Raw genomic sequence first — 63789 nt, 5'->3', positions numbered from 1 at the left:
AATTACCGATTTTTTCAGCGATGATTATTTTTATGTTGCGCAAAATATTCAGTCCGGAGTCGATACGAGTATTAACAAGGATTTGCGTTATTCAATTTAATTATTTTCAACGTGACTCGCCGTTGCGGCTATACTTACAATAAAATAAAAGTATTATTACTCTGAAATATTACAATCTGTGTACATAAAAATATAAGGTATACTTCCCGATTATCATTAGAATATATTCGCATTTTTACGATCTTGGTTAATAGTTGAATTTGAGTCGTGAATATCACCGTTAGCTAAATCCCAAGATCGACGATGAAATTTTGCATTATCACATTGATTAGTTTTATATCATTATAACAATAAGAATAGAAGTCGTGTGCAATCCGGCGATAATTGAATAATGGAATGGAACAACTTCAGGTGACTAGTGACTACGGTATAGTTTCCGATCGAAAATTGTGAAATTTTCTGATACAACCACGTATAAATTAGTTTTTAATCTGCCGCGGCACTCCTAAAACAAAATTAATGGTTTTTCCGTTTTATATATACATATATATAGCACCGCTTTTCACATCTTATTTTTCAGTTGAAATTGGCTTCGCCCATTCAATCCGTTGTATTTAGTGTCTCGTCTCAGATGATCGCTTAATAACGTGTTTTTCACACTTCACGCACAGTTCCGGGCGTGAAAAAAGTCCTCTGGCTCATGTTTGGTGTAATACTTGTGAGATAGGGAGAATTCGCGGAAATTTACTTCATCGATATCATACTGTTCTCACGGCCTAAATACCCACATCATGCTGAAGAAAACATTCGGCGATTTCAACCCTATTTGACTTTTCGAGAATGTGCAATCGCCTCCCTGTTACCCCTCTCGAAATTTTCGCCCCCTGTTTCATCACTTTCTCCCCCGGGGGGGCGATATCGCGCACTTTGAGAACCACTGCATTAGATCATTGCATTAGAAGTGTGAATATGCATAATTCTATTGATCTATAGATGTTATCCAAGACATTATAATTCCAGATCACATCCTTTTATCCGTGTCAATCAATGTTTTATATATTCCTCTCATGTATGATTCAAAAAGTGACCATGTAGTCGAACAATTTGTTTCCCAGGGCTCAGCTTCAACATCACAGCTGAACCAATATTCTGACTCGAGTTTTAAAAATCTAAGTTCTTTGGGCTATTCGATGTCGTAATACCGACTGTCAGTCTCACAGTGAAAGCAGCATTGATAAATTCAACCATGATATTTGTTCTGCCCTGAGTTCACAGTCTCACAAGGTTGAAATGGTGCATGTTAGATCAATGTGTGAGCACTTCGAGCCCAATCCTGGATGGAACTGTGAAGTCCGGGACTCTTTCATAACTGCTCGACAAGCATAAATTCAGTGCGTTTATCATAACAATCCTCGCCATGGCTGTATTGTAATGCATATACATGTTAGAACAAAATTGCATTTCAAACGATTGTTACGAGCTCGTAAAAGAGAGCGTACAAAAAATCAATGTGGTGCTATTGCCAAATCATTATTGTGTATCTGTCCTAAACAATTCTGGTCTCGAGCTAAGCAGATTACTTCAGATAACTTCTCACTTTCAGCTAGTTTTGGGGTACCGCTGGGAAGAAAGAAATTACTAATAGCCTTATATGTGGTAAAATCCGTTTGAAGAAATTTGTAATAGTGTTTCCAATGAAAAAGATAAGTATTTTGTGTTATTATTTTCGAATTCTGACTTTGATAACTGTTTTAGTAATTACTTCCTTACTGTTAATGCACTTGAAAGTATTATTTCTTCTCTTGAATCTGGTCCTGGTGAAAGAACCAAGAAACATTTTATATATTCTCATCCAATTTTGTCAGTGTTTTTATGTTTGTACATAAAACAACAACACCTGTATGAATCATAGGTATATTCCAGCATCTTCACTTTCAAGCTCTATTCAGCCTATAATTAAAAAACAAAAATGTTGACATTTGTAATGCAAGTCCCCACAGGTCTATTGCAGTAGCCTCTATCCCAGGGTTGTCCAATCTTTATGGCCGAAGGGCCACATGTAGTTTACGAATGATCGCGCGGACCAGTTGACATGGTAGTTAGGTTTTAGTTTTCACAACACCGACTACAGGTTAATGAAAACCAAACAAAATCCTCGTACCAAAATTATAAGACCAATGAAAATACGAAGAAATGGTAAAGTCAAAAGTTATTACCACACATAATTATTTTAATGTGGAGTAAGGCATTGCTTTTATCCAACAAGTTTGTCAATATTCGCTGCAATGGACGATGTAGTATTGAAGCGAATTTTTTATATGACTGTCAGAAATTAGTGATTTTACGGGAGATTTGACATGGTTCATCCGTGAAAAAAATTGCCCGTACAAGTTAGTGCTTTCAAAAATAGAGGCCATGAAAACTGCCTCTTCTAGCTTCATAGAAAAAAAAAGGCAGGAAAACAGATTGAAACAAATAGCGGACGTTAATTCAAATATCTCTCTCAAACAATGACGTCTATGGTGGCCCATCGTTGTCACGTGTAAAATTAAAAAAAAAAATGCAAAAATAAAATGAAAAAGCGAAAATAAAAAAATAGTTGTGAAAAAACATAAAAATAATTGAAAAAAAAGAAATAAAAAAAAAATTGAAATTAAAAAAAAATTTGAAAAATAAAACAAAAAAAAAAATTTAAAATTAAAAACAAAAAATAAAAAAAAAAAAAAAATTGGATAAAAAGAAAATAAAAAGGTTGACAACGATGGTCCGCCTCGTGGCCCATCGTTGTCACGCGTTTTTATTTTTGGAAAATTTGATGCTGCTTGGGACCAACGTTGTCAGGCTTAATCCTACACGCACAAATGTGTTTCCTGGGTTTCTAACTCACTACTGATTTTCATGAGCAATATCCAATAAATTCAACATGAAAATGTTCTATAAATTCTCCATGCTACAAGTTCAACCACAAGCAATATATTTATAAAAATGATAAGAGAATATAGAATTGGATACGAAAATTTGTTTTTACGTGTAGAAGGTAATTTAATTGAAAAATGCTGCTTAACTGCTCAGACACTCGTGCGATGCCGGTACGGTACCGTCTGACCGTACCGGTACCCATGCAATCACTCGTGAAAGAATGGGAGATACGGATAGTCTCGTAGAATATAGTCTACTGAAACACTCTCTGCGCCTGCCCCATACCGTACAGCCGTAACGTACCGATCCAGACAAATGATAAATAGCCCGTGCTCAACCATTTATTTCAATCCATACCTCGACTCACTATATTCTACTAGGATCGAGGTATGGATTGAAATAAATGGTTTAAGCACGGGCGATTTATCATTTGTCTGGATCGGTACGTTACGGCTGTACGGTATGGGGCACGCGCAGAGAGTGTTTCAGTAGTCTATATTCTACGAGACTATCCGTATCTCCCATTCTTTCATGAGTGATTGTATGGCTACCGGTACGGTCAGACGCAAAGCGACTATAACCGACTACCGGTATTTGGTAAGACGGTACGGTACCGGCATCGCGAGTGTCCAGACAACTGAGTAGTTAAGCAGCATTCTCCAATTAAATTACCTTATACACGTAAAAACGAATTTTCGTATTCAATTCTATATTCTCTTATCATTATTATAAATATATTACTTCTTGTTGAACTTGTAGCATGGAGAATTTATAGAACATTTTCATATTTAATATTGCTCAAGAAAATCAGTAGTGAGTTTGAAACCCAGGGAACACATTTGTACGCGTAGGATTATGCCTGACAACGTTGGTCCCAAGCAGAAGCAAATTTTCTAAAAATAAAAACGCGTGACAACGATGGGCCACGAGGCGGACCATCGTTGTCAATCTTTTTATTTTCTTTTTATTAAATTTTTTTTTTTTCAATTTTTTTTTTTTTTAATTTTTTTTTTTTTCGTTTTTATTTATTTATTTATTTTTAATTTTAATTTTTTTTTTAATTATTTTTATGTTTTTTTACAACAATTTTTTTATTTTCGGTTTTTTATTTTATTTTCTATTTTTATTTTCAATTTTACGCGTGACAACGATGGGCCACCATAGACGTCCGCAAGAGACTTAAAAAAGCTTTCGATAGCTGGGTGATGCTTCTCGCGCGTTTGAACGACGAGGAATAATTTTTATAGATGTTTTACTATTGGCTCAGATTTGTGAAAGACATCGGGCTTCGAATAATACCGCGCGGACCACTCGGAAACCTTGGGCGACACTGCTCTATTCCACCTAAGAGGCTTATTTGGCTACATCTCACATCCAGTTCGGTTCAATGGGGTAGCTGTGTGTCAGATCCATTTCTTGCCCATAATGGCACCGATCAAGACAATATTTTAAGTCCGTATTTGTATGCTGTTTTCATGGATGACCTTTCTATTATATAAGTTGATTCAAGAGATCATTGAATGTGTTGCAAATAACATTATTACCAATCATATTTTTATGCTAATGACATGTGCTACGTTTGCTCTGTTTAGGCTGGATAATCTACCCAATATCAAACTTTGTAAATCTGTATTGACATATGTTGCGTCCACTAAATATATTACTGTTTTTCTATCCAATTTCTATCCAAAGATTACCTTGACTTGAAACGTTAATATAAATCAATTTACTTCATAGCCCATACAATTTTGAAACAATTTGTCAATTGTCCACTACTGTGAAAAATCTGTGAAAATTCATAACTGCCAGCTCTGGTTGTTTTTTATAAAAAAAGTTTCGTACAATGTTGCTTCTCGCGTAATTTAGTGCATTTCTAGATCTGAAAGTGTTCGTCAAAGAATAGTACGTGGAAACATTCCTTCATTCGAAGCACTCCATAGAAAGAATCATTATTTTTTTTCCCAGATACTGTTTGTGACGGGCTATCTCCGATTCCTAGTCCCATGGTGTCGGGGCCGTTATTAGATCCAGCCATTTTGTGTCTTTCTTTGATTATTATCATTGTGAATGGGATATTACATGATTTATATGACATCCCTTCCAATTACTTTCAACATTCTAGCGACTTTGCATAACTATTATAACGAACTTAGTTCATATTACCGCGTTTCCCCGGAAATAAGACCTAGCCTGATCTTTGAGAATGATTCTAATATGAACCCTCTCCTAAAAAAAAGGCCTAGTCGCTAGCAAAAAATCTCTCCTACATATTTTAAATGATTATTAATATATGTTTAGCGGTTATTTTAAATAATAACGTGTTAATCATAATCAAATGTATATTGGTTTTCATCTTTGTGTATTTGAAAATCTCGGTATTCTCCACTTGGTAATTTTGTTTTGGATAAATGAGAATATAAGACATCCCCAAAAATAAGCCCTAGTGGTATTTTTTGAAAGAAAATTAGTTCCCGGGGAAACGCGGTAGCAGTTATTTTGTCGATATTGCGCGATTTTACTGTGAATTTGATTCATATTAGGCTTATTAGCTGTTATTTTTGCTTTTATTGTGGCATTGTTCTGTGATATATAATATATTTTTGTATTTGCCTGTGTTAATTGATTTTTTATGTTATTTTACATGGACACGATGGTTTGGTGTAATAAACAAATTGAATAATTCCGGCAATAAGTGAGCAAACGCAAGTACGCCTCACAACTTGATACGCTGTTTTAATTGCAGTGCAAAAAATCTTATAATCTTCAGTTGGTATTGTGCAATTTTGACTTTTTTCACGCAGCACTTGTATCTGTAGCTGTACCGGGGCGATTTCTGGTACTCGAGGAAATTCCACCCTGAGAGAGTGAATTTTTATCGATAATCAAATCGCGCTCACGAAATCAATAATCGATTATGACAACCATGAAAATCGCACGCGTTATTAGCAAATTTTTTCCGAAGATTACAAAAGGGGGGAATTTTATATATATATATATATATATAAAACTTTTGAGGAGGTCTCGCGGGCCGCAAGTCGGAGAAAACCCAAAAGTGATCGAAACATCGCGAGTTTATTTACTTTTAATTTGATAAACAACGAGAGTTTATCGTTCTAATCAGACCATTATTATGTTGCATGGGTGGCGTTCTTCTGAAGAAGATATATAAAGCCTTCAGTTATTTAAAAATTAATTCCCTAAATTAACATTGGATTTTCCGCATCTCGCGTTTGATGTCGCTTCAAATTATATTCTTTCGTGACAAATATTACTTGAAATCAAACCAGACACTGCGTCACGCTTATAACCGAATTGCGTAAGTCATTTTTAGCGATTTTGAGTTTTTTTATAAAATAGGTATTTATGTAATGCTGCGCACCTGTCTGTTAACTCAGATTTTATTTTAGGAATTCCGAAACCCATAAAAATGGAGATTTAGTATGACATGCACATTTGTGCAATTGTTTCGTCATAATGAATTATCATTGTTACCGATGGACTCTTGTGACGTCACAAAGGCAAAATAACCTCGGCGAAGTACTTTCGAGTTTTTGCACCTTGGAACCTAGATCCTAGCGCGTATTAATTTGAATTTATACTACAGTATAGGAAGGCGTGCACTTGTGATATTCACTGTCCGAGTCCAATTCACCTTGGTTGGCTTTTATATTGGGTGCATTGCTGTTTAATCTTATTTCGGTAGGTGTACAGAACGTGTTATATTTATGAAATATATATTTTTAAACACAAAAAATAATGTAATTGAAACTGATTAGCTATTTTTGGGACTGGACATTGTAGATACTGAGAATTACATTCGTTTTTGGAATGTTTAGTTTTCAGGACTGGTGCATATAGTAAAGTTACAAAATTGCGTATGTCCCCAAGTCATAGACACATTTCTGCCTAAGTCACAGTGCGCCATTACGACGTCACTTAACTGCGTCATACAAATTAACTTCAAATCCGGCTACGATCAAAAAATTGAACCATGGCAAATTATTGAATTATTAAAATGGAAGTTTTTTACGTTTTTTTCAAAACTGCTAAAAATGACAAGCTTAGTGCCATCGTCAAATAACCATCTAAGTTGGTATTTCGGGACCTTGCTGAAAAAAATGGATTGCGCGGCGTTAAGTCGGCTCTGCGTTTCGTCACTACTGAAACATGGCCCACGCTTGAAAACAGAAGAGTGTTTTTACTAAAATAAAAACACAAAGCGTTAGAAAAAAAAGGGGGATCTCGGGATCCCCACCCAAGTTGGAATATCTAAAAAACTCGAAAACGCTCTGCTAATAGATACAAATATACGCTAAAAGTGTTCTGTGGGCCGCACGGAATGTATCAGTATGACAGGGTTTGGACCGCCCTGGTTTACCTTATCAAAAAACTCCCGACTTCGCTGACCACTAGATCGTTGAAATGCGATTGTGAAACCGCCACATAGTGCAAATAGTTCATAGGTCCAATTGTTGAAAAGAAAATAAACTTTTTTAAAACAAAAATGCATCAACAAGGAGAATACTAGGAGGAAAAAACAACAGTAATTTTACAAAACGACTCATAAGCCCATTTCGTGTCCAATAAATAAGTTTAAGTGTTTATTTTTGGTACAGAAGGATAACATGATACTTGAAGACGGTCGCATGGTTAACTCGTAATATTTTTAATAAACACTGATAAACTATATAAAATTCTGCTATGAAATTTCTGTGGTGCCCTAAGCGCGTTCTTATATTGCCATATTATTGAGCTGTTTTATAACTTCCCCCTCCCCTTGAAGTAATATGAAATCATTTTCCTTGATATTCGGTTTCAAAAGTTTCCGTAGACGTGTTTTTGCTATCTGCTTACAAATCGTTTTCAACGATCAGATACAGTTCCAACAAAATATCCACCATTATCGTTACAAATTATCTCATTTATTTCTAAAACGGTTAAATATTTAACACAATAGGTTTGCAAATATGGCCAACGTAACCTACAACACACAATATTCGATTTGTTTTTGACTATGGTATAATTATTCAGAATACATCATCCTTTGTAGGTTAAAATATCTACCACTGTTGTTTTCGTTCAGACTCTGGCAATAAAGACCAGTTTGGTGAAGGTATATCAGCAGCTAACCAATTGAAATCATCCACCTTACTCCAGTTATTCAAATCTTTATTCAGGCCAGATTTACCAAAATCATCTTGAAGATTTTCATAGGTCCAATTGAATGGTGCAAATCGTACCCTCGATGTGTCTTCAATAATTGCTCTACTGGTGACATGGATATAGAAATCAGTATCAGTTGTATTATGTACACGGAGCTGTTGACACCCAGTGATAATCTTGGTATCGGTACAGCTGTAAAAATGTATAAGCCTGGTTAAAAAGCTGGGAGGATCATGATTATCCCTTACTACAATAATCAACTGAACTAAATAAATTTTCCCAGTCCTTTTAGGTGTATTAAATTTTTATGAGAAAATAAAACCAGATCAATATCAATACATTTAGAGACACTACTTACTTATCAACAAACACAGAACCTGATACAGGTCCACACAATATGACACATTTTTTTATGTTGTTAAGGTGTACTGTTCCTGGATAACCACTTAATTCCAGTCGGCAATTTTCTAGTTTTGTCAATGATACATCTCTTTGATTAATTTCATCAGGTTTCATAGCTATAGTCGCATCGTATTTATCAGATATTCCGCATTCACTCGCGGAGAAGTTAAATTTCTTATCGTCGACTTTTTTTACAGGATTCTTATCAGATTCTGAATAATACAATATTAGTATTTTTTAAAAGAATGTTTCCATAAAACATTCACCACTTTTGAATTTTACAATCTTATACATAATTATCTTTACCACACTCGGAATGAAATTATCTATTAATAAAAACAAATGCATCTGAGAGTCTATGTACAGTAAAAGCGTAGGACACTAAAATATTACATATAGACTAATTGGATTGCACTTGGAATATGAAATGGAAACTGAAAGTTTGCAACAAGTGAAATAATAGATGTCTTACCTTTAACTGATACTTCGTTCTTCTTTTTAGATTTAAATGTGAACTTTTTTTTGGGAATCAGTTCAAGCTTCTTCTTGGAAACATCCGTCTGAACCTGATTAAGAGTTTTCTGTGCCTGCTCAAGTTGATAAGGTCGTAGAAACATTGTAGAGTTATTTACAAATTTTAAAACTTTTTCATAGGACTCAGATAAATTTTCAAGATAACTTGCAATTTGAATGCGATCAGATTTATTGATATCTGTTCTGTCCAGTTCAGTTTGTACAGCATCGCACTCATCTTTGAAATGTGATATAAAATAATCATAAGTTTCCATCTTCGCTTTTGACTCTGTGTCTTGATTCCGTTTTTGTTGAATGCTATCTACTCTTTCCTCTTCGCGTTTCTCCAGCATTGCTGTTTTGAGTTCTTTCTTTTTCATAATAGTATCTTTGGAACCATTTGTTTCACTGCTAATAGCATCCATATTGAATGATCAATGTTTCCAGAGACTACTTACCAGAACATATCAAAATAATTATGCTCAAATGGAAAGTAAACAATTTAAAAGCCTGCTTTTATTAATGAATGTTTTACTGTTTGCACCATTAACAAACTAATAAAGATGATTCAGAATTATTTACACAGTTATTATTTACCATATCTTCTATTTATTCTATTTCATTATGGAAAAAACATACACAGTCTAAAACAACAAAGAAAACCCAACAGAATTCAGAACATCAGGTAATTTTGCAAACCAGCTAGCTATATATCCCAACTAGTTATGAACCAATGGCTTTACTCAGGAAGTAATCTGTTATAAGCAAAAACTAAAATTTCCAATTAAAGCTTGTAACAGATCAAAAAAAATTTACAATTCTCCAGTATTATCAACATTTTTCAAAACATTCAGAATAATTATTTCATTTTTTATGTCTAGAATATGATAATATATAAATTTTTGATATGTAAACAAATCAAACTTTTAAATTTTGAACACACATAAACATAGACAGCACAATGATTAGAGCAAATATTGAAGTCACCAAGCATTCAAATACTGTTGCCTAGTAATATCTTATTTTTGAAAAGTTATTTCAACTGTTTTTGCGGATTATACAAAGTAACAGATGCAATATGATTATTCGACATAACCTCAAAAATCATATTTCTTAATCCAAAACAAAAATTTGATCCAAAGGGGTTAGTGTTATTTGTTGACGATGCTCTATTCAGAACAACTGGTTTGCCAACATCAAAAGGCAATTGGCCAATTACATCATTCCAAAGTGTACATGGAGTAACGTCAACACAGTTTTCCTCTCCAAGAAGCTTAATTTTGAAATCACATCGATAGTAAATATTAAAATTGTAATGTCCAGGAAAATTTGTGTGCAGAAGAAATTTTTTCACTTGATGAAACTTGCCATCAAATAATATGTCGATTCCAAGAGTAAAATAATTATAAAAATAATCTGTGTGGCGAGTTTCATTCAATTTACGTGGACTTGCAGAATGTATTTTCATTTTATCTTGAAGCTTGTAAAAAATTTTGCATGGAGATCCTAATATTGCAAGAACTTGCTGAACACTATCACCAAATTTAACTGATTTTTCTAAAATGATAGTTTCATTTTTATTATCAGGAACAGTTATTAGTTTCAGATCTAGTCCATCACATTCTTTGCCATTTTCTTTGAAAGAAACTTCAGCCGAATCAAGATATAGATTTCCATGATAACAAGACAATGGCATTGCTGGTGCAGTCGTTTCATTCAGTTGGCTCCCAGCATAAATGCACATTCTTGATACAGCAGGAATAAAATCTGTGGGCAAACTTGATGTGGCACTTGATAACGAATGCTTAGCGAAGAAGTTTTCAAATTGAGCATCGACTGGAAAGAAAAAAGTAAGACCTCTGAAGCTTACAATGTACGATTGCAAACTTGCATCATATTGCCCTGGTCGAGTAGCGCCAAATGCTTGTTCAATCTGTTCCGGGGTTGGTTTATTTTGTGGAGAATTAAAATAATTTCCACAGTATTTAAGTTTAACTTTTGACATGTTAAAAACTTCAATCACTTTTAATCGTTGTGCAGTAGAGTCAAAAACAAGTTTTATTCCATCACTATTCAGGTTCAACACCAGATCAGATTCGATTGGACGTTTCTCTTGATAAATGACTTCCACACTTTTTATGACTCGACAATGTGTTTGTAAAATTTGTACAATCTGTGATAATGGCATTCCAAGTGCAAAACTCCATTGTTCATTTCCAAGAGATCTTTCAGGGAGAACATTTAAATCCAGCATCTCACTCTTAGATTTAGCTAATACAGTAATCTGGTAATAACAAACTATTTGTATACAAATAAAATATAGGTACAATTTAGAGAGTTTATTCCGATTTTCAGTCGCAATAAAACAGATATACGAATAATCGAATGAGTAATGAAAACCGAAAAAAAAGATACACGCTTCCACTTACCTCAAATGGATTACCCCATTAATAAATTTGCCATATCAGAAATAATGATAATGGGACTAACTGGATGGGGGAAGGTCGTTCAACTAAAATTAACATGTGAAAAAATTTAAACATAGACTATTGCATCACAAAGCTCCGCAGTAGTGAATGCTGCATTTCTGAGTTCACCCTAATGCAGTTCTTACCACTTCATGGCAGCTCCTGCCACGAACGTACTGCGGCGGCTCTTGCCATGATTTATGCGCTATTGCCCGTATATTCACAAAGTTATATACCAGATTTTAATTCATCATGCGGAAATATATCTATTTTAAATAGATAAATAGACTATTTATACCTGAAACCTAACCCCAAATACATGTAAAACTGTATCCATAAAAAAATGTTCCAACTTACCCAATATTTGTCACTATCAGGGCAGCCCTGTCTTTACGGCCTAGTGCAGTAGTGGGCCTACCTGCCGTGGTTAAGGCAGCAAAATTTTACCCGCAAATGGTTTCTGGCAGCTAAAAAGTCAGTCGCCATGAGTTTGGCATAGCGGCCATAGTTTCGCGGCAGCTTCAGCCTTCAGACGCCACAATACTGCAAAATACTTGAAAATGGACTTGGGAGTTTCCCATCCAAATACCAGCCAGATTTTAGATGAACTGTGGGATCTCTTGCCAAACTTTCAATTTACAAACATAGTGCTATATTATATGATCTGAAGCTTAGAAGCTATATTTTCTTATGGATAATAAAATCATGATCATAATACAGTAATATCTTGGCCAATGAGCATTTTAAATTGAAAATCAAATTTGATTCAGTCAAGATCAAGAAACATGTTTTGTACTAAATGAGGAATGAATTGAAAGAGATGATAGACTAGTTGAGATCAGGTAGTCTACCGGTAGCCTAGAACAAATTCGAATAAATAATGATATAAAAAACTTTAATAATATTAAATATTAAAACTAAAATAATATTTCATCTATATTTTCTGTATATTTCATTTAAAGAATCAATTCAAGACTAGGCCTACATTCAGACATTATGCTAAATAATTTGTAAGAATATAAAATAACTTTGCATTTATTTAAATATGCAATTTTTCATGAACTGGCTGATATCATAACTGTCCTAATGCAATTACATCAATGTTACGAACCTTTCTACTTAATCGTTTCGTAGATGACATTAAAGAGAGAATACTTTACGCATAAAGCGTTTGAAATTGATAACACTGATGAGGAAGAATGAGTGAGGCCTGTCCGCTTCGTATAGAGCGCATATAATACCGTACGCCGTACGGTTCTTACCCTTCCCTTGATGTCCTCGCATACCGTAAATGTGGATATCGCGATCTTTTTGTTCACAAACCTGCAAAAGTCAGAAAAGGTTCCGCGCAATAAAGTATGTTTACTCGACCCTTGACCCTAAATTAATTATTCCAGTATGCAAGAGGAGAGAGAGAGATTTTATTTCCACAAACAATGATAAAACAATATAAAGCAATATCGATGATTTTTATGGAAGTAGATCATCCAATTTACACATTGTTTTGTGTTGGCCAGTATGCAAGACCGTTGAAAGTCATCGAGGCTCGTGACCAATTTTACACTGTTATGTAACTGTCAGAATTGGTTGCTACAATATAAATATAAAAAGGGCAGAAACTGAGTCAGCAGATATTTTAGTGCTAAACTGTGATCTAGTACATTACAGATCATCATAACAGAGTCGGGCTCAGTATGAAATATAAATAAACAATACAGCAATAAGAATAGCACAGATAAATAGGATTTACATATTTGTCCCGGGGGCGAGGAAAGCCGATAAGACTGTTCCGGTATTTCCGGTATTCCGGTATTTCCGACATAAAAAATGAATAAAATTGCAGAGTCCACTTGGGCAGATATGCTTTTGTTTATGGTGGATTGCGTTATGTAGCTGAATATCCATTTAGGATCTCCTTCCAGTTATTTACTATTCCGAGAAAATTAAGGTTAGTAAAAGTGTTCTCCATTGTGTTTAAAAATTGCGTAAAGTGAGATATTGTTTTTGAAATTATGTCATCGTCCATAGGGGTCAAATATTTATTTTGGATATCCAGTCTTATTTTGGTGCCAATTAAGTTCTTTTTCCATATTACATAACATTTGGTGACTACTATTCGGTTATGCCCCCTGTAACTATTGTAGAATATTTCCTTTAGAGTTATTTTGATGGAGTTGCTTAGTACGCTGTTAAGAATTTTTAAAAGTTTCACCGCATATTTCCTCGTTGATTTACAGTTTATAATTATATGTCCTGTATTGTCTACAGGCCCTTTGCAAAATTTGCAGCCTAATATTTTTAAGTTTCCGAGAGTATCATACCTGAGGGACATTCCCCTCAAGCGATCGCCGAATAAGTACCCCTCTCTTATAATGCGATACGAGATTATTCGTTCCGCGTTAATAAACTTATTTTTATAATCATGGTTAAATAGGTGAGCTTCTTCCCAATTCACATTCAGCAGCTGTTGTTTGTCTTTGGCTGTCCTGTTGTTCTTTAATTTCATGTACAGGTCTTTATGTCTTGCAACCTCCCAGGTGGATTGCGAGAAATTCAATTCTTTATAGATGTCGAGGATGTATGCCCATTGCTCTGGAATAGTATTGCTGTGGGGCATTGAGTTGGTGTATCTATCCTTGTTAATTTGCTTGACTCTGGATCCCAAAGAGTATAATGCCTCTATTTGCCAAAATTGAGTTAGGGGTTCGTTACCCACGATGTATCTCATTTTTTCCACTGCACATGCCTTTATTTTTGCATCAACATCAATCATATTGATCCCACCATCGTTCCACATTCTTTGTAGCGATTTTCTGCTAATGGCCTCTATCTTTTGCGGGTGCCAGAGGAACTTAAACAGCGCACTCTCGATTTTCTTTATATACGTTTTCGGGATTCTCTTTACTCTCGTATGGAAGATTATGACAGACATAATCATGGAGTTGATTGATATCAGTTTACCATACCAGGTGAGGTTTCGCAGCTTAACGTAATTTAGGGTTCGTATCATCTTATTTTCGATTACCTGCCACATATTGTTTAAGTCCATATTTCCAAATTGTATTCCAAGTATTATGGTGTTTTGTTTTATGTAGTTCCCATGTGGCGAATTGTTCACTAAATTATGCGATTTTTTTGTAATACAGAGAATTTCGGTCTTATCTTTATTTATTTTTTGTCCTGTTGCTAAATGGAAATTGTCTAGCTCGTGAAAGATTTCTGTAATAGATAATTGATCTCTAACTGCGAACGTGATATCATCAGCAAACTGATCGAGTTTATGCTCGTATCTCCCCAGTTGGATACCATGTATATTGGCATTTAATTGTACCGATCTTGCTAGGGGCTCTATATTGATGGCGTAGAGAAGCATACTTAACGGGCATCCTTGTCTAATTCCTTGCCCTATATCGATTTCCTGCGTGAGTCTACCGTTTACATCTACCTGACTTTTAATTCCGTAATACATGCTTTTAATTGCTTTTGAGATTCTATTTCCAAGTCCAATTTGATGTAAAATTTTAAATAAGAAGTCATGATTCACTCTATCAAAAGCTTTAAGATTGTCTATTATTATTAGTGATCCGGGGATATTTTTCATTTTGCAGTGTCTAATTATAGCGTCTATATTATAATGAACATCTTCCATACATCTTTGCTTGAGTGCGCATTTCTGGGATGGACTTATGATTTTGTTTAGTACTGGTTCTAATCGTTTAACAAGGATTCTTGATAGGATTTTATAGTCCGCATTGAGCGTTGTGATTGGCCTCCAATTTTTTAAATTGTTTTGTCTCCCTTCTTGTATACTAATTTAACTTTCGCTATGGTAGCAGATTTTGGTATTTGGCCGAAATATAATATGTTATTCATAAGTTGAGTAAATTGCTTTTTAATAGAGTTCCAGAAGGTCAGGTAGAATTCTTTGGATAGACCATCAAATCCTGGGGATTTATCGTTTCCCATAAATTTTATCGCCCTATATACCTCTTCTTGTGAGATATAACTTTCTAGTATGATATTATCCTCATCTGCAATTTTAGAAGAGCCCATTAAGTTTAGATAACGATTTTGGTATTGTTCTTGCGTTATATTCTCTTTGCCCCATAGGTTCTTATAGAAACTTTCTACTATTGATATGATCTCCCCGGGATTTGTTTTTACATTTTGGTCATTTGTCACCAGCTCTTCTATTGTTGTTTGCCTAGATCTGCGCCGGATTTTTTCATAAAAGGTTTTGGTGGGCCTTTCTCCTTCTTCAAGGTTTTTCATTTTTGCCATTAGTATGTCCCTTTTGTTTCGTTCATCTTGAATTATCTCGATCTGCGATTTTAGCCTTTTGATTTCGATCATGTTTTCCGCTTTCCCCTCATTGATTAGTATATATATCAAATCTTTTTCGAATTTGCATTAAGCTAGTATTGTGGTCACGTGTCCGGAATTTCGAGTAGGCAATGGTTTGTTTTTTAACCCTCTTTTTCACATAGTCCCACCAGTCCGACAAGTAATCAAAGTTTTCGATATCCGTGAGTGCGTCTTTATATGTATTTTGGATGATGGTGATATACGTGGGGTCCTTATATAGCGCGGTGTTATTGCGCCACGTTCCTTTGCCCCATCGAACCTTTTTGGTTTGTTCTAGTGTAATTTGTGGGCATAGTATGTGATCCGAAACAGTGTTGGGTATATGGGTTATGTCCGAAATGATGCTATTTACATTGGCCGAGTCAACCACCTCATTATTCGTCGGAAGAAACTTCATCCACTTCTTCCTTTTAGTGTTCAGCTTTTTAGTGACTTCAACCACAGCATTATTCGTCGGAAGAAATTTCATCCACTTCTTCCTTTCAGTGTTCAGCTTTTTAGTGACTTCAACCACCTCATTATTCGTCGGAAGAAATTTCATTCACTTCTTCCTTTTAGTGTTCAGCTTTTTAGTGACTTCAACCACCTCGTTATGCGTCGGAAGAAATTTCATCCACTTCTTCTATTTAGTGTTCATCTTTTTAGTAACTTCAATCATTTCATTATTCGTCGGAAGAAATTTCATTCTCTTCTTTCTTTTAGTGTTCAGTTTGCATATGATCTGTTGCAACTGGACTTATTCGTAAAGCAAGTTTAGGACCAACTTCTAAGAAATGTTGGTTAAGAGCGCTACAAATTGCATTGCCATCATTCAATTTATTGCCATTCACAATAAGATAAGATGGTAATTTGTTTTTGGACACGTAGTGGATATAACGATCGTTTCGGTATTTTTGTTGTTCTTATGCTTGTTCTTTGACACGTTTTTGAAAAGTCGCTTTTCTTTTCGATTACTGGACCAATTGCTTTGAAATTTTCAGTGGTTGAAGATGGACTTTTCTCCAGAAGGCTATTACTTTTTAGTTCTAAATTTTGTATGAATTCTATGAAATTTGATATTTCCTCCAAAATTTCACTGTATTATTATTTATACATGGAAACACGGATTTTAGTCCGCGTGGTGACTGGATGTACGTTTTGATTCTGCAAAATTTTTGCTACTGGAAATTCGGAACTTTTTTGAGGGTACCGGTAGCCTCAAAGGTACCAATAAGGACTGATTCGCTCTGGTCTACGTGTCCATATATATGAGCATCGCTCTCTTGTTCTTTGATGAGATGCCAATTATTGCAACGGTTTTGCATATTTATTTTATCCCGGCGGTTTAATAACATGGTAAACCACGGCCCAGCCGATGTCGGATACGGGATTAGTTAGCTAGTTTTTATTTTCAGATGCATGGACTTGATATATACAATGAAGATATATATATTGCGGTATGTAACCATGAAATGTTAACACTTATTTTGAGGCTATTCGAAGTAACCGATAGAGTGTGCAAATCAATCTTCAAAATCACCTCTTTGCTTCAAAATAAGTGCTGGCATTATCTGACAATTTTATTTCTAACTAACCACATGAGCATGCATAATGACTGTTTTCTCGACCCTTCACCCCAGAGAAAGTCTCCATACGATGTTACCCCGACACTTGACACCAGAAAAATACTCCCTCTAATTTTTGGAGAGTTGGCACATATGAACTGGTTCATATGTTCAAAACTATTATTTTCGTTTAATTTAAATCATTTAACCATATGTCGCTCACAGGTAATGATCCTAAAATTTTAGCTTAGTCGATAGCAGCTTTTTCGGGACTAATTTTTGAATATTGCAACTGAACTAAAGTTTCCTGGTAGACATAATGACACTTAAGTTATTTGATTTACAACTAACTTTTGGAAACTCAACTGAAAACTGACAAATAACACGCAAAACTACTAATGAGTCATTTTTTACACCCATCAGCCTGAGCCCTGAGCGGGAGAAATGTATGAGCAGCCGCGTATATTTTAATTGTTGCGTCATTTTCGCCTTATTGGTGATTGTTACGGAAATAAATCGATGCACGGGGGGAATTTACAAATCAGAGAAAAAAAAGTATTATTGTTAAATACATTTGGATCTTGGGCCATGTGGGTATAAAGGGAAATGAAAGAGCGGATTAGCTAGCGAGATCGTGCATTGGAAACACCACTATATCAAAATATCTCATATACACTACTTGGAGCAAAAACTGTAATTAGAAGTATATGTTTGAATAAATGGAATCTTGAATATATATCAAATGTCAACTGTCGGAGCACACTTCAAAATGTTTATTCCGACAGTAGATTCATATCCGAACTTTTCTCTCACACGATATCATCAATCAATTTCATTTAGACTTCAGACTGAACATTGCAGGCTCTCCCATCATCTTTTTAAAATAGCCTGTCACCCGGGTGGTGATTGTGATACTTGTTCTGTTCAAGAAACTTCAACCCTTTTTTTATATTCTATTCCAAGTATAATAATGAGAGAAATACTTTGATAAATTATGCACATAGTTTAAATATTTCATCCCAAATGAAATACCTTTTATCTGGCCCCCAAATTATCCCCTTTGCAATCAAGTTTGTTTGCTCGACCCGGTTAATATAGCTGTAGCTGATATAACCTAGATCTGAAATATTTTCCGCGTGGCATGTTTTTTACATAAATTCCGTAACATAGGCTATTTTAAAAAAACTGCAATTCATCTAAAAATTGCATTTTTGTGTTCGGCTTATGTGGACTATCTGTATTGTCTATTGAAAATTGCTTCTAGTATGGCGCACACAATCCTGGTAATTAAAAGCACTTACAATAATAATAATTGTCACTGTTGTTGTCTTGTTAAGTTGTACCGCTGTTCTCAATATACGGAGTTCAGTTGTAGACAAATTTCTATTACCGGGGATGGGCAAATTACGTCCCGTGGACAGGCATGCGGCCCGCCAAATCATTTTGTGCGGGTACTCTGCTCTTAAGAAATTTGAGAAAATTTATTTTACAATTGCATACAAAATATAGACTTATTTCAAAATTTTATTTGAAATATGTAAACTAAGAATTATTATTGCATTTCCACTCTCAATTTTTATGCACCACATACCGATTGCACCCGCGAACATTGGCCCCCACAGACCCATGGGCATTTGGCATTATGCAAAGTAGGCCGCAGTACGGACCTGAAGTCTTTTGGGGCCTCGACATTTAATTTCGTACTAGTATTATTTTTTGAGTCCCTTCTCAATTTTAAGTACTTATTTCAGAACATATATTATTAACTGGCTTAAAAAATTTTAAAACCTATATTTGTTTATTTTCTTTTATTCAGGGTAATAATTTCCTTTTGAATAGTTAAAAAATTAAATACGTTCAAATTAATGAATTTGTCTAAATTTGAAAACTTCTATTTCTCTTAACTTGAAAAGAAAATGAAGCTTTGCCGGTATCTGCATACTGCAGCCGTATGGTAGTTCCTCTCTTTTTAAATTGAATTAAAGCCATCTTACTACAAATTTTGCTCAGCAATTTAAACGGTAGTATCGTTTTGCAATAATATGTGACTTTGCCGTTCAACAAATAATAACGTAACACTGTGCTTTATTATACTTTTAACACTATCATCTTGTGTAGTTGCCCCAGAAGTCAAACATTCTGTTCATGAGTTCCAATATGCACTCTACAAACAAGGCCATGCAAATGGCGATTGGGGACCTATATGCATTCCCACTTCTGATTCGAGATGTTCACCGTGACCGCCAAAGCGCCGGGTGGTAAGGTAAGGATTTATTCAAATTTTCCATTAAGGTATGCTTTAAATATACGTTTTCTGTAATGAGTTTAGTCATAGTAATGCGATAAGATTATTTGAGTGAGAATCGTCTCTCTATATAATTGATAGTGCACAGTGGACACCTGCTACATGTTCAAACACGTCCTCTCCAGTACTTGATCGATTGCACTGTGTAACAAAAAACTTTTTTTTGGCCTTTTTTTTTCCAGAAAAAAAAAAACGTTGCTTCTGTCACATTCTGAATATGTTTTTTGAATTGGGGTCCTAAGCACTTGAGAGTTTCGTTATTTTGGCTTTCTTACAATTTCCAACTGTTAAATTTAGCTCAAATTCTAAAAACTAATCCTACATAACGCATCCTGTACATTACATAATAAACCACGCAAAATCTTATTCATATAAATAAAAACAAAACTAGCAGTAAGATATCAAACAATTTCTATTATTCAATACATTCACTTGATTTTTTTTCCTGGTGAATTTTTTCATCAAATTCTCAAAAACACATCTGCCATCTCTTCATACTACATACTAAACCACTGATGTATGGCGTTCAAATATAAATCTGATACATCTCCACTATTGGGTACATTATTTCTGATAAGTTTGAGAGTTGTAGCTGCCTTGTAATCCAAATCTGGTAGCATTTCCTCTGCAGCTGTAATAGTGTTCAAATTCATTTCGTGAAATGCGCAGCTGGTCACGTAATAATGCATACAGATCTGCACAAGTTTGACTTGAATTATTCTGTTAAAATTCTGTAAAATTTCATTCAAACAAAGATAACATTGAAACGAAGTCTAGCTTTTGCATATCATCTGCAATATTATTTGCCTCTCCTTTTTGACTGGTCTTTCCCTATATATATTCCATTGATTCTATAATTTTGAGAAAATATTTTATAATTGCCTCCCATCTGGTACCTCAGAGGGATTATTTTAGCACAATTTCATTTCAATATCAAAAAATTCTTTCTTATTAAAAAACTCCCGACTTCGCCGAACAATAGATTGCTGAAATGTGATTGCGTAACTGCCACATAGTAAGTACGTCATTTTTAATTGTGATGATATCGTCACTAGGGCTGGGCATTTTCGAATACCTTGTGATTTCAGAATCGAATCGAATAATATTTTTCGAATCGAATCGAATCTCGAATACTTGAAAATATATAATTGTAAGCGATTTTATTATAGTAATTGGTCCTCTCAACACATGAATTACCGAAGACATAGAATAAATCACCCAGATAGATTACTGAGCGCTCACACAGAATAACAAACACGTTTTATCAATAACTCACTACAGAAAATAGTCATATGTTAGAATTTCGTTGTAAAAAAAGGGGTCCAATGAAAAAAAAATTGGGGAATTCACCTCGACCATTAGCGGAAAGATAAAAACAAGATGGCGGCGATTCGAAATTTAGCTCTGAACCGATTCGAATAATTTACTATTCGATTCGATTCGAATATTCGATTCGAAATGCCCAGCCCTAATCGTCACACGTAACTTCGTAGTGAAAAAGAATCCCATGCAGCTTGAAGTAATTTTTGGAAGGAACAAAAAAATAAATAGACTTAAATAACCTAGTTCTAGTGGAAACAGCGATCTTCAACCGAGCAATTGGTCCAATAGTTAAAGAGAAAAGAGATTTTTACAAAACAAAAAATATCGACAACAATTTAACAAAACGATCTCTAGGTCCATTTCGTGTCCAATAAGCAAGTTTTGGCGCTCATTAATAAATGATGGCCAAGCTATGATTATGTTTTGGAGATGGGCTAGTTCGAAAACGTTAATTAATAGAGATAAAGAACTTAATGTGATACTCAGAATTTTCAAGTCTGAGTCGTCGGACCAACACTGATTAGCCATAAAATTTCTGTTGTGCTCCCCTGGTGCCTGGTTGGCTGTGCCCTAAGCACGTGCTTATATTGCTTAAAGGTTGATCCAGCGCTGGTCCTAGGTATGGTAGAATTTTTGATGGGTCGAATAATGTTTAAAAAATAATGTCTAGAAGCCAGGAACGAAATGTGTGCTACACAAAAATATCTTTAATTTATTATGGCAAAAGTGTTATTGTCGATTTAAGAGACCACATTTCGAAATTCGATTTGCGTAATTGTTTCATCCATTTTCCAATCATGCCATAAATTCTCCAATTCAAACGTTTTTTTTTCGAATGAAGGTCGAACATCGTTGGCATACCTTTAGCTAAATACTGTATTCTTTATTGATGAGACAACAATAGAATTTTACACACGCATGCACATTGCAAACAATGGGGTTTATTTATTCAATTTCGTAACCCAATCGATGATATCTAAAACCATTCACCTGAGTCGGAATATTAGAGTTAAGCGGTGGTTTCTAGGCAGTTGTCGCTGAAAAGTGCCACGCGAATGGTTACGTTATATTGTAAAATATAGGTAATATCACAAAAGTACAGATAGGCATTTTATCGGAAGCACGAAACCTAAGCCAGAAAACATTGTTATTTGTACACTTTTGGAGACTATAGAAAAGATATATATATATATCAAAGACGAGGCGATGCACCACATTAAAACTTTTTCATGGATCTTGTGTAAGTACGGTTTTTTCTGATTTGTATGAATCTTTCAGAATTTATAACAGTAACAAATATGGCAGATGCTTGTTTTGTGACACGCGCACTTTATTGAAATTAAATTGCGTTGATTAGATGATTGTTCGTATGCATGATATTGCTATATATATATATATACCGGGTTGGCATTCATAGACATTGTGTACCCTTTTCGCGATAATTAGCGGACCCGTTCTTGCTTTTATTTTTGACGTTAGACGACCGCCGCAAATGATAATGTCCGCCGCAGTTGAAGACAAACGTTGTAGCGTTTCGAAAAGCATGTCATGTTAATGTATCTAATCTAGTGGCATGCATACAGTTAGAATTAGATGAACAAACAATTTCGTAGAATTATTAAACTGTTCTCAAATTGCACATGATTTTATATGAACAATTACTATTTCAAGTTTAATAGATCTTATATATTTAAATTTTTTTTTTCAAGCATGCAACTACTATAGCGGTTGTAATCAGTGGCGGTGAGACGCAGGGGGTATGCGTGAACCCGTTCTTACAATGCCGTGATAATCATTGTTAGACGTTAGTCAACCCGATAGAATCAAAAAACATGACCAACTCCGCAGCAGGTCAAGTAGACTAATTTACAATGAAATCCGATTGCAAACCATTCGGCACCCCCAACCGGTAATACGCGGATTACCGCAAAAACCCGATAATATACAGTATATACATACTACATAGTGGTCGTCAAAAATAACCTCTTTTTTAGTTTTGCTCGGATGTTCGTCAAGATATGCAGACGCAAAACAAGCTGATCCTACGATAAGAAACTGCGGCGATCCCCAGGTAATATAATCAATTATTTCTGGTCAATTTGGTAAGAACTATTTTTATTTGTAAGATTACTTACCGAATTTGACCTCGATGGCCACAAGAGTCTAATATAGTGATACAAGCTTTTTGCGAATAGTCCAAAAATTGGGTTCACATCAAATTTGACACTAATATTTTGAAGTGATTTGATTTCGAACATAGACTACCACTAGTACCGCTTGAAAGCTTCTAGCTGGGGGAATTATACTCGATATTTGTGCTGATGCGTCACTGAATACGAAGTGGCCATATTGCTCGTTTTGCTAAATCGTTGTTGTCTTTGCTAAAGTGACGTTTAGCGTATGGTACAAAAAAAAAAAATTCTCAACTCATGGAACAATCGATTTCAATTTCGGTACTTAAAGATGGAATTAGTCTCCTGAAGGTTGTTACTATATTTCTTTTTCAAATTTCCTCTGATTCATATGTGATCTGATATTATCCAAAAGATGATAATGGCCCAAAACTAACCCAGGTAAGTCGTGATTACAAAAAAAAAATTTGTCTGAAACGTAAAAATTTGTGGGGCGCTAATGTTTGTGGGCGCAAATTTTCATGGATGCAAATGTCCCCTCCACGACTATCCGTGAGTGCAATTGTCCGTGGATGAAAATGTCGTGGATGTAAATGTATGTGGGTGCATATGTACGTGGATGCAAATGTTCGTGGAAGCTGAAATTTGTGGGTGCAAAGGTATGCTGGTGTATCTGTCCTGGGTGTAGTTTACAAAAGAACATATACGGGTATATTTGTAGATGTGCTCAAAGATAATGGAACCGAAATGATCTAAAAAAAAAGATGTTTAACCGTTTTATATGTTCAATTTTTCATCACTTCTTGTCCCAAAAGTCATGAATAGACGTCTTTGTTAAATGCATATTTTTATGAAATCACATCTAATTGTCAAATCCAATAAACAGAATATTTATCTCCCTCCAACCGCAACAAATACATCTGAACGACTTGCAGCACTTAGGGCTGAAATGGAGAAAAACGGATACATGGCATACATCGTGCCTTCTGAAGATGAACATCTAGTAAGCAAATGATGAATTTTTACAGGTTTTTATCACCAGCAATAATTAATACTAACTGGGATGTTTGTCATGACGTCGAAAAATTAGGAATTCTTAAAATTAGAAATACTAAAAAATTTTCCTATTGTTTTAAAAACATTGTAAAATTTCTGTATTGTAACTAAATTGTAACTAGTTTCCTAAACTAGCCTACTGTAATTTCTTCATATCAATTTTTACTTGATCTCTTTTAATGGGTACTACCGTAGTATGTGTACCAGGTTAGGGTTAGGTCATGATTTTTTCTGTTTTTTTTTTCATTTTAGTTCTATTATAAGTTCGGGTACTGTCTGTGTTAGCCAAATGAATATCCCCCTGCCCATAGGTTTCAGTCCCCTTGCACAACTTAATGTAAAACAGGCGAACAAAATCAGTCTCTCCATATTGGTACACATACTTCTGGAGCGTCTTTTAATTAATGTCGATTTTTATATCGCGTTATCGAATATATCAATATTAAGAGTGAGTATGTTGCACCGAGAGACAAGAAGCGGGTATGGATAACTGGTTTTACTGGATCATCCGGCTTGGCAGCTGTCACCACCACAAAAGCTGCTGTTTGGACAGACGGAAGATATTTCTTGCAAGCTGAGCAGCAGCTTGATTGTAATTGGATTCTCATGAAAATAGGTTAGCTCGATGTAGTTTAAAATTGTAGGATTTAGTTTCAACACTAGTTTATTTTTGTTTCATGAACAATTGTACAAATGCTATTTATTGGATATATATATAATTTTACAGTACAAAAGCCAAATCCTATTTTCTATCGGCATCTAGGTTGTAAGTTTTTAGAGCATTGGTTTTTAAATTTCTTGCTTGGTATCTTTACATATACCCGTGAAGTCTTCTCTTTTGCTCTGATGTTGAAACCTTTTAAACATAGGTTACTAGTTTTGACTCTCAAAACTGACTATCTAAATGTATTTTGTGTCATAGGCGAACCCGGAGTAATATCGGTTGAAGAATGGATATCACAAGAGCTCCAACGATCAGAAGTAGTCGCTGCTAGTCCATTTGTGTTTTCAATCGGTAAGGCTAACTTGTCAAAGCGAACAAGAATTGAAAATAGAATTTATCATAACGACGTGTCTCCAATCGTGATAAACATCTATGTCAAATGGAATTGGAAAACGATTTCATAACGATGGAACGAAACCGGTTTTATGCCACCGAAAAGAAACAATACCGGTTATATGGCAACTGTGCAAACATTTTGACCGAAAGTCTAACATTAAAAATACGAAGTAGCCTACCAGATCAGCCTCATGCAGAATGAACTCAATGAGTGCCAAAAGTTTGAAAATATATATTGTATAAAAGGCTAAAATACCATTCTTTAAATCAGTAAACACCAAATATATAAAGAAAAACTAAATAGACTTTTCACAAAAGTATTAGCTACCGTTCGAATATAAATAAAAACGCTTTAACAAATCTCAATGACATATATATTATTTCTAGAATCATGGTTGCTTTATGACTCCTATTTTGCAAAATCCGGCCATATGTTCAATCAATCTATACCAGACCTCATAGATGGAATTTGGGAAGATCGGCCTCCTGTATCGGGTACCAAAATCTTCCAGTTACCAATTGAGTACGCTGGAAAGACATGGGAGGTGAGAATATGCTGGCGTAAAAAAGTAATAATGCAAAATTCTCAACTCCAACGTTTTTCCAAATCCCAAGGCGGGTAGATAGTTTTCAAATTGGTACTTACCAGTGACTTTACGGTGTCTTTCGTATAACAAGTGGGTATGCCTGGATTTTTTTCATGTGTATTTGTGTGTTCTTGAAATAACAAAAATAATAAGGGGACGATGCGTTCAAAATAACTAAATAGTTGTTATGTCCTTCCGTTTTCAAATATGGATGACATTCTGTGAATTTCCTCAATTATATTGAAATATTTGCAGCAATAACTCAAAATATTGACCACTTGTAGTAAAATGGACAATGTTGTTATTGTTATTTGGCCTCTTCCGGATAGAATTTATCGAAGTGGTTTAAAGCAGTGGTAGGCAACCAGGGACGCGGCCCATCGCCGGTCCGCGGAAAGATTACTGACGGTCCGCGAAGAGGTGAAACAAAAGCGGACAATGCCGTAATAAAACCTCTACAATCTAACCACAAACGCTACGACTAAAAAACAGCACCCAACAGTAAACCAGACAAACACAACTCCAGGGGCCGGAAAAAATGCGGCCCGCTAGCTAATTTGTTGCGGCCCTTGAACGACCCGACATTTAATAAATAAAACGAAAATTAATCCCAAATTTATTATTGTCTCTACACGGATTTGTGTGGTGACAAGTGCTGATGTACGGCGCTTCTTATGTAACAAGTAGCGTCAGTTGTATGTCGTTCGTGTTAATTTTGATTTTTAAAATTTGAAAATGTCTGGAAAACGGAGCGACGCGGGTCGAGCATTTCAAAGTGCTTGAACGGAAAAATATTATTCTTTCTTGCGCATTCCAAAACCGGTTTGCTTGATATGCCCAGTCAGCATCGCAGTTGTTAAGGGTTTCAATGTTAAACTCGTTACGAAACGAGTCGTCGAAAATTCGACCCCGGGACTGCGCCACAGCTCATCTGTGCGACAGTGCAAAACGTGTAATGTGCACGTTTGGAAGAACATATGGCCTTGAGCAGCTTTATCTAAAATGCATTACACTTAGATTGAATTTCGTACTCGCTTATCAGATCATCATTTGGACGACGAGTTGCCATAAAACATCATCTTTCACATTGATAATAAGTACGTAAAAACAATGTATTGTTGGATAACAAAATCCCACCTATACATCTTATTGGGACAGGCTTTCAACACAGCAATAGAAGAGTAGTAATGCGGATGCGCCATAATTCGAAGTTCGATTGTTCGAAGGCGAAAAAAATGCGGCCCGCGCGCTACCAGAAATGCTCATATTTGGCCCGCAAGTACATGAAGTTTGTCGACCACTGCATAACACTATTGAGCAACATGTCTGATTTCATAAACAATTGCCATGTCAGTATGTCGCAATAATGCTGGGTCAATTGTTTTCTCTACGTTCGTATAAGAAGGGGTCTCATCAGTCCGACTAAAATCTCCCCAACAAAACGATACAGGCATTGTTAACCTTCCCGAAATCTTAATGTGAGGCCTGATTTTCAATATTGATAACTACAAAAACGAAATAGGCTTGAAGTAAGAAACACGCTACGTGTGTCAATGTCGACCATATCTCGAATATGGGATCAGTTAATGGCCATCAAACAAATACAGACATCACATTAAATAGCATCGCCGTCGTTTTTAGTATATTGTCAACATAAATTTCCTAATGCGTATAATTTATTGCATAGGCTTAGTTCGTTGGTATAAAGGTGGTCCGCCAAAAGTTTGGTCAAGCTTTACCGGTCCGTCACTTGAAAAAGTTTGCCGACCACTGGTTTAAAGTATTGTTTGTTTTCGGAATCCAATAAAGATGTTTAAATAAATCGTATTACGCAGCTGGCTGCTGCTAATAAATCATCGCTGAGCTGACAGAGCATAGCTAATATATAAGCTGAATTTAGACGAGGTCACTGGGATTCATAATAAACTAATACCTTTCTATATTCCTTGTTTACTGACACTTTATCGGTCCGAGGCTTTTGTGACAAGTATACTCGAATGACAGAAATTTCCTTTCACAAATTGTGAGTTTTATTATGTTATTATTATATATTAATCTAATATTAATTTTTTTCGTTCACAGAGCAAAATAAGCGATGTGAGAATGCGAATGGGGGATTATGACGCAGACTACTTATTGCTCACGAAGTTGGAAGAAAATTGTTGTAACTATCATGAGTTTATTAACTATTTGTTCGTATTACGGGAATTCGATTAAAAATTACTCTAAAAATATAAGAGTTAGAAATGAAATGAATATTGCATCAAAGTTGCAGGAAAATTCCGACAGGCGCGATAGTTAAAGAACATAAACGCATCTAACGAAACGATTCGGTTAAAAAATCCAGTTCGTGAGAAGTTAACAGAAAAGTTATGTTCATCAGCACTAAAGAAAACCTCGACAGCTAGTTGGAATAATAAAGATGTATTCAATTATTAGAGAGATCCTCAATAAATTTCTTTCTAACACTATGATTTCGTAGATTATCTTTAGACTCAAGAGATTTATTATTTAGCTAATTCATGAATGAATGAACCGTGCACATAAAACTTATGCAGGATCAGTGTCACTAAGTATACATTTTAGCATTCGAGCGACGCTCCCAAAACACAAATATATATATAAGTAATAAAAGGCAACACATAAAATTATATAACAATATATATTTATTTAGATGACACATGTATGCCAAAAAATATTTTCCGTTACGAAATCAATGTAATTTAGAATCTTCTGTAATCTATGTCATGGGGTTCTTAGATAATACGTATATTGGTAGTATATGTTTGTAGTATCTAACATGGAGGTAAAGTAGCTATTTGTTGAAAAACAACAATAGCAAAGTTGATATAAATTGATTCAAAAAAATTTTAAATGCGCAATATATTATATATATGGCAAATATTTAGGTTATTTTTTGTAGTTTTCATATCAATTTTTTTTTGCTTACAGGGCTATTTAATCTTCGTGGTGATGAAATATCCGGAACTCCTATATTTACCTCCTATACCTTGGTTGGGCGGTCAGGCGGCATTGCATTGTATTTAAACACAACCAGGTTTGGACTTTCGCCGGATTTGAGCGACTATCTTAATCCAGAAGGTGAGTTCTGCATTTAACATAACTTTTCTCTATTTTTTTATCCGGTATTTTTTATCTTCGTTAGTTTTGGGAGCTCTGTAAGGTTCCTTTGAGAGTGCTGTGTCAATTTCCGAGTACCCATTTGCGCGAAACATTTTCTGCTTTAATAACTTTTAGCAACAAAAACAGATGTCGCTTTCATAATGTGAATGTGTGCCTGCGGACAATGTAGAGCCATGATTTAAAAGTGTGTGTGACAAATGTAATAGCAGAAAGGTCAACGAATTTCTTGCATTTCATCTTCTGTAATAACTTCTCATTACTATTGTTGTAGTCTATACAACGACGAAATATTTGCCCTCCATACATTTATGGGTGCTTTTGAATTTAAACGGAGTTCCGCGAATAACCAGAATATCAAGAGTTCCACAAAAATAAAAGGGGTTGAAAAGCATTGTTCTAGCGTTTCTAGACAAAATGTTACAAACATGTTTTAAATCAAGAACACATTCCACACAAATAAAAAAATAAAAAAACTTTTCTGCAGGTAAAGGTTGAGTTTCAGAAATGTTGGTAATCCATAATTAGATGTCGTGATTGTGAAATGTTTCTGAATATATTCAGAGCACGGTAAACACTGCGCAATATCCGACATAATGTACCTACATAACAATATCAAGCATTCACGGTTTACATCTGTTTAGATTGTGAGATACGCGGCGTTTGCGTAGAAACTAAAGAGCTCGAGTTTGTAAGAAACGATCTTTTGAATCTTTCCAGTTCTAGTAAAGTGTGGATGAGTTCCGAGAGCACAACATACGGAATGTACAGCGCAATACCATTGGTAAGTAAATAAGTAAAAGATATCATTTACGATTAATTTGAACGAGCATTGGACATCAATTCGAACAATGGTCATACATTTCTAATATTGCACTTTCTTTACATAAGGAACGACAAATTCAAAATGAATCTCCTGTTAAAGTTCCAAAGGCCGTTAAAAATGATGTTGAAGTACAAGGAATGAAGCAAGCTCACGTTAGTATATGTTTATTTCAAAATAATATCAGTTCAAGGTATTTTTATTTGTTATCTATATATCGGCTGTAAGTTTTATGGATGCAAGGTTATTCACGCTTTCGCATTTACTTAAACGCGTGACATTGCCGATTGCGTAATAACTCTAACGTGTAAAATAATTAATATTTCACGTTCGGTTCATAATTGATAGTCAAAATGAGTGGGAATTGTGACATTGACACGATATTGAAACTAGCCTATATATTAAAATGAAAACATATTCCAATTACTTTAAAATATTTAGAAGTATTCGGGTAACAAGATTAGGAATTGTAAGGGTTCGATGAAATATTGTAAATTTACAGAAAGAACTTCAAGCCTAGAAAGATCGAAATCTACTGGCATAAGGTGTGGCTAAACCACATCTTGCTGGAACGCCATTGATTTGATGTTTGAACATGACTTGTGACCAGTGGTTGGATTCAGTGGGTTAGCTCGGGTTTGTGCGCTATAAATTCGACATGATTTTGTGAATTGGGGGACCTATTGCTAGCGAGGTAAATGTAGAGGAGCACTTTCAATGGCTTCAAATTTAGTAACTTGGAGAATAATTTGGCCAATAATTTATTATTTCAGATTTATGATGCAGTTGCCCTATGTGAGTATTTATATTGGCTTGAGCAAAATGTGCCATCTGGCATAGTTGACGAAATATCAGGAGCGGAGAAATTAAAGTCACTGAGACTTGCTCAACCCAAAAGCAAAGGTCTCAGTTTCGGTTCTATATCAGCTGTAGGTCCGAACGCGGCTGTTATACATTATGGGTGAGTATTTATTATAATGAATGTTGAGTCATATCTCAACACCGTTTCATTTTCATAGTAAGCGTTATAATATAAGAACCCCAAATATGTAGCATGCATAAATTACAACGCAAAATAAAACAAAAACAAACATGGAAATTTATACTGTTCAATTGCATTACGGTACTTTTAACAGGTGAATAAACGATGCTTTTCTACGATGGATTAATCTCATAAACGCCAATGAATGGTAATGAATATCTCTACCGCTATTTGTGTAGTATGATGGATACGTTTTACTTACATATATATATTTCACGAATTATATATAAAACAGGGTGAGGAACTGTTGTTCAGTCTGAAACATATGATATGATCTATTTTAGAACATCGCCAAAAACAAACCGCAATCTCACAGTAAATGAAATATATCTCGTTGATTCCGGGGGACAATATTATGAAGGAACTACTGACGTAACGAGAACATTACATTTCGGGACGCCAACTGCATTTGAAATTGTCAGTAATACCTCTTTGATCAACAGAATTTTCCGAACCTATTTCTTAATTTTATATAAGAATTCTCATTTTTTTAATCCACAGGAAGCATACACAAGGGTTCTCATGGGCATGATAAATATTGAAACGGCGATATTCCCATCCACACTAGATGGAAACGATATTGATATATTGGCAAGACAGCATTTATACGATGTCGGACTTGATTTTCGTCACAGTACTGGACATGGCATTGGACATTATCTCAGCATTCATGAATGTAAGTACAATTTTGCAATCGAGGTCAAGTCTAAATAACGTCTATTGTAACGTGTAAGTTGGTTTTAAATCAATTTGTCCAAATGCTGAAACCATTCCTACAAACGAATGCTGAACTAACGTGTTCCAGCGTTTACAAATGCTCGAACAAAACTTATAAGTTCAGAAGTAGTGTTTTTAATTTTTTTTTCTTTGTCAAATTCTAAGAATATCTAAACTAACATGAGAATGGTCATACGTAAGCTTGATACTTTTTTATTCTATTACAAGATCCGCCGGGAATAGGAAGAGCACAAGCTGAAGGTTACCCTTTGCAACCAGGAATGTTCACAAGCAATGGTAAAATAAACTTAAGCCAATACTCAGTCGTAAACACAGAGCACGCCTTTAGAATAGATTGGCTGAAATTGCATTTTCAATTGAATTAGCTTTAATATATACAACCACTATATTAAGAGCAGCATATATTCCACAGTGTGAACATTTATTTTCACTTGAACTCGTTAGTTCCATTCGTAGAAGAATTGTTTGAACTGGATGACATTAATATTTATGCAGGTCGTCATCATTATATTTTGTAAATTGAGCTTCAACAATGTGTTATCAGCTTAAGCTAGAACGACATTAATATTCATACTGGTTGTCGTTAGCATTGTATTTTGTAATTTGAGTTCTGCATTGTGTCATCAGCATACGGTACTTTGTACGCAAAGCAGCATGACATCACGAGCACTTCTTTATTTTCAAGATAGTCATCTGCGTATGCCACATCTTCGAAGTACGACTTCGAGAACTTTTCATTAAATGCTGGGTGAGATAAAGTTTTCATAACAATATATTTTATGAATTTTGATTTCCATTTGACAACAAACGGCGAAGTTCGCAAATGCCATTCATTGTATAAATTTTCATCAACTCCTTCAACTCTATTCACTGTTCCGCTGAGCATCTCATCGACTAGATTTCCTCTCGTGTTTATATATTTCATTAGAACACATGTCGATTCAAAGGAAGGTATTGCGACAGAATGAATGTTGTCTGTATTTATCATCCTTTTCAATGAATCATATGTATTATTCTTTACTCTAAACTTTATATCTCCGAGCATAAAGTAGTTGGTGGTAACGTACCTGATAGCTACTGTCCTCAAAAGTCGTTCTGGTGTTGTCTTTTCCCATTTTTGTCGATAAACAAAATGATAAGTTATTTCTCCATTTGTTGGCAATAAATCTACTTTTGATGCATCTTTGTCATCCCCGAAAATGGTCACGCTAATTGGACCTGTCCAGTTGTCAGCGACTTGCCGAATCTGGTTTGATTGCTCAATATTTATACATAAAACTAACGTAATGTCATTTGGATCAAATGGCTTTGTTTGTTTGAATTCCAAAAAATATGGAAAGATACGGTGTATACGACGGTGTGAACCACTCTGAAAACGGTCACCATTTAAGCTCGTGAAATATTCTACAACATCTTGGTATAAACGAAGCGTTGGAACAACTCCTTTTCGGGTATCAAGTATTTTTTCTACAGTGGTATGCAATGCTTTATACTCATGGTCATTGGGACAGGTGCTTTTATTAACACGAAAACCAAATTGAACATTCCAAACATAGGATATTTTGTAGAAAATGTCTGGATATTTTGTGAAGCAGGCGTTTAAAATGTCTTGCTCTGGTAATGTTGCATAACCTCTGATCTTAAGTTCCTCTTTTGCTAACTTCTTCCATATTTTGGGCCATGTCGGAGAACGTAACTTTTCCAGATTGTACAAGATCAGGCCTGTGTTATAACCACTATCGATTGACGGCCAGATTTTCTTATCCTTGTCGTGTTCACCGTACCAAGATTGTGTCTCGGGTGCTAAACCGAGCACTTGCGACGAATTCCATTTGTCAAAAACTTGCCACAACTCTAGAATATCAGAAAGCATGACAATGTCAGCGTCATAAAATATCACCTTTTGTATATACGGAGGAAGTATCTTTTCTAAAATTAACTTTTTGAGTGCGTACGGTCCTGCCTCGTGCAGATAAGACACCCAACTCATTTCGGGTTCTTCGTCCTTTCGGACGTACGTTTTTACGTGAAAATATGAAAGATTCCACGTTCGAAAAAGTTCCTTCAATGTTACGTCAGTTTTTGCATTAGTCAGGATATGAAGAAAAATTTCACTGCTGCGATAGAAAAGCAATGATTTAATGAACGTCATTAGTCTCCGCACTGACTTGTCGTTGTGACATATCTGAACTAAGTGAATCAACTTCAAATTCCTTGGTATGAAATCGACTCTCTTTAACTCATGTTTTTCGGCATGCTGGTAATTCTGTTGACGAAGTACGTTGGTATCACCTTGGTACAATGCCTTAGAGGATTTTTCTAATAAACCAAAAAAAATAGTTCCTATGATCACCAGTGTACAGATAAATACCAATTTAAGATTGGCTACCTTGCTATTCGTCTGCATCTTAATGAAAGCAATGGAATTCTAATTAATATTATCTTGAATTTGACCTCGTTGAGTATGGGCCATTGGTAACTTTTTATACGTCATGGTTTGTTGCTTTTTGTAGCATTTTCATATATCAAAATAACGGATCTTTGTAGCTATAAAAATTTTCAATCTGATGGCTATTAAATAATATTAGGGCAACGTATTATTATTGACAATTAATTGAAGCGAAAAATTTAAGCTCCATCGCTAAACTTCTGCATTTCATGAATACAAATACCTCTCACTGTTTCATACTCGTTTCGTCGGCTTGGTACAACAACGCAAAAACAAAACTGTTGAAAACTAAGAAAATGTTCTGCTGCTTGCTATTGTTAGTCCAACTATCACTACATTGTCACCCAACACAAAATAATCGAATTCACGCCTTTCCATCAAAACGATTGTGCCTCAGGCTATCTCACGCATCAGGGTTGCCTGGCATCAATTGACATAATAATGACCGAAACCCTATACCTATATAATCTATTAATAGTCATGCAAAATCAATTCTTTATAACGAAAGTTATGAATCAAATGTACAAGAATGTACTTCTCTTGATCTACTTTTAATTTATTCTTGACCGTCACAGGAAAACTTTGTTCCTGCTATGGTTGATAAACGAGACGCGATTTAACAAGCCTGAATTTCGTTTTAAGCAGAAATCTCAAGCATAGGTCTCTTTCAAGCAGTTTAAAGAAAGATCTCGTTTGACTTAATTACTTGAATTTTTGTGCAGAACCAGGTTATTACGAGGAAGGAAAATTCGGAATTCGGCTTGAAAATATCGTTACCGTGGAAAAAGCAAACACCAAGGTGAAGTCATCCCTATGTCGGTCCATGCTTGTATTTTTGAACCGCAGTAGTAAACCTGCGTACTAGTGTAATATGGTAACAGTTGTTCAAATGTGACAAACTCATCTTATCTATTGTTTAAAGGAAATTACATTTTTTCCAGTACAACTTTGGAGAATACGATTATCTCAAAATGACTCCAGTTACCCTCGTTCCATTCCAGAAGAAGCTTATCGACATCGATCTACTGAGTAATAAACAGGTATTATTGATCTGAAAAAACTACGTAAACATTTTAAGCATTCACTCAGGTAGCTGTAGAAAGAGCTGTTTTATTTCCATATATAAGTATTGAGTATAAATACTGAATACGATTGGCCTATTTTTCAAGAGAGATTTTGACGATCGAATTACGTATGTAGAATTTGTCTTTGTATACATTCAAAATCGTATTAATAGGAACGATCACTGTGATGATTAGGGTGTCGGTTTAAGGTGTATATTCCGCAAAATCAGTCTTAGCGTACAAAGGTAGTATAGATAATATATAATAAGATAATAATAATAAAGAATGACCAGATTCTAAAACAATTTATCTCTATAATCACACAAACACAGCTTAACTATCTGAACGACTATCATGCTCGAGTTTTAGAGGAAGTTGGGAAGGAAGCAAATGCACAAAGAAAAGAAGAACTTTATCAATGGTTAGCTGATGTAACAACTCCTGTGATTCGAAATGGCTCGTCTAAAGCGACACCAGTGTTCATCGTATTCATATTCTCATTGTATCTGTCCACAATACGTCAGTTTTAACGATAAATGTAAAGAATTTTATGTTTTTATTCACTAATATCAAAGCATGTAATTATGTCACCTTTGTTTCGAAATGTAGGTTTCTATGACTATAAGAAATTCATAAGAAATCCACTTCTAATTAAAGACAGTTCATTGATGATCTAGAAAAATTTAGACTAGGACCGAAATACCAGTTTTAAAAATAATCGAGAAAATGCTCCGACCCTAAAATCTATTATATAGATATGGGCTTGTAAGAATTTTCGATTTCTTATTGCTATCTAACGGTATACATGCTATTCCACCCATGTCTTAAGTTCCTGAAATCCTTTATCAGTTTAATTAACAATAAACACGGGCCATAAAGTAAGATACCGAAATTGAAAATGGTCAAGAATATTTTCGGATTCCCTTTCCATATACGATACGCTGCTCTTACTAAATGTCACGATCTAGAACTAGTTCTCATGAATTGTGTTTAGCATCTATTGCAACTATATTGTCATACTTATATTGAAGCAACGAAACCAGTGTTGTTGTTTTTTTAAATAAAAATCACTTAATTTAATCATGAATTACACGTCACTTCCTTTTAATAGCCCGGGTGGTTTAGCAAAGCCGGTCGCATTGATCTGCAGGTCATTCAGGTGTTTCAACGCGAATTCAAACAAAGGGTCGATAAATTAAAACCATGAGGATGAACTTGAAAAAATGACAAACACATGCGGTAAATTGACACCAATTCAAAACTTTCAATATATATGTCTAGCAGGGATCTGCATACATAAAGAAAATCTCGCTAAAGGAAAACCTCAATTTTATAATGCGAGTTTGGCAAAACTAGATTATGCGAAAAATAATGTGCACATATAAATTTGTCTTTTGGTAAATAATTTTGAAGTTATTGTCGACAAAGTTTGGTTTTCAGGTCTCATGAATATCATCCATATTTAGGTTTTTGGTAGATAAATGCAATATATATATGGAGTTCTCATTGAGTCATATTGTAACCCCAACCTCGTTAATTGTACTTAATTTAACTTGTCAAGACATTGATGTTAATTTATCCAAATTTTCCCAGCTGTTATTAGTGTATGTTCAAACAAACTATTTACTATATATATATTAGAAAACTAATGCCTTGATATCTCTCTACTCAAACCAATGGTATATATGTGATTTATGATGAAGAACACTTCCATCAAACATATTAATATATACTCAAAGTCTTTGGTTCTTGGAACCTATGCTCTGGTGCCCCTCAAACACATATTTATGAGTTTGTCTGCGTCAAGAGTTCACCTAAGCTTGATTAGACATTAGCTTGTTTAGATATAGAGTCATGTTTTGATCGAACTCAATCGAGTATTTCGAAGTTTATGGCATAAACGTTGCAGATATTCCTTATCTTAAATTGTTGTTACATTATTTCCTGTGTTGCTATTACTGTAATTGTTGGTGATTCTTCTTGCATAGTATTCGTCTTCGTTGATTCTTCGCGCTTTTTTGTGACCTGGGTCGATTGACAAATACGCGAAAACAAGTCAGCTACAGCACGTCGTAGTCCAGGCATATAATTTACCAAAAGCACGGGCGATACAAAAGTATATGCAAGCGCCAACATCAACATCACAGAGGCACTCAGAAAATTTAATAAAGCCGTAGCATCCGCAATGTCTATTACAATCACTACCATAGCAGGGAGTGTAAATAAAATATAAGACGCACTCAAGCACAAAAGAAGTTTCATACTGTGGTTCATACGAGGCCACTTCCCAGTTATACATAGCTCCACACAACTCTTTTGTGGATTGTCCGATCCTACAATGCAAAATTCATTCTGCATTAACTATTAATATAGTATCATTAAAATATACATGAATTATAAAGAGATTTGTACGTTGTCTCATCTTATTAGGTTGACTCACGTTAACGCTCTCAGTTAGACATCCTCCGTCATCAACGCCCGTGTACCATGGACATTTAACTGTACCCGATTAAACTGGGTAGGATAAACTGGATAGGCGGAAGTATTGATTAAATTATATGTGAATTCTTAGTCTTTGATATAGTCATCCTTACCGTCATTTGTTGAAATGTCTGTAATGGTTCTGCTTGTTGGTGCCACTGCCTTGAGAAACATTGATATTGTTTTGCATAAAAGATATATTATGACACCTATCAGCAACATCCAGATGATCACCAGGCAAATTAGATATGATTTTGAAATTGGCACCCATACTGTTGAGCAATGTTTATTTTCCACTGTAAATGTTATAAATTGAATGAAGGTGTTTGTATAGTAGTGTAGCTTTAACAAAGTATTGAAGGTACGTGTTATATCAGATTTATTGAGATTTAATTCATCATTATTATGAACTATAGTGTCATGAAATAGAGTTATTTTATTAATTTTCCTCATTATAGGCACAAAGATATACCTTCTACTTAAGCGACAACAAAAGAACATTCACCTGTATTGCAAACATTTTTCAAGTACGCCCCCGGGTGACAAAAGCAATTTCTAATACATTCATCAAAAAAAGGAGCCACCATTGAAAATAAACACGGAATCGACCACACAGACAAAATTATGAAAGCTGCTTTGTGTTTTCTTGTCCTAATTGATTCACGCTGTTAGAAGGAAAGTAATAAACTGTTAGAAGGAAAGTAATAAACATTCATACTGAAATTCTGATCTAAAAATAAAAATGTCTGGTTACGCAATCGAAAATGAAGAAGTAGTGTTATACGTATTTTGTGTCGTATTTTAATCTATTATCACATACAAAGTCATGCAATAATTAAAAGAACATGAATGTCGTAAAATTTACAAAAACTACTTGCTTTAGAAGATGTGTCACTCAAGGTGGAAGTGCTGGAAAACTTGCCAATGAAGTAACTACTTTCTCGAAGTCCATAGATTAGCGAAGCTATATTTCCACTCATTATCAGATAAACTGCCATTATAAATGATTTTCTGAATGCCCACCACTTCAGCAAGGCAATATCTCCGGAAAGATTGAAATCTATTCTAAAATTTGATATAAATTATCAACGATGAGAAACGATCTTGAAAAGTTAGACATGATTTGGTATTGCCTGCATGAGAGTTGAGACAAGACACAACAATAGAATTAACTAGGCGTTTGTTCAGCAATTCGCTTCAAACCCACGGATTGGATCGATTTTTGTTCTCTTCAGTGAGTTTTTTCAAGAATTTCCGGTATATTTATGAAAGCAGTGCAATGCTGCAAATTCATTCGAAACATTCCATTTCGAGAAGAATTTGAAAAACGAAAATCCAAATATAGCATAACAATGTTCTATTAAATTATGGTCACCTTTTTTCTTCCTTAGCGGTATAGTTCATGATAGTAGATAATCCAGTTGAGAGGCCGAAAGCAATGTTTGAAGATAATGTGCTGGTGACGTACGCATATACGTAATTGTGACGTAATATCCTACGACCTCTTATCGCAGCGATGATGATTATCAAGTTCAATATAACCTGAATTATATATTTTTCTAGTATCACAAAACTGATATAACTACGACCAGTTTCCCATTTGATATAAATATCAATCTTGTACTGTCACAGGAATATATCGAACATATACCATTTTGCTCATTAAGCATTATTACAGGGTAACTACTTCTATAGATTTAGACAGTTTCAACTAATTTCGCAGGGAATATTGTGTGTTCTTTTCCTTTTCTTTTCCTACTTGTTTCGTGTTTATGTGTGCTATTTTTCAAAGATTTTTGTTATTGATTAGATGGTAACAAAATGAATCACTGAGCCTTTTCATATTATCAGGCTTTTCCGAATTGTAATGATTGCATTACAAATCGTGACAATATCGTGGAGATGATAATATCTCTATCGTGTTTTATTCCTGGGCTTAATCTGTCCTAGATTTTTCATTTTAATTGTTACGTGTATAAGATGAACTCAAAAGAATCAGTACTAACGGGATTAAGTTACGTTGCTCATAGTATAATTTAATTTGCCAAAGTACAGACTGAAAAGCGCAGCATAGTGAGTCATTTAAATAATAAGGTATATCCATTTTGAAAAAGGACATGGAAATTGGCAAACAAAACATCTAGATCGGAGCCTGATAATTATTTATTTATGACATACGAGGATCAAAGAAAAATCATGCACCAAACAAAAATATGTTCTTTCGGTTATCGTGCATTATCGATGACGATGCCACAATGACTCAAGTACGCCTTCCAATGAAACATTTGGAAAATATTCATTACGCATTAAGCCGCTTATGGCGACGCTCATTGATTACGTTTCAACTTTACATTACCTATATACATAGTACAATGTTGAATTATTATTCAAATTACTTTTCAAGAATTTCCGTATATATTTGGATATATATCGAGACCACCTTAGAGTCGAGACATTGTTTTCAAATGTTGCACCAAATCACGATTGATTAAATTTAGATTATTTTGATTTATTCTGAACGACTAACAAACGTAATTTTGAGAATGCACAACTACCAGACTAAATTTCCATATTATCAAAATATCAACAATTATAATGGAGTTTCGTTTTGTACTGTAACCCTGGGTGTTGTACGTTGAATGTTCACCCTTTCAGGATATAATATTTAAAAACACACTCGATAGAATCAAGTACGAAACCGGATGGAACTCATATTAAAACGCAAGCGCATCACCACCACTTTGTTATATACTACTCATTTCCCATTATTTAATCAATGTAGTCACTATAGAAGATTCAGTCAAATTCTATTAATCTACAATTTAAGTTAGGCCGATGAAGTTCCTTCCCTTAGGCAGTGCGGCGAATAAAAAGTCACGTATTGACTTGATTATAATTATACATTGAATTTACTTCAAGTCGTCAACAGGAAGTATTCGAAAGTGTGGTTGGAGTTGCCTTTCAACATCACAAAAAGTGGAACTTGAACGGCATACACATCAACAAATTCACTTCATTCATATTCAAATTATAACTTTTTAATTCTATAACAAGCTAACTTATTTGAATTGCAGTATTTTTAACAATTTTACTTAGCACAATTTAGATATCTATGAAAATCAATGAATGCGTGTAATTCTTTCTCTTTTATCATTGACTCGTGTGATGGGTCAAAGACATCAACAAATCCAAAATGCATGCACGTAACCGATCAGAATCCATCAAATTTCAGGCAATTATTATTCAGTGGTCTTGATTAGGCTCGAAGGACAAAAAAGACATTTTTCATTTTTAAAGGCGCTTAATCTAGTTTTTTACAGAACTGGTGTTCAAAAATGTTTTGAATATAATTCTTGCTTTGTAATTTTAAACTGTCACAAACCTGATCTCTCGCATTGCCCTAACCGGGAAAGCTCGAAACGACATGCAAGTTGAATGTGTGTTTACTTGCATAAAAGTTATCGTAATAATAAAGAGCATATGACACTAAAATATTATCAGTCCACGAAACTTTAAGTTTTCGTAATCTAAGATAAGACTAGTCTGCATGCTTGTTTGCAGAGAATTCAGCCATAAGGGTACCCTGACATAGCAATTCTTTTCTCATTTTTCAGCAAATGCATCTTTGTCAATTCATATAAAATTCTTTAGAAAAATACAAATTAATTGAATATAATCCATTTAAATTAAACGTTACCTCCAAGCCAGCCACGAGAAAGAAGGCAATATATTCATTTCTGTGCAAAGGAACGCATGTGCCGTTGAATTGATATTCTGATATATTGTCAAACGAAGCCATATTCGTTCATTTGATCAGTTTGTCCCGAGGTTTGATTTAAAAAAAAATCAATCCGATTTGGTCTCGTTGCACAGGACAACTTTTCTTTGTTATATGTCTAATTCTATTTGTAGTCTAAAATGTAGTTCTAGAATGCAGATAACGGTATAGCATGCAAACCGGAAAACTGTTAATGTCGCTGAGGACTTTTAATAAAATGACTCAATTTGATGTAATGACGAATTACATCAATGATGTAATCGTTGAAGTCGTCTAAACACTTTTTGAGAAATATCAACCAGAAAACGCTACGTTGCCACACGTATTGGTTACAATAATAAACTAAAATTTTCATGATTTGCATAACAAATTTTAATATAAAATCAACAAACTGTCCAATAAATTCCGCTACACTACGTATATATAGAAAAATTATTTTCAAATCATACATTATTTTAACAATGTGCCATTCGCTTAGCAAGCCATCGCAGCGATATTCTCTTTGTGGATTCTGATGACTAATATATAACTAATGTATAATATGCTAAATATATCTTCGAACAAAAACACATTTTCAATTTTTTACTATTCTACTATTTACAACTGGTACTCATAGAATGACAAATTATAACGAGAAGAGAAATAAAACGATCATACTGACTTCATATGTTATTCATATAAACTTGCAAAAACAGAAAAAACTATACGCCAAGTCAAGTAAGTAATTACACGAATCACAAATGAATCATGCGAATAACATTATCCTAGTAGGAAATGCGCGTAAGTATTCCCCAAAAAATGGAATACACAAGTACGAAGTTGACGCCGACCTTGCCTACCTCTCTGGCACATGGCGTCACCACATTAAACGATGAATAGCGTTGCAACACACGAACTTGCGTCAGTGCAAAATAAACAATAGACCATATACTTCATATATAATAATAATAGTTATCTTTTATTCATTAATTACAGCACGCATCACAAACACTCAATTTCAAGTGCGGCAGCAGGATACCATAGTCGTCCGAACTTGATCGAGCCAGTATTATATATTTTTGCTGTACGATCATGTACAGCCAGGTACAAATAATCTGTATCACACTATTTGGATGATGAGACATGATTGAACTACATGTATTATTATTATATTTCCAACTCACTTCAAACTGGATATCACGGAATTCAGTTTACGTAATGTTAAAGCCCAAAATCATGTTTCTTGCATCATTTATTTATTCATGTCAGGTCAACAACATGTGCAAACCTACTTTTGACTTCCATATGCTGACTTTCGATTAAATTATGGAACAGTTTACATTTTCGACATCTGTACAAATGACAGTACATCCATCTACTTAGAGGCAATTCATGACAAAATGATACGCAGAATCGACTACACTTTGTTTTTGACCTCATACTTATACTTCGTCGTCGATAACCAGTATCAATTAATAAATAATGCTCGGAACAGAAACTGTTGGTGGTATTATGGGAGTTACAAAAACATGTGATCTCATTCATTCAGAAAAACTATGAATTATTAATTTTGAAATATTACGGACCAAACCGTTATCGGTGAATGGGAAAAAAAATAAATATACCGAGATATGCAGAATACATACAGAGTATTTATAAGAAGAAAAAAAACAATTTTAATATATGTATACTCTTACTCAATATATGCCCAATTTCTGTGCGTTACACGAATATCAACGATGATAAATTGCGTCGCATAGTTATTGAAGCTTGGAATCACGTTCAGAATCGTAAACTGATATCAATATCATTTAATCTATTACAATTACATCGTGCAAACTCTTTTTAGTCGAGTATTCAAAATAACAAAAAAAAAATCCGTACAAATACGTTTTACCACGTCGTTCAAGGTTTTATTTAGAAGTTTTAAATCTAGTTGTCAACTTGGTTTGCCTTTCTTCATTTCGTTGCTTTTTATGTAATCTAATATGACTCGGAGATTATACTTGATTCTGGACTGCAGTGAATAGCGTTGACTTGAACTTTAAAACGTCTGAGAACCGAACTTTAAAACTGCTGAGACTGGACTTTAACTCGACTCGCGACTTGGGATTTGGGATGTGACCCAAGTGTTTTTTGGCAAACATTGAGATGAAGCTGTAATATTCACACCCTAATCCCCTCGGACCAAGTTTGATGTGAAGGGGTACCGAGGAAAGACAGAGAATAGATTGACAAAGGACACGACATTCTTGGGCGACATCAATATTTTCGTTCATGGGAAGTACCTTGCAGGATGTTGATGGCAAATTTATTATTCTGATGCAATATTTTCTTGCATTTTCGTTGTTGGTGTTATAAAACCGATTGGATTTCCAGTTTTCAAGTTCCAACAAGTATCCAAAACTTACAAATAGCCCTTCTATCTTGGAAAAAATTATTTCACTGTAAAAGTTACATGTCGCCTAACTGTTCAATTTCAGTTAGATTTTATTTAAAATCAGCAATCTATTTATATTTTATTCCTTTATAGTTAACTTTATGCTGTTGAATACATTTTGTGTAACAAATGACAGTGCAGTAATAATATGAAAAATACGTATCATTCCAACTTTATTTTTAATCAGTCCAAATATCGGTACCTATATGAAAGTGGTTCTCAGCTTTTTAATTTTTTATAAACAATAAATTATGCAAATGCCATTTCAGGTATGAATATTAGCGCCAGAGAGCAGGCTGAAAAACGCCAATTTCATGGTAATACTAGTATCCAACTTCTATAGCAGCCATATTAATAGCAAAACGTACATTTATAACATTTTTGAGCACGAACTATACATATAAACCGTTTGGCTAATTTCTTATTATTGTTGAATTTGTTGTTGTTGTTGTTTTTATTGTTGGGAAAAAATTTCTTTTTCCCTCAACTAATGAGCCAATTGATTTCAAATTTCATGCATCCAAACACCGTTAAACATTTACAATTTTGCAACTTCGATTTGAACTTTTTGGATTATCAGACACCAATATCTGTGAGAGATGCATTGGCTATCTAACTGTTGTTAGTCATCGGACATTCGTGACCATGTATTTGAGCATTGCTTTTTTGTGCCACACCAATCTGTTTGAATGTTATGACTCCTCTTGCGTGGTCACACTTGAAATTTGTACAGTTTTCTATTTCTGATTGAAGAAAAACCACGCTGACTCAAATATCAAGAACTCCCGAACAATTTATTTTTGAAATTCCGCGTACAAACTGACTAAAACGCCTAGTGACCAAACGTGAATTCAATATTTCCAACCTACACATGTGAAAATATACGTTTATTATTATTTGGATAAGCCATTCACCGATCTCATCTTCAGATAAACTTAATTGTAAGATTGAGCGGCTCAAACTTTCCTCACATCACGGAAATCATCAAGGGAAGATGTACACGATGATTTGCATGATTTTGCGACTTTGCAGTAGATTTCACGTCCAGAATAAGTAGGAATTTTTTAGCGATTAAGCGTTTATATAATACTTGAATATTACACTACAAAACAAAAGATTGTTGATATGCTGTGCACAAACAAATAGGACTTTTTTTTTCTCTCGTGTCAATTAATCGTCTCAGGACATTTTATTACAAAATCTTCGAAAAGCAAATTAGAACTATTGTGATGCTAAAGGTTTAAGTAAAGTCTGCAAAAAAAATAATATATATGCATGACAGTGGAAATTGTCGTCTGAGAGGGAAATACCGAAATGATTAGAAAATATACTAAATTGACAGATTTTGAATATTATATTAATACCAAAGCGTTTATTTAAAATTTAAATAATACTTAATAAAAATTAATACCATTTCGTTTGAATAAACTTATTAACAGAAAACCTGTCTTTTTTCAAGAAAGATAGGGGTGTGTATAAATAACTTTTCATATACCGGTATATTATTTTGGTACTGGGAGGACTTTTCGGCAAAAAGCCGTCGGACAAGTTTATTACATAGTAAATAAAGTAAATATTTTAAAAAATCTGATGATTGGGCAAAAGTTTTATCGCCTGGGTGGTTCAAGGTTGGGGGCTACAAAATTAATTTTGTGTTGTTCGCGGACCGCATTAGTCCCTGATTCTTTACAACGAAGAAAGTGCTCCCGAAGCGATGAAGCGCTCCGGAACATCGATAACATGCCGTTTCAGGAATATATTTTCTGGCACCCACCGACACAACTTACAGACATACCAAGCATTGAGACTTTGTTTTCTACAAGCAATTTTCTCCAATATCGAGGTAAAAAAATTGGTTTGAATTAGCCAGCTTTCTTTTTGAACTCAATTGTCTTGCAAACCACTGCAGATTGATCAATTACTGAATTTCGCCAAATGTGAGGTAGTCTACAGCAGAGTAATATGGCGACATTAGTTTGATATTTACTAAATTTTCTGACACTAGGCACCAATTTTAGTGTAACTGTTTACGCTGATTACGAAACGACAATGCGACAGGGAGTATGCTAGGCTGATATTTAGTTGTCTATGTATGTAGCTGCTATTGAGATATTGTTAACAAATATTTCCGAAGGAAGAGATGGAATCAAATTGTGGAAGTTTCAGGTCATTCAAGAGTGTTGAAAGGGCTTCAAGGACTGGCCAAGCACACTATTCAGTTACCCTACCAGAATCCCTTCCCTCCACTGACTGTCTCAGTTATCCATGTCACTGGCAAATTCAACGATGATAATGATGTGACAATGAGCCAGACGATCTTGCCAGTTATTTTTATGACGAAACAATATCAAAATGCTATTTTTACCTAAATCAGCAAATGAGACGCGAGTCACAGATAAAGATACAGCGAGTCACATGTGGCCCGCGGGCCTGGATTTGAACCACCGTGGTCTAGAACAATCAAAAAGTTTATTTTTTTACTGTTTTTTAAACAACACGACCTAACGTTTTACGCAGTGTCCTTGAAGTGTCAACAAACGTAAATTACCTACCCACATATTCGATACTCTGATATTATGCGTAGGTGCCAAACTAAATATGTCTAACATGCCATGGGAGGTTGAGTGGTTTTTATTATTCCAGCATTCAAATTGATATTGATTGTGTGGTATTAGTTAGAGCAAGAGTTATTGGGAATTCACGAGCGTTATAGATTGTTCATAGAACGGCATTGTGTGGTGTTATTATATTGCACTATGCCTTTGTGTGGAAAATCAAATGCAGCAATAAGATATGGTTTAGATATAATCATCACCAACACAAATTACGCTGCTCATCATGTTCGTGAATATATCATGAGCTCATGTTAATAATATCTAAATGTTTGTACAATGTATTGATGAGGATTTTTTGAACAAGGTAAAAGAGCATATAGAAATCTGTGGAGTGTTTGTGTAGTTTTGTTTTCAAAATTTTATTTTTATACGTAAGCTCGGTAATACGAAAATATTAGAGGTCACAGAGTCTTATAATGAAAATGCCGTTTGGAATTCACGTGTAACTTGTCTCACTACCTACGACTTTCTTGGTGAGCATATTTTTTTCATTTATTTTTTTTTTGGTCTATGAATCAGGCTTTTTTGTGATGTATTGAATGATGAGGAATCGCAAATAATAGTAAGTGCGGGGTAGTAAGTTCCCTTTCTTTGAAAAATCTTTGTTCTACTTTTGTCTCTAATAAACAGAGTATTTATATTTATCATATCATCGTAGTTTATTGCGTCGCTTTGTTTATAAGTTCAACTTTTAAGTTGAAATTTTGAACGATATAATGTAGTCGTTCAAAAATATGAATAGAAATCATTGAGGAAGTTATTAACAAGATTTATATTGAATCTGCAAATAGGCTGATTAAACATTGAGATAGCGAGTCGTTTATGGAGAAGGATAAATTTATGAATGGGCCACTAGCAATTATTACGGAACTGACTAGGCTCAACTTGTTAATTATATATCAATTCAGTTTAATATATTTATTTTAAGTTTATAATATAATATATAAAAGTTGAAATATGAGTTCCAGCATGAATCTACATCATCATAATAATATGGAGTCATCTACAGATGGGAATGGAAATGAGAGCAATACCGACGATATTTGTGCACAAAAATCAACAGCAACCTACCAAATATTCTGGATTATAATAATCGTAATTATTGTAAGTATTTTTCAAAATAAGACAACAAAATTTCAATGCATCGTAAAGTGTTCATGTTTATATATTTTGAATAGTATTCATTAAATATATCAACATTTTTGAGATACTTGGTCAGCATGATGTCAACACATTTTAAACTAGAATTGAGGTTCGATTCGTTCGTTCCGAGTCTGTACAGTTGTAAGATCACGTTCGTTACTAAGGTGTGTTCAAATTGGTTAGTGTATTCCACAATACAACTAACCAAATCTCGATTTGTTCCAACTTGGACAAGTAACGTGAGTTATCATCGTCGACTATTGAACGCCACACAAACACAAGAACAATGAATACATTGTGTCATTTTGGTCACGTGGTAGAGAGTTCGTATTGCATTGTTTGTTGTGTGAACTAGAGCCGGATTACAATATATTCGTTGAATAATTGATGAAAATATTAAATTTTAATCTGAGCCGACATTTTATTTTATTAAACATAATTCATTCAAAACGGCGAAACGAACTTCAACAGCGACATTGTTTTAATACTGTTTTAATATAAATAAACAACTTTTAGTGTAAAAATAATACCTCTTAATTGCACGTACTTTAATCTTAAAACAATATTTTATATAGATTACTCAGTGTTTTATAACCTTTCAGCTTCTTTGCAATACCTTCATCCTTGCTGCAATGGCAAAAGGCTGGGGAGTTTTGCGTCAAAACGTCGTTCATCGCTATCTTATAAGTTGTCTTTTATCGGTCATGTCTTTTTGTCTGGTATCTGCATATGAAATGCTTCACACTCTTTACGGCGTAGATGAATATACTTTAGGAGAGAGCGTCCTAAGAAGGTATTTATATTCATAAACATTCTAATGTCGATTCACGCAAAATGAACGAATAATCATTCTTAGAACTTTAAACTCTAATTATTCTGAGTTGCCGATGTAATTTCGAGTGAGACTTTTCGTTTGTGTCGTGTTATTGTTATTGTTATTGAGTGAGATGGGGAAATACACTTTTGTAATATTCTGTAATACTGTAAAAAATCCCATTGTATTGCTTATCGACTTTTCATAAAAATGCACTTTGCAAATCTTAAAATATTAAAATTTTATTAGTTGAATTATAACTTTTTATAGTTTTTCTTTATATAAAATTACCGTAAATGTTCCGTCTTCAATCCAAATTTTCCTTTTTTTCACAAGCCCACCTTATTCCTATTTTAGCTACGCCGCATCCGTAATAATTTTATGATAATCTCGTATAATAATAAACTATATCCCAAAACGGTGCTTCTGGGCAACAATCTGTGCATATTTATGAAAACGTTAGTTATTATGTGACTCATGATTACATTTCCATATCAAAGTGTTTTATTGAATATCGACAATTCTGGAAAGATTTTAACCGACCGTGTTTTACTTGGGTTGTATATATAATAAAGATTTCCGATGCTGCTGCTAGAAGGATCAGTGATTCATTACCAAAATATTTTACGAAATCTAGAATCCGGCAATGACATACAAATAGTGAAAAAAACATGGTTCTATAAGTAATTATTAAAAAAATTGTAGTTGGTGGGATAAATATTGTGCTGTGTTCGACTATCTGAATTTCCGCCATTTATATTCTATCAACCTGACTATATACGCAACAAATTTATATAAAAAATTATTTCGGTATCATCCTATATGCCATAAATAAAATATAATTTCTGTGTTCTAAAATAACAGGATGTATTTTAATTTAAAATTGCGCCGAAATGGACAATTTTAAGCTTAACGAAAGTCATTAATTACCATATGGAGTAGCACATATGAATTGTGTTTATTTTATAAAGATGATCGTCGAGTGTGCGAAATAGATCGTATCTAATCATATTGATAACATCTGGGTACGAATATCGTATTAATGTATTATCATACTCGGTTCCCCACAAATAATTTAGTAAATATTTACAGCTGAATGAAATATAATGCCAGCCAAGCGATATGACCATGCATTTATTGATCAAGAGTAACGAGAAAATTAATGACGAAACAACTAGTCCCTGGAATCCATATAATATTGAGAAAAAAAACGAAAGTATTGGACTCTTCGGAGTCATCTTCAATATTAAAATTGAAAGCTATTGGACAATGTCAGTATCCAAACGAAAAGGAGATTGTTTGCCCAAAGGAAAACAACAAAATCATCTATGAAGCTAAACAATACGCAGATTCATTTCCTTTTTCTATTCTTAGATATGATGACAGCAATCCGATTCATCGTTCAGTTATGCAAGGATACGCCTACAGAAAAGGACTTTTGCCAGTACTGGCAATTGTCATGCAGTTTAACATAGCTGTACTAATATACGGAGTTAGTGACAACACGTATTTTGTTGGACGTTTCACCAATCCTGAAGTACTCTCTCGTGATCACATTAATACAAGAATGAAAAATAATCGTGAAATAGCGTTTTTATTGGTAAATAAGATATTGTTATGTTCATGATTTCATCCGCTAATTCATAAAAGTTAAATTCATGGTGATTCCAAAAAACAGAACCCATATATAAATTTCTTAATTACTTCTACAAAGATGTAAAAAAAATTAACTGATTCTGATTTCACTTGAACTTCTGATAGATGATTATACCCAAAAGTTTCAGAAATCTAAGACGCTTTGTACAGAAGTTATGTTCTCTCTAGGTAGAACATGTTCGGAATGACTCTTTGGTATTGGAGACAGACTTGCTTCGGTTGCGTGAATTTGTCAATCACTTGGTTTTCTGCAAAAGCCCATTTGTTAGAACATGTCAATAACCCAAATAATATTTATTGTGGCGCAGCACCTCTGAAGTAGGTCTTACAGATACTGTTACACTCAGTAAAGTGCACAGCATGGGTAACCATTTTCAAACATTACATAATCGGTCCGTATTGGTCTGAAGGAGAAAAATGAAAGAGTTCGAACGGAGCGGTTAAATGGGGGTGGTGAGAAAGTTCTGAACATCATTCTGACGCTGTTGGGGGATTGATCGAGATGACCAGTGGTTTCGGCGAGACGACCCCCATAATCAAATCGCACCCTTGACTGGCTGAAATAGTCATTTAAGAGAAGAATGATCAACAGTCAGACGGACCATGTGTACCAGAACAATCCCCAAACAATTGGTGAACCCAAGGTTGCAATTGCAGTAAAAAATCCTCATAGAAGAGTGCGTGTGGGTGATTGACAATTTTGCGCAACCGATGCAAGTCTGTCTCTATCACCGATGAGGCGATTTGAAACATATTCTAGAGAGAACATAACTTTTGTGGAAAACGTGCTAGATTTTGTGAAATTTTGGGGATGCAATCACACACAAACAGAAGTTCAAGTATTAAATAGATGAAATAGGTCACTCTATTTTCATGGCAGTAATAAAGAATTTTTAGGTTCTATTTTGGGGGGAGGGGGGTAGTTAGGAAGTGTCAAGATATATTATTCTGCATAAACTGGACCACAGATTTGTGATTTAAGATTCTGAGTCATTTTTTTATCATTAATTTAAAAGATTCAGAATTCCCTTAAACTGTAGGATTAATTATTAAAAATACTCTTGTTGTTCGAAGAATTCGCTGTACCCATCAATACCTAAATTCCCAGAATAAACCTTTCAAGGTTAATTACTTTAATTCAGACAATATTATGCGCTGCAAAAAATATTTGCTACTGCTGGTGTAAGGAGAATGCGGATAGAATAAACCTTTATAATAATAATAAATATAGTATCTATGTTGAAATGTTTATAATTGCGTATTTTACGTGTATGAGGACGTGGCTAGGCACTGTCTAAATAAAATTGAAACAATTTACGGATATGGTTAGTCATGCCATTGACGTACGTACCTTCTTCCTATTTAGTATAGCAAAGTAGCACCCACATGCTTGTTTAAAATAACTGTAATGTAAAATGACTGTAATGTGATGGTCATAGTACAGCTGCTCCATGTAAATTTTTAGTGTAGCAAATTCAATAGGATAAACAAATAAGTTTTTTTGACTGGCCACCATATTGTTAATTTGAACATAAATTGTGGCAAGACTTTACTCCGATTTGCCGAATAAACGCTTTTCATTAAGAGGAGGGAAATTGTATGCACACAATTCTTTTTTAGTAAGATCTTTACTTTTTTAATTGAAGGATTCGAAGAAATGGAGGAAACATAAGCCAGTTCTCATGTGTGTTTTTTCTTGGGTCGCCCCTCTTGGAATCAGTATCCCTGTAGCTTTTGGTTGGAGCTGCGTTGAACATTGCGCGTGCTTGCCGACCTATCGATGGAGATCAACTTGTATTCCAAGTAAGTAGAATATATTATATAGTTAGTATCAATACACACATATATATATAGTTACAATCAATAAATTATGAACTTGCTGTATATAATTTTTTAACATTCTTACTAATATTAGGTGACGGAAACAGTGGAAATATGTGCTCAAGAACTTGGCTCCCAATATCTCGAAGTTATGTTTTTGTGATTACAACTTTATATTTTACATCCATGGCAATGATATTTTGGTTGTTGATTGCAACTGTACAAAAATTCCAAAAAGCTCATTCAAGAGAATTTGCAAAGAATTTTAATAAAAGTTATGGCATAAGTAGTTCTCCGTCACCCGTAAACGTATTCGAGCGAGGATATTTTCACGAGATCAGTCCACCAGGTGAAATCTTTTACTAATTTGCCAAGTACGATGTTTTATAGTACATTCTCTCACTTTCATTTTTTAACCACTACTTAGTAGTAACTTATTGTATCATTTTAAATTTTTCACGCTTGATTCTTATTCTTGATTCTCTCTCTTTGAAAAGGAAGGATTTCACAAGAAAACGACTTTGAGTGGACATCCAGATCTTTTCGAGATGCTAAAATAAACGACCTTGCTAAAACTACGCGTTCCGCATCCATGCAAGTTCTTAAATCACCACAGTCCACACCAACCAACAGTATTAAAATTGAAACAACACATTCGGTAATATTTATATGTTTTCATCTCACAGTCAAAATAATATCCCTTTTTATATTCCGTATTATTTTTCAGCAGTCAAGTGCAAGACCAAGACCGTTTGATCCAAGCTTCCGTCCTAGAAGGTAAAGTATATATAACCATTTATTTAATGAGCCATTACACCTAATTTTTACCCTTCCTGTTCTATTATTATTTTGAATCTTTTATCATCCTATACGGTTGAAAAACCGTGGTTAAATATATCAATAATCAATTTTTAATACAGATTGAAATAAAAATGTTAAAATGTAAGAAAACACGAAGTGAGTATTTGATGAAAATATCGCTCCAAGCTCAGATTTTATTAACTGACGCAATCTTTTTACCACAGGTGACCTAATCTTTGATAGTGATTTTAATGCGCAATTATTTTGGTCAAATATTTAATGCCTTTCGATTGGTTTTCTACTTACTGTGGCTGTTTTCATCGTATCTTGGCCTGTTGAGTTAATAAAACTTTATCTATGTTTATTATGATAGACCAATTTTATATATAAGCATGTTAGTGTAAGTTGACTTTATACATTGGAAACATTGAATTTTACAAGTTGTGTATCTTCAATTGAAGACCTAATTATCAACTGCTAACTTCCAGATCTAAACGACCACCGCTGGATCCAACTGTCAAGCTTCTCATTATTCTCTCAATTTCATTGTTTTTATCGGTGACACCAATCATGATGATATGGCTTTTGGATGTAATAACCACTGCAGGTAATTTTAATTAACAAGTTGTTCAACAGGTCTTATATGTCCCATCAATCATTTGGGACATGTTGGATTTTATGGTGAATATTTCAGATCAATGTCTCAGTCTCTAATCTTTACATTTCAGATGTTTCGAAAGGATATGGATTTTCTGTAGCTCTTTCTCTATCATACATATACTCCGCTAGCTTACCTCTCATACTTCTTAAATATATGAGCGGATTGAAGCAGGCATGCATCTCCTTCTTTATAAAATGTCCGTGCACAGGAACCACCGTAGTAACTCAAACAAATGGTGTGGTTTCTCCTCGACCAGAACAAAGTGTTGCGGGCACCACACATCCAAACGTTGGAAGACACGATGAAAACAACATTTTTTCTCTCGGCGCACACGAGAATATAAATGAGACTGCTTCATAATATACGCAAAAATAACAAAGCTCTGTTAAGATTATCTTATGATTTAAAGAATTGATACTTCATGATTTCAACAGTGGTCTGAGATAACTAGAGATTTTATATTATTAACTATAATGGCATACATAATGCCATTCTTAAATTCGTACAATCTTCATCTAACTCATGTGAAGTCACGATTCTGGCGAATATTTGGTAGTTTGGACTTCTTTCTTGGAATTAATTATAATTTTGAGTATTGGATGTATGTACTTTCAATTCTTTTATATATATATATCTTTATTTTAAAATTCTAGTCATAGCGATTATATTGTCGTAGACCTGTTCACTGTAAATGATTTTCAAATTTCTTAATGAAAACATTTCGTAGAAAATGGTGACACAGCCATACACTTGATTTCACTCCAGGAAACTCATAAAACTGTACAATTATAGTTGCGCGGGCCATGAAATTCTCACATATTGCATTTTGTTTGTGCTGATGACTATCACTAGTTTTTCACATTTTACCCTATCCGGAAAATTCAATTTTAACAACAAGGGTGTTTTTTCATTCTAGTGGCTCATAATGTTTGTACGTGAATTAAGTTCACATACGGTGCACTGCATACGCGTAGCGTCAGTCTACCAGCTCTGTCGAAAATTGCAGTCCGGTAAGCATTGAACATAGAAGGAAGTAAGCGACATGCCACATCGCTGGAATTGGGTTGGCCGATTGAAAAGTAATGAATCCATTGTGTCTATAAGCGTTAAATTAGGGTTGAAGCTTATAAGGAAATTGCACAAACGAAAACTAATGTGCTGAGAGCACGTTCTATCACTAACATTTTATTGACCAGTGAACACAAGCAGTAAGTAGTAGTATAGCAGTGAACAGTAATTTAGTGAGTATCTAGATTCTAGATTAAGATATTTATTTAATTCGAAAATTTCTGTGGGCTCAATGGGATTCGTTATTTTGTGTGATGGCGTCACCAAAATTGAAAATTGCAAACTCTGTAGCGTTTCCGCGATCGCATTTCAGTGATCTGGTGGTCAGCAAAGCCGGGGGTTTCTTTGTGAGGAAGTCGGTACTCCCGAAGTATGTGAATCAAGATGGCGGACACCGAAACGTAGCATATGTACCAGGTTAGGGTTAGGCCATAATTTAATTTTCCTTGTTTTAGTTCTATTACGAGTTCGGGCACTAGCCAAATGACTCCCGTAGTATTTGTAACTGAAATTATGGCCTAACCCTAACCTGGTACACATACTACGTTCCGGTGTCTGTCATCTTGGTTCACATACTTCGGTAGTACCAAGAAGACTACCGGCACTGTAAAAGTTTTGATACTACTTTGTTCTTGCCTCAGTGTCTATATATTTGAGCATTGCTTTCTAGTGATTTGCTACTTCAAACAATTGAAAATGACTTTTTTTCATCTGCTCTGGACATGTTCACTTAGTTGTAATACCAACTCTGTAATATTGGGATAAACGACGATGAGTATGATGGGTATGGGTATGTGAAACTAGTGAGAAAGAAACATTATAAATTATGCGACTAATATATATATATATTAAATAAGGAAAGATGACTTTAATGTAGACTTTCGCCACCAAAAAACGTTGATGTAAACCTTCTGCTGCATTGGATTTCATCTTTGATAGAATAATTCCTTTGTCTATTATACATTCCTTTAAATTAAATATTTTTATTCAAAATATAACCATATATTTAATATATGGAATTGACGAATCCAATTACGTAGTTTGACTTCTTTTGGTATATCCGAGTCACAACGAATGAACTTTTATAAACTGTGGTTTGAATATTTTGGGGGGAAATTTCGGACAGCCGTCTAACACATGTCTAACGTGGCAGGAAGTCTCACTCATTGCTTGATGATAGCACGAAAATAAATTCCAGGGTGATCCAGTGCGTGAGTTATACAGTATGGCATTGCAGTACGCAAAACGGTAAAATTCCCTGCTGTGTGATGTCAATATAACATACATCACGAATTAGGTGTAAAAATACGGAAATAATCAACCAAAGTCGTCAACGTCAACCAACGTCAATGAATAATATGACCACAATAGGCTGCGTGATATTAATCCCGTCGCCGCCAAAACAAATGTGGAATTTTAAAATGAATAAAAAAGTAAATTGAAACAGATTTTAAAATTAAAAGCGAGGAAATATTTTTGAATTTTCATCAAAACAATATATCACATTATTAGAATAACATAAAGCTTTCAGAATGTCGAAACTGTTTTTTAAATTAAAGAGATGAAGTAGATAAGTATTTTTGTATCATTAGAGTGCTATACTGGAGGGTGGTACTTTAGTAAATTTTAATAGTTTTAGCTTTGCATATTCAAATTAAATAAGCGAAAAATTTTGCATGAGCTCGACACCCCACGATTTATACAGTATGGTGATGTTTTAGATTAGATTTCCTTTGTGCAATGGTTCAAGCAATATCATAAGCGCTTGGAGGGTAGGTTGATTGAATGAGGCGTCATGATATAAACAAAAATCTTTTATTGAATTTTCTTGTATAGTCAATTCAATTGCTTACTTACCACCGCCAAGCACTACAAGATAGAGTATTTGTGCTTCCATCGGTTATAAAGAACACCACGCATTGATGAGTGGAGTAGAAACTACGGTGTCAATAACAACCATATTTGCAAACACGACTTCCAATGAATTATGTAACGGATATTTAAAACATGGGCCTATCCTAAGTTTTTATGCTGTTGTCTCTTCAATTTTGGTGAGTACATACTTTATAAAAATTTATTTACACAGCAATCCATGATAAGGCTGATAATTGTGATCACACATTTTACAGACACTCAAAATATTGTCTTTCCTAGGTATTACTCGTGCAAGATATGATTTGAAATATTTTACATTGCATAACAGTAAACATTTCCTTTTTACAAACAAAATTTGTGCTAAATGAGGATAAGACGATATAAATCTAGCTAATACAGTGATAAAACTCTGTGGATGATGTTGTTACATAATGGTTTGTGTTTTGGCTTTGTAAATTGGCATAGCTCTTCTCGTCGTGGACTTTGGGAGGTTTAACTTTTTAACCATTTTCATAAAAACTTAAGAGCGTTGCTCGCCATATACTAGATAGTTCGTCTGGATTCGTCTGAAGTACTTTCTTACGTTGAGATATAGTTTAAAGAAATATGTGATGTTTTAAGATAATATGCAATACTGTTATCTTGATCGCTGTCGCGAAAAATTGGATGGTGTTGAGACAGAATGTTGTCTACAGATACCTGGTCAGTTGCCTCATTTCCGCCATAGCATTCTGCACAACCGCGATGATTGATATGCTGGTATCTTATGTACAATTCAATTCTGCATACGTTGAAGGTGGAGTACTTCAAAGGTATTTGCATGACTTGGTGTCCAAATGATTTGATGAAGAATAGCAAATTTTGTAAAATATTTTTTATTTTTTTTTAAACAAATTAGCTACGCAAGTCATTCTAGACTTGATATTCGCCCACGATACAAGACATATCGAGCTTATATGTAATTGCCGAATTTCTTTACAATTTCACAACTACAGATATAACTGGAAAGATGATTCGCATATAGCGATAATGAAAAAGGACTCATATGTGAAAGGGTTATTAGTCGCACTCTTGCTTATTATGCAATTTAACGTAGCTGCGGTTCTGTATGGAGTCAGCGATAATACGGTTTATGTGAGCCGTTCGGGTCAAATTAAGGACGACAATAGGAGAAATGCATTCAGGGTGAGTGGCTTATTAAAGAGTATGCTATTAATCGCTGTCTCGGATTAACACTTAACGTCTAAATCGAATCATGTGCAAATGGGTGGTATGGTCTAAAAAAAGATTGAGGCATACATGAGCTTTCTGGAAAGAAGAATATATCTGTATCAAATCAATATTTAGTATATTTGAATCTGAATAAGAAAAAGTTGGTACGTAAAATGTGGTCTATTTACTTCATTTATTTGCTTGAGGTTTCTTTGAATAAATCTGTGATGATCGAATTGAGTCTCTTAGCGTCACGTCCGGGCTTTGTTTCCTATTCCAGAAAATGTTAATGATAAATCGGTCATACCTGCTTCAATGATAGAACGAACGGTAGGAGTTTGCTACGTCGATATTGTAATTTATCTGTCTACAACTGGGACTTGTATATTTTTGCAGTTGATGCTTGTAACCAATAGAAATTGCGTTAATCTTATTACATTTATTTGGCGCGGATTATAAAATATTTAGACTTTTTGAATCACCTGGAAATTTTTTTTTCACTATTATCTATCAACTTGTATTACTTTGCACTGATATCAAATGCATATCAGATTTGACCAATTAAACAACAATTATTATAATGTGTAAATAAAACTGAACTGCTAATTAATAGTCATAATGCCTGGTATTTGTATTGTTTTCAATTCTATTTTCAGTCTCGTTCAAAGCAATGGAAGCGATATAAATCAGTATTCGTTATCGCCTTTGCATGGTTCGTACCATTGGTATTGAGCCTTCCGGTTGGGTTTTCGTGGAATTGCATTGAACAATGCAAGTGTCTTCCCGTGTATCGTTTAGAACCTTATTGCTTTTCCAGTAAGATCTTTGTTTATTATTACGATATTGACCAGATACCCAACCCAATCTTGAAGCAGAGTGTGATTCATTTGTTTCAAACTGCATTTAATTTCTATCTATCTTATTGCACAAGGGCATCCACATCTTTTACGTTGTTGTATGAAATTTGTGATGTGATGTACATAAATATTTTACAAAACCTAAATTATCTATTTCCTTCAGATAACTATTTCTACTTAGACAATATTCCTTTTGGGTTTTGACGTTATTTCCAACGGTAAAAGGCATCATCTCAAAAATTACTGCTCGATATTACATTGCAATGTAATGTATATATATATGTTAGTTTTTTCATGATTTATTACAGCTCATGAAGTATCATGCTCACGGATTTGGCCACCGATGTCTAGAAGTTACGTCATCGTGACAACTGTACTATATTTTGGTACGGTTCTATGTATGGTCCTTACTTTAATCTCCACTATCAGGCAGTTCTACGTCAGCCATGCACCTGCCAACGTGGGTGGTGATAGAACAAAAGAACCCCAAGGTGAGTTGACTATCATCCAAAGATGGGAGCCCAAGACGTATAATTAGGAACCTTTCTTTTTTTCTCCGTTTCTTTTTCGGGTATTCTAATTTAACAAGATAGCAATAACTAAGATGTGAAATACCAATATCGAAAAATATTGCTCAAGAAATCCACAAGAACAGAATAGAAATAGGTAATCAATACAGCTATCACATTTCATGTATGAGATATGTGAATACAAGCAGAGAATAACAATTCACAATAAATAGATATGTGTTATAATTCATAACCTGATGAATTTAAAAGACGTGCAAATAGAGATTCATAGAAGGATTGACTGGTTGGGCGTTCTTGTACTGGTAACCTAACCAGACACCATGGTTCACCATGTAAGCAAATCGCCATATCTTTTTCTTCTTCTTGCACAAATATGAAAATTATATCATATCTCAAATATATTCAATGATATCTTTCAATGCTCAACTTTTGTCAACTCATTTATATCATTTTTACTTAATCAATTCATTCAACTAACGTCTGATAGTGAAGTTATTTTTAGGCGTTGCGACCGCGGCCCAGATTCCAGATTCTTCTGGTACAATCCGGTTTGCAATGAATTCGGAAAAGAATTCGTCTTGTCGTGATCAATCATCTGTTGAACGTACAAGGTCTTATTCAATTGCGTCCACGATATATGGAAGGTGAGAATAATACAATTATAAACTTATTTTGGACTCAAATATTTTGGGTAATTCATTTAAACAATTTTGGCTGAATAACAAAATGTGGCACTTCCAAAGTATGTGCACCAAGATGGCGCACAACCTGAACTCTAACCCGGAACATACCATGTTCAGGTTGTGCACTATCTTGGGGCACATACTTCGGGAGCTCTCAAAATTTTATTGATAGAAAACTGTATTGGTAGAAAAATAGAAGTAGAATTGAATGCCGCAATTGTACTTTTGATTCAGCTGCAGTTCTCCTTTTCCATTAATTTTATAGTGTTAGGTTTCTCCTGGGTTCATCATTTTTTTTTTATTATGATTGTTTTTTTTTCAGAAGACGATCACCCCCTTTAGATAACACCATAAAGCTTTTGATTGTTCTCACCGTTACCTTGTTCGTGTCGATGACTCCACTAATGCTTGTCTGGTTTTTAGATATTTTGTTGGATGAAGGTAAAATGCATTGTAATGCGATTTTCTGGTGTGACCTAAACAATCCTTTGATTATAATTCCTATGACTGAAGATTGTAGGATTATGTGGTTATTTGTAGCAATCTTTTTTATTCATTTTCAGCTCCAAACGTCAATGTTTTATTGTTTACGTTGGCCATGACGTATCTGTATGCTGCATGCTTGCCGTTTATCATGTTGAAGTACATGAATGGTCTTCGAAATACATGCATCAAGATTCTGATTATATGTCCATGTACAAGTACAACTTCTGTGACATCAGGACCAACGCTTAAAGAAAGTAAGTTGGCCCAACCAAGTGGAGAATTGAACTTGGAAGTACAAAACGATGTTAACGACGTAACGATTGTTTCGTCAGATTTGTGATGTGATGCAAAATGAGAAAACGAATGCGAATGCAACCATAACTACACTGTTGCTTTGCCAATATAGTATTGAAACCTAAGAACTATTTTTAATATCTATACCGGACGATGTTCAGACAAAATATTATCAGGGTTATGGTAATTGCCAAGTTCGGTAAGATATATATTGAAGTTTGTCGTCACTAGGAATCGCGGTGTAAGTATGTGAAATCGATAGCGTGGTATTGAGATGCTACATGGCAATATGTGCCGAATTATATGATTCTTCACTGTATCCCCTCTACGAGGGAGGCCATTCAAATTAAAATTGGAACCATGTCACCATCTCTACACTCTTCTATTCTTTCATTTCACTCGCCCCCGTGTTTATACATAACACACTGCACGACAGTAGACGTATTGTGTAGCTGTCATTGAAATCGATCCCTACGTCTATATGACAGTCTAATGAGCCCTCTACATGAATCACTCTACATGAGGTCATTCAAATGGCGATTGCCACCGCATATTCAGCTCTATTAACCATATTGAAAGTATTTCACTTTTCTTATTTGATATATTTTACAAAAGTTCTTCTTCTTAGTCCTCATGTAGCCTATATGTTAAAAATTATATTATAAAAATTCGAAATTACAAATTCGGATCTCAAATTAAAGTCAACATATGGGGATTTGTAAAAAGGATGAAACCTTTATTGAGCGACGAATAGCGAAAAAGAACGACAAGTCTGTTGAAGCAGTCAAATTTTTAGGACATTGGGCGCGAACTGTTTTGTTTTTGATTTTTCAATTTAATAACACAGCATATCCCCTATTTATACTTGATGTTGTTTACATTGTTTGACAATGGTTCACATCGAAACATTGTTTTGTATTGATATCACAATATATATATACTGTTAAGTAGACATACCGTGCTTAAAATGTGACAGTTACGTAGACGGAAAAAAAGACGTCCACTGTTCACTCAATTATTCCACTTTCTATAATTAAAATGTTTTGCAGTTAAATCTCTCTTTCTTTGATAAAATATTAACAAAAATAATGGGATCCATCAATATTTTCAAAATATCTGCATATCTTCACTAACTTTGAGCGGACAGTGGTTCTCCTAGTTTATATTCAACGGGTATAATTTTCGTACATTGAGTGGACATTTTGTTTAGGCAAAGATCTTTTAATTTTTCAGTATATGTCTTTACGAGTTTTGGAGTGTGGGTTTGATAATTTCAATATAATAACCAGGCAAAATATGAATGTCATCCGTACTGTTTTTTTGCAATAAAATCTCAATAAACTGAAAAGGACTTCAATCCACAACCCCGCACCCAAGAAGCTTTGTGGCGCAATAGTAAAACTGCCGGTTTGCCGATAATTTTACCACGCTTGCCGTTCTGTTCGCAAGTGGGGTGGACGCCTTGAGGGGGTTGTTAACTTTATGAGTACGTGAATGCAGCAACTTAGATAGAAATGAACCGTTGTATTTGGAAAAGCGATTCAAGCTTTTTCTGTCACGTGTTATATACCAATTAGTTAGTGAGTTGACAAGTCGAGTCATTATAAACTTGCAATAAGGTTTTGAACGTATCTTAGCACCGAGGAATGCTGCTGGAAATTATCAATCATCGGAAGGTGATTGGTCATTACGATTTTTAATATTTGAGTTAAATCTCAACACCATAAAATATAGTAACCCAAATATAGACTACTAATACTGTCTGCTTTTACTGGTCTTAGTTCTAACACTCTACTTTTGTGCAAAAAAATACAAAATTATTATAAACAACGTTAACATACCATAACATTTTACTACGAATAAACTACCAAATTTGGTTTATTCAGCTCTTCTTAGAGAAGCAATTTATTGTATCAGCATCAAATTTATTTAATTCATATTGCAATTCCCATTTCAAACATTTTATTTCTTCCATCAAACAAGGGTATCGTAACCCTGAATTGGAATGAGCATTTTTTTTGCTTTTATTACATTTTAATGAAAAGCAACCTTAATAAAATAAAGATTGCCAAACATGAACATGTGTGTGTTCCTGGGCCAAACACACTCACTACTTAACATCGACAAGAAATATTGTTTACTGAAGCTTATATAGAAGAGGTTCTAAGATTCCGTCCCATAATTCCACTGTCACTACGAAGAACTATTGAAATCCCAAATCTAGGCAGATACCGACTGTCAAAAGATAGTACGGTATGCATTAAGTGAAAGAAGTGAACACTAAAGTAAAACAACTGAAAGCGATGATACTAAAATTATGCAATGTTAAGTAGAAATATCGATATATTTCATTGATATTATTTCTTCGATGCTACTGGTTATAGTAAATTTAGTTTCGATATATTTCACTGATATTATTGCTTCGATGCTACTGGTTATAGTAAATTTAGTTTCGATATATTTCACTGATATTATTGCTTCGATGCTACTGGTTATAGTAAATTTAGTTTCGATATATTTCACTGATATTATTTCTTCGATGCTACTGGTTATAGTAAATTTAGTTTCGATATATTTCACTGATATTATTTCTTCGATGCTACTGGTTATAGTAAATTTAGTTTCGATATATTTCACTGATATTATTTCTTCGATGCTACTGGTTATAGTAAATTTAGTTTCGATATATTTCACTGATATTATTTCTTCGATGCTACTGGTTATAGTAAATTTAGTTTCGATATATTTCACTGATATTATTTCTTCGATGCTACTGGTTATAGTAAATTTAGTTTCGATATATTTCACTGATATTATTTCTTCGATGCTACTGGTTATAGTAAATTTAGTTTCGATATATTTCACTGATATTATTTCTTCGATGCTACTGGTTATAGTAAATTTAGTTTCGATATATTTCACTGATATTATTTCTTCGATGCTACGGGTTATAGTAAATTTAGTTTCGATATATTTCACTGATATTATTGCTTCGATGTTACCGGTTAGAGAAAACTTGGTTTCCAATGCTATTAATGAAGTCAAATTTTACCTCTGACCAGAAAACCGCCAGTTTCGTACCCGAATATATCGATAAATGGGTTAAAATGCTCAATACCTAAATTTTAAATCACAAGATACTATTAAAATAAGCATAGTAATAAATATTTATGTTCGAATGTTATGTAATATCACTAAGTAATATCATTTTACAACAGAACTTAAATTTATAAAAAAAAATTATGTCGACTTACTTTTACAAGTAACATTTGGGAAGTTCACCACGACCCAAAATACTTCAAGAGTCTTTGTGATTTCAAACCGGAGAGATTTATTGACTCCAGCAACCGTTGCGTTCACTGTGACAAAGTTATTGCTTTTCCCACTGGGCTTTGATTTTGTCCAGGAAAACGATTGGCATTGAACAAATTTTACTTAGTTTTAGTCAGTATTGTTCAAAAGTACAAAATGTTACCACCTGTTAAAAACCTGTTACCTTAC

General features: G+C 34.4%; 6 protein-coding genes across 10 annotated transcripts; 3 read left to right on the top strand and 3 right to left on the bottom strand.

Annotated features, from left to right (window-relative positions):
* Positions 1-7819: 7819 nt before the first annotated feature.
* On the bottom strand, positions 7820-9426 carry LOC120340881 (tubulin-specific chaperone C-like). The gene is made up of 3 exons (XM_039409267.2): positions 8957-9426; positions 8441-8696; positions 7820-8274 (listed from the first exon to the last, which is right to left on the bottom strand). The coding sequence occupies exons 1-3, from the start codon at positions 9420-9422 to the stop codon at positions 7980-7982; spliced, it is 1017 nt and encodes a 338-aa protein (XP_039265201.2). The 5' UTR covers positions 9423-9426; the 3' UTR covers positions 7820-7979.
* Positions 9427-9473: 47 nt separating this feature from the next.
* On the bottom strand, positions 9474-12174 carry LOC120340880 (phagosome assembly factor 1-like). Its single transcript, XM_039409265.2, has one exon. It carries the CDS (start codon positions 11249-11251, stop codon positions 10031-10033), a length of 1221 nt encoding a protein of 406 aa, XP_039265199.2. The 5' UTR covers positions 11252-12174; the 3' UTR covers positions 9474-10030.
* Positions 12175-22005: 9831 nt separating this feature from the next.
* Positions 22006-36181, top strand: LOC120340752 (xaa-Pro aminopeptidase 1-like). 2 transcript variants are annotated; one of them, XM_078119873.1, is made up of 17 exons: positions 22006-22242; positions 22997-23073; positions 24021-24137; positions 24638-24806; positions 25113-25205; positions 25638-25795; positions 27920-28001; positions 28790-28939; positions 29623-29762; positions 29870-29956; positions 30575-30762; positions 31128-31260; positions 31345-31519; positions 31789-31857; positions 34753-34829; positions 34972-35070; positions 35427-36181. In XM_078119873.1, the coding sequence occupies exons 1-17, from the start codon at positions 22209-22211 to the stop codon at positions 35622-35624; spliced, it is 2046 nt and encodes a 681-aa protein (XP_077975999.1). In that variant the 5' UTR covers positions 22006-22208; the 3' UTR covers positions 35625-36181. The 2 variants fall into 2 exon arrangements, with proteins under 2 accessions (XP_077975999.1, XP_039265042.2); XM_039409108.2 differs by having other exon boundaries at positions 31128-31519.
* Positions 35124-42053, bottom strand: LOC120340753 (uncharacterized). The gene is made up of 6 exons (XM_078119874.1): positions 41273-42053; positions 38951-39117; positions 38454-38640; positions 38081-38240; positions 37689-37871; positions 35124-37427 (listed from the first exon to the last, which is right to left on the bottom strand). Exons 1-6 carry the CDS (start codon positions 41372-41374, stop codon positions 37027-37029), a joined length of 1200 nt encoding a protein of 399 aa, XP_077976000.1. The 5' UTR covers positions 41375-42053; the 3' UTR covers positions 35124-37026.
* Positions 42054-47302: 5249 nt separating this feature from the next.
* Positions 47303-55971, top strand: LOC120341238 (uncharacterized). Of its 2 annotated transcripts, none has more exons than XM_039409716.2 (9): positions 47303-47491; positions 48133-48323; positions 49719-49944; positions 51647-51803; positions 51916-52170; positions 52319-52479; positions 52552-52598; positions 53111-53229; positions 53351-55971. In XM_039409716.2, exons 1-9 carry the CDS (start codon positions 47345-47347, stop codon positions 53641-53643), a joined length of 1596 nt encoding a protein of 531 aa, XP_039265650.2. In that variant the 5' UTR covers positions 47303-47344; the 3' UTR covers positions 53644-55971. The 2 variants fall into 2 exon arrangements, with proteins under 2 accessions (XP_039265650.2, XP_039265649.2); XM_039409715.2 differs by having other exon boundaries at positions 52549-52598.
* Positions 55972-56130: 159 nt separating this feature from the next.
* On the top strand, positions 56131-63271 carry LOC120341087 (uncharacterized). Of its 3 annotated transcripts, none has more exons than XM_039409519.2 (8): positions 56131-56402; positions 56848-57038; positions 57222-57411; positions 58095-58254; positions 58604-58786; positions 59328-59469; positions 59834-59949; positions 60072-63271. In XM_039409519.2, the coding sequence occupies exons 1-8, from the start codon at positions 56274-56276 to the stop codon at positions 60332-60334; spliced, it is 1374 nt and encodes a 457-aa protein (XP_039265453.2). In that variant the 5' UTR covers positions 56131-56273; the 3' UTR covers positions 60335-63271. The 3 variants fall into 3 exon arrangements, with proteins under 3 accessions (XP_039265453.2, XP_039265452.2, XP_039265454.2); XM_039409518.2 differs by having other exon boundaries at positions 59831-59949; positions 60072-63270; XM_039409520.2 differs by having other exon boundaries at positions 56265-56402; positions 56922-57038; positions 59831-59949.
* The last annotated feature ends 518 nt before the right edge of the window (positions 63272-63789 follow it).

Source organism: Styela clava, chromosome 14, assembly GCF_964204865.1.
Source record: "Styela clava chromosome 14, kaStyClav1.hap1.2, whole genome shotgun sequence".
NCBI lineage: Eukaryota > Metazoa > Chordata > Ascidiacea > Stolidobranchia > Styelidae > Styela > Styela clava.
The sequence above is the reverse complement of the archived record's forward strand: the minus strand, read 5'-3'. Positions and strand labels throughout refer to the sequence as shown.

Excerpts from the sequence above, each read along its gene's own strand:
- LOC120340881 (XM_039409267.2), bottom strand. The coding sequence starts at position 9,422 with ATGGATGCTATTAGCAGTGAAACAAATGGTTCCAAAGATACTATTATG. Across the intron at positions 8,697-8,956 it reads GAACGAAGTATCAGTTAAAG|AATCTGATAAGAATCCTGTA; the intron begins GTAAGACATCTA and ends TGTATTATTCAG. Across the intron at positions 8,275-8,440 it reads GGTTCTGTGTTTGTTGATAA|CTGTACCGATACCAAGATTA; the intron begins GTAAGTAGTGTC and ends ACATTTTTACAG.
- LOC120341238 (XM_039409715.2), top strand. The coding sequence starts at position 47,345 with ATGAGTTCCAGCATGAATCTACATCATCATAATAATATGGAGTCATCT. Across the intron at positions 52,480-52,548 it reads AAATTGAAACAACACATTCG|CAGTCAAGTGCAAGACCAAG; the intron begins GTAATATTTATA and ends ATTATTTTTCAG. Across the intron at positions 52,599-53,110 it reads CCAAGCTTCCGTCCTAGAAG|ATCTAAACGACCACCGCTGG; the intron begins GTAAAGTATATA and ends GCTAACTTCCAG.
- LOC120340753 (XM_078119874.1), bottom strand. The coding sequence starts at position 41,374 with ATGGCTTCGTTTGACAATATATCAGAATATCAATTCAACGGCACATGC. Across the intron at positions 38,241-38,453 it reads TGAGTGACACATCTTCTAAA|CGTGAATCAATTAGGACAAG; the intron begins GCAAGTAGTTTT and ends TCCTTCTAACAG. Across the intron at positions 37,872-38,080 it reads GAAAAATGTTTGCAATACAG|TGGAAAATAAACATTGCTCA; the intron begins GTGAATGTTCTT and ends TAACATTTACAG.
- LOC120340880 (XM_039409265.2), bottom strand. The coding sequence starts at position 11,251 with ATGCTGGATTTAAATGTTCTCCCTGAAAGATCTCTTGGAAATGAACAA.
- LOC120341087 (XM_039409518.2), top strand. The coding sequence starts at position 56,274 with ATGAGTGGAGTAGAAACTACGGTGTCAATAACAACCATATTTGCAAAC. Across the intron at positions 57,412-58,094 it reads ATAGGAGAAATGCATTCAGG|TCTCGTTCAAAGCAATGGAA; the intron begins GTGAGTGGCTTA and ends TTCTATTTTCAG. Across the intron at positions 59,950-60,071 it reads AGATATTTTGTTGGATGAAG|CTCCAAACGTCAATGTTTTA; the intron begins GTAAAATGCATT and ends ATTCATTTTCAG.
- LOC120340752 (XM_039409108.2), top strand. The coding sequence starts at position 22,209 with ATGCACCACATTAAAACTTTTTCATGGATCTTGT. Across the intron at positions 25,796-27,919 it reads ACGCTGGAAAGACATGGGAG|AGCAAAATAAGCGATGTGAG; the intron begins GTGAGAATATGC and ends TTTCGTTCACAG. Across the intron at positions 34,830-34,971 it reads TGGAAAAAGCAAACACCAAG|TACAACTTTGGAGAATACGA; the intron begins GTGAAGTCATCC and ends CATTTTTTCCAG.